At 35.6% G+C, this 72,089-nt stretch overlaps 6 protein-coding genes and 1 pseudogene across 6 annotated transcripts; all 7 read left to right on the forward strand.

The window, feature by feature from the left end:
• Window positions 1–404: 404 nt before the first annotated feature.
• On the forward strand, window positions 405–1,352 carry LOC101675630 (olfactory receptor 8J2-like). Its single transcript, XM_004781665.2, has one exon. It carries the CDS (start codon window positions 405–407, stop codon window positions 1,350–1,352), a length of 948 nt encoding a protein of 315 aa, XP_004781722.2.
• A 10,036-nt stretch (window positions 1,353–11,388) lies between these two features.
• On the forward strand, window positions 11,389–12,330 carry LOC101680979 (olfactory receptor 8K3-like). The gene has a single exon (XM_004781679.2). The coding sequence runs from the start codon at window positions 11,389–11,391 to the stop codon at window positions 12,328–12,330; it is 942 nt and encodes a 313-aa protein (XP_004781736.1).
• Window positions 12,331–30,366: 18,036 nt separating this feature from the next.
• Window positions 30,367–31,314, forward strand: LOC101680705 (olfactory receptor 8J2). Its single transcript, XM_004781678.1, has one exon. The coding sequence runs from the start codon at window positions 30,367–30,369 to the stop codon at window positions 31,312–31,314; it is 948 nt and encodes a 315-aa protein (XP_004781735.1).
• Window positions 31,315–37,659: 6,345 nt separating this feature from the next.
• Window positions 37,660–40,924, forward strand: LOC101680389 (olfactory receptor 8K3-like). The gene is made up of 2 exons (XM_045068328.1): window positions 37,660–37,697; window positions 39,962–40,924. The coding sequence occupies exons 1-2, from the start codon at window positions 37,686–37,688 to the stop codon at window positions 40,922–40,924; spliced, it is 975 nt and encodes a 324-aa protein (XP_044924263.1). The 5' UTR covers window positions 37,660–37,685.
• Window positions 40,925–46,984: 6,060 nt separating this feature from the next.
• LOC101680083 lies at window positions 46,985–47,956 on the forward strand (annotated as a pseudogene).
• A 7,915-nt stretch (window positions 47,957–55,871) lies between these two features.
• LOC101675337 (olfactory receptor 8K3-like) lies at window positions 55,872–56,813 on the forward strand. The gene has a single exon (XM_004781664.2). It carries the CDS (start codon window positions 55,872–55,874, stop codon window positions 56,811–56,813), a length of 942 nt encoding a protein of 313 aa, XP_004781721.2.
• A 10,296-nt stretch (window positions 56,814–67,109) lies between these two features.
• LOC123388552 (olfactory receptor 8K3-like) lies at window positions 67,110–68,051 on the forward strand. The gene has a single exon (XM_045068330.1). The coding sequence runs from the start codon at window positions 67,110–67,112 to the stop codon at window positions 68,049–68,051; it is 942 nt and encodes a 313-aa protein (XP_044924265.1).
• Window positions 68,052–72,089: the final 4,038 nt, after the last annotated feature.

A 72,089-nucleotide genomic window follows, 5' to 3' on the forward strand; every position in this document is an offset into this window, starting at 1 on the left:
TTGTCATTGAATACATATACGGAAGCATGTTTGCATATACGTAAATATATATTCATGCAATATTATAATTACTATGTTTAAAATATACATATAAATATTAATACATACACTAAAGTATATTAATATATATTCAATGAATATGAATTATATCCAACACAGAAGTGAAAAATTAATAGCTTGGTACAGCAGTTCTAACAACATGAAATCGGTATCTACAAAGTTTATATTTCTGAATATTTTTAAAGGAATGGGAGAAATACAAATAAAACTGATACCTTTAATTATGAACAGAAATAATCCCACTTAAATAAAATGGTTTACAATCTTTCATCTTCCAGAAAAATTTACCTACCATCTATTACTTCACTTTCATTTTCCCATAGAGGATGAGAACAACAAAATAAATGGCCTCAGAAAATCTCACCCAGGTGACTGAGTTCATTCTCATAGGAGTCTCAGATCGCCCAGACCTCCAGATTCCACTCTTCTTTGTTTTCCTGCTGATCTATGGGCTGACCATGGCAGGGAACCTGGGCATCATCACCCTCACCAGTGTTGACTCTCAGCTCCAAACGCCCATGTACTTCTTCCTCAGGCACTTGGCTATCATCAATCTTGGTGATTCTACTGTCATTGCCCCCAAAATGCTGGTAAACTTCTTGGTTACAAAGAAAACCATATCCTACTATGGATGTGCAGCCCAGCTGGGTGGGTTCCTAGTTTTCATTATTGGTGAGACTTTCATGCTGGCTACAATGGCTCATGACCGCTATGTGGCTATTTGCAAGCCCCTGCTCTACATGGTGGTGGTCTCTCCACAGATATGCTTACTGCTGGTGTCCCTCACTTACCTCTACAGTCTGACCACAGCACTGACTGTCTCCTCCAGTGTATTCTCCATGTCATACTGTTCTTCCAATGTCATCAACCATTTTTATTGTGATACTGTCCCTTTGTTGGCATTGTCCTGTTCTGATACCTACATCCCAGAAACAATAGTGTTTACCTCTGCAGGGACCAACTTATTTTTCTCTATAAGTATTGTTCTAACATCGTACTTCAACATTGTCCTTGCCATTTTGAGGATCCATTCTTCAGAGGGCCGACGAAAAGCCTTTTCCACCTGTGCCTCTCACATGATGGCTGTCACTGTGTTCTATGGGACCCTTTTCTTCATGTATTTGCAGCCAAGGTCCAACCTCTCCTTACGTACTGATAAAATGACCTCTGTCTTCTATACCCTGGTGATACCAATGCTGAATCCCCTCATCTACAGCCTAAGGAATAAAGATGTAAAGGATGCTTTGAAGAGATTGCTAAATAACCCGTGGCAGGCTTCCAAATTGATGTAAATTTAAAACTACAAGAGTCTTCATTTAAGGGTTTGTATTTACTCCTGAAAAGCTCATCTCTATTAAATACAGATGTAATAAATAGCTAAAAATTCCATGGATTTCAATAAGAAAATCTTAATGCTTTCTTTTGCAACCTCAAATAATTTTTGCTAATAGAAAGATGTATTAGTTGACCAAAGAAAGTATATTTATTTAATATGTGTTGACTCTCAGCTCACTTAAGTAGTAAGCAATAATTCCAAAATAAATACATTTTAAGGTGCAACACAACTCACTACTGGGTTTTTATAATTTCTAGCCATGAAAGAGGAAGTCCGAGAGCTGAAGAAGGTATCAGAGAAACATTTCTTACAGTGTAGTTGAGTCAGGTCATCTTACTTGCCACAAATCTGTTTTGTTCAACTGATAGAAGTTTTATTTTACTTTCATTTATTTTATCTTTCAATTTCTTAACCTTTTAGAATCCATTTTTATCTTGTACGTGACATATTTATATCATTTTTATCATATTTATATCATTTCTGTTCAGGAGAAAATGAAGACTAAACAGAAATGCTTAGATTTACATGGAAATAGGCCATGTGACAAAACAGAAGAAAATGTATGAAAGGGGACTCCACTGTTGATATTTATCTCAATATGATATAAAATTAATAATCTCCAATCTTCTTTTCCTCCTTAACATTGTGTGGAGGTAATCATCTGTGGTATAAAAACATAACAGCAAATAATACTTCTTTTAGAATTTTTGTGTAGTGTTTTGGAGGAAAATATTAGAAAATGAAAGAAAAAAAGTCATTGCCCTCAAAGTGACACCAAGTCTCAAAGGCAGTATAGCCAATAAATAAATAAATATGATATATACATAAATGTTACTTGTCATTCTGTGCCTTATTTCTGTCTGTATATGCAAAATGCTGTGAACTACAATGTCATGAGAGAGATGGGGAATGCCATGATAGGTTAGGCGATGCCTGGAAATAATGCAGATTAATGACATTTTCAGGGAACTCAGAAATAAGTCAAACCCAGGAATTGTGACACTCAGTTTCATAAGCTAATTCTTAACTTTAGTTTTAATGAGCAGAATAGCTAGCCAAAAACAGAAGAGTCGCACTGTATGGTGGACATTTCTTGTCTCCACAGACAAAATTGCAATAACTTAATAGCATTAGCCTTTAGGATTTTTAAAATTTTATTATTTTATAAATATATAAAAGTATATAGTTTAGATAATTTAATTTCTGTTTGTTTGGTTTACCTGACTATGGCTGTATTTGGCGGTACCAGCCTACATACATACAGCTGGGGAATTATATTCTTCAGCAGATAGGCATTGTCTTTGAGTCTAGCTCCACAAACATAATTGGAGAAACAGGGCTAAAGTCACACTTGCATGTCTACCAATCTTATGTATTTTATTCAATGAATTCAAGTCAAGAATGAAAACTTTAGTGTTTTCTACCTTTTAACTTGATTTACATATAAGTAGTTTCTTTTTCTTTTTTTTTCACATCCTAGGATTTTATTTAAAAGAACTCATACAGGTGGTGGTTATTAAGGAGGGCAAGTACTTCATGGAGCACTGGGTGTGGTGCAAAAACAATGAATTCTGTTATGCTGAAAAGAAATTTAAATAAATAAAAGACCTCATACCATAAAATAAACCCCATGAAACTTTTTTTATTTGTTTTAAGCACAAAAGCTTAATTTTTTTAAATGATAAGCAAAAATAAGCATATACAAATATCAATAAGTCTATCACCATCATTTATATAACATAAATTTACAACAATTAGATTCATAAAAATATTCAAAATGAACTCAACACTACTTGGAAAAATGCAACGAATCTTGAAAAGTTGAAAATAACATAATGTGCTTTGATCTGTTTTATGTACAATCTTAACAAAAACACGTATTAGTGGTTTTATTGTCAAAAGACACTGATTTCTCTGTGCAGTTTTCCCAGCTCTTTCAAGCACCCATGCAACTCAGTCAAACTCTCTCTTCACGATTACATGATACTTTATATGGAAAACCCAAAAGACTCCACCCCAAAATTATTAGAACTCCTACAGCAATTCAGTAACATGGCGAAATCAGTTGCATTTTTATGCCCTAACAATGTAACTGAAAAAGCAAAATTAAGGAATCAATTCCATTTACAATAGCACCAAAAACCATAAGATACCTAGGAATAAACATAACCAAAAAGGTAAAGGATCTTTACTCTAAAAACTACAGAACACTTATGAAAGAAATTGAGGAAGACACAAAGAGATGGAAAAACATTCCATGCTCATGGATTAGAATACTGTGAAAATGTCAATGCTGCCAGAGCAAGCTACACTTTCAAATGAATCCTTATCAAAACACTTTCAACATTGTTCACAGAGCTGGAACAAACAATCCTAAAATTTGTATGGAACCAGAAAAGACCCCGAATCGCCAAGGGAATGCTGAAAAAGAAAACCAAAGCTGGGGGCATCACAATGCCTGACTTCAGGCTATATTACTGTGATCATCAAGACAGCATGGTATTGGCACAAATACATATAAGTATTTTCTACAAATAATGATGTTGTCACGTGTTTTAGTTTCCCAGGGCCACTATAACAAATCACCAATGACTCAGTGGCTTGATATAACAGAACTTATCCCATAGTTCTGGAGTTGTGAAGCTCAAAATGAGTCTCACTGGGCTACAATCAAGATGTCAGCCCACTATGTTCTTTTCTGGACTGCCATGGAAGAATCCGTTTCTTTTCCTCTTCCAGCTTCTAGAGGCAACTCTCATCCTTTGCTTGGCAATCCCTTCTAAGCAGTGACCCTGCTACTCTGACCTCTGTTTGCATTTTCACATGTCCTTCTGACTTGGTCTCGGTTGCCTCTCTCTCCTTCTTGGGATTATATTGGTCCCACCCAGAAGAGTACAGGATAGCCTCCCATCTGGAGGTCCTTAACCAGCAAATCTCTTCATGTGGAAGGCACCATGTTTACAGTTCTGGGAATCTTTGCTAGGGTAGAGAACCCATTTCTGCCTCAAATATCTATATCCATATTGGCATATTTTATGAAACTGGGCAATCCAAAGTTTTCATGTCTCATTGACTAGTACTCAGTGGAGTAGTGTCACAAAAGCATACACTAGTTACTCTCTCTACATTAGCTACAAGATTTGTCCTAAACAATCTATACACATAGTCCTTTTGAAGGATAAGTAGAAAGTATTTGATTAAAGTTTCCAAATGATATGCATACAATATATATGGGCTCACATATCACTTATACACACTTGGGCTTCCAATGGAGATTTTCTTATCCCTTAATGTTGGGATTAATGTAGAGCATGAAATCATCCATAATAACTGGCTTGCTAAAATGTAACAAGGAGGCTACTGGGGGCAATGGAAGGTTCCAGAGAATGGCATTGGCCTTTGGAATGCTGAGGCCTGGGAGACCACTTTGCCAGGTGAAAGCTTCCCCGAAGCTTTATTAGCGCAAACAGCTGTCCTGTGGACTAAGAGATGTGTGCATTGTCCCCTAAAGTTATGTTTTGCAGAAGTCCCAGAACATGCTGATCAGCACATTGTAACTTTCCAGTAATCAAACTCTTCTATTTTCTTTAACACTTCTTGTCACACATCACTTTGCTCAAGAGAGTAATAAAAACTTCCGAATATCCCAAAGCACAAATAAAGGTGACAGCAAAGAAGAGCAAAGGGTCTTCATCTCTGAACGTTAAGCCCCTTGCTTTTTCCTCACTTTCACAGCAAAGTCTGGAGTAATCTTTCATCCATTGGTGTAGGGATTGCTTCCCATGCCCCGCGCCTTAAAGTCTACCTAAGTATGGTTTCAGTTGCAAATACCATCTCCCTGCAAGTCCGTAAGACTTCATCAGATGTCTACATGCCATATGGCACATCTATCATCTCTGCTTTCCAAATGGCTATTTCTACAAGCTACCTCCATGGAAAGGAAAAAAAAAATTTTTCCAAGAAACCATTCAAAAAAGAAGTAAAAATCATTGCAGATACAGGTGGCAGGAGACAAAATAGAGGTTTCTATGCTAGGTCAGGTCTCCTTCTGCTTAGAGAAACTAACTGCTCTACCACAAAATAATTCTCCACTGTACTTCTTTTATCCCTCATATATATTGGATCTTAACCTAATACTGGTGCATTTCTCTTACCCATTCTCTCTGTCCCTCCTTACTTTTCTGTCTCAGTTAAAAGCTACAGAAATGTTTTCCTTTTATTAAACAGAACTATTACTTATAAAGCCTAAGACCATGCAATAAATAATGCCACCAGTTGTCACTCCCTGTTCTACACACCTGTCCAGAATTGGTTTTGACTCTTTCAGTACATAAAAGTACTTGTACAAACAACAACCGTCAACTAGGTTGGAAAAATTTTGTTACCAAAAATTTGTCATCAATCTTTGATACAAACTCTTACCTCACCTCACAAAATGTACATGACTTGGGTTAACTAAAATGTAAATATCAAAATATCTACTTCTTAACGCCAAGTCACAAACATAATTTGAGCTATAGGTGTCAGAAAAGGGAATGATTTAAAAAAAAACAAACACTCAAATTCATATTTCAAAGAACTAATAGATTATTGAATGATAGAAATTAATGTTTACCCAATCACAAAGTGATTAATTTAAGACATGTACTCAGATTATATATAAATTTAAAACCCTTATTAAATACTTAAGTAAAAAACTTCCATATTAAGGTATGTTTACTCAAAATATTGCCTTCAGACCAATGGATAGTCAATAGGGTGCAAGCTAACATCTTCTATGATCTATGACATCTTCCTTTATACTGTAATCGCTTTTCTTTTTGTTTGCTTCTTCCCTCACAATTTTTCAGAATTTTTTTAATTAATTAATTTATTTTCAGAAAAACAGTATTCATTATTTTTGCACCACACCCAGTGCTCCATGCAATCTGTGCCCTCTATAATACCCACAACCTGGTACCCCAACCTCCCACCCCCCCTGCCCCTTCAAACCCCTCAGATTGTTTTTCAGAGTCCATAGTCTCTCATGATTCACCTTCCCTTCCAATTTACCCCAACCCACTTCTCCTCACTAACTCCCCATGTCCTCCATGCTTTTTGTTATGCTCCACAAATAAGTGAAACCATATGATAATTGACTCTATCTGAATTTCATCAAACCATATGGAATTACAAACTTTGAAAGAGAAAGGCACTGTGGGAGACACTCAGGACTAGCACACAACTAGGGCTGGAGATTGGCTGCCCACAAGGAGGGGCTGTCCCTCCAGGAGGCTACAGCTCAGCAACTTCTCCACACCCACCAGGAGGATGAGAAATTAGCTAAGCACATGTCCAGGAGGAAAAACAGAATCTGGAAGTCTCCTCCCACCCACTCTGCTAGAAGGTATATGTCCAGGTGTGTGTCAATGTTTGGTCACTCCAACAACTACTTCATCTGCATTATCACCGCCACAGACATTCAAATAGTCATGTTATGTTAAAATTAGTGTGTATCTGGGGAGCCTGGGTGGCTCAGTGGGTTAAAGCCTCTGCCTTTGGCTCAGGTCATGATTCCAGGGTCCTGGGATCAAGCCCCACATTGGGATCTCTGCTCAGCGGGGAGCCTGCTTCCTCCTCTCTCTCTGCCTGCTTCTTTGTGATCTCTGTCTATCAAATAAATAAATAAAATCTTTAAAAAAAAAACTAATGTGTATCTATCCCTATTATTATTTCTGAACTTCTTTGTTGACTTGGGTTATACGTAGTGCATTTTTCCATTTCAAATTGAGATGAATATTTGGGTTCCTTTAAAAAAAAATAGTGTATTAAATCAAAGAAAACAATATTAGCTCTATAAAGTATATCTATTTATTTGCTGCAAATTTTACCATTCCTTCAAGCAATATATATTCATAAGTGTGATGTCCAGAGTATTAAATGGTATGTACTAATGGTGGAATGTATGTGGATAAAAGAGATCTTGGAATAGATCCATCCTTGTGTAAATAAAAGAATGTGCTCATTTTATCCCAAAGCAGGGCCCCAGGAGATATTATGACGTATTCATACATGGGTCAGTGGGGACCGCATGCACAAGTCATTAACTGTAGTGATGCATGTAGAAGTCACAAGCTGGGAACTAATTAAATGCCTGTTACTATGGCAGCAAACCTATAGTACATGGGGTCAGAGACAGATTATGGCAATTTTATTAAACAGAGACCAGCAAAACATTGATGTATAAGTAAAAAATAAAATTCAAAAACATGTAGTTGAGGGAGAATCTTGGAGTAGAATTAGTTATATAACACCCTGTGTGTGCACTTCAAAGCATACATTATGCTCACTTTATAAAGCTGTAATTCTTTTTAAGAACTTTTATCAACTTTTGTGGAGGAGCTACATGTGCAGAATTATGATGAGCAGGCACATGGGATGTTGTGTTAGGGTTCATGTACTCAGTTTACTCCCTTAAGTAAAAGAAAAGAAAGCAAACTAACAATATACACATATCCATAATTTTTATTCCTTCTTAACTTTTTTTTGCAGTTAATGAAAATATGTATTTGAAAATAATTGGTTTCTTGAGGATATTTTATGACAGTTAGTGAAAATATTCCTGAATTTTTAACACACTGTAGGTCATGTGTAATAGGTTTTTTGTCTTTATTCTTAGATTTAAAATATGGAAGAGGTCATTGTGGAAAACACTGAAATTTTATGTAATTCACAGATGATTATACTATGTATCAGAGAAATGATCTACTTAGATCCAAATATTTGAGTGAATACAATGAAAATAACTTAAAAAAAGTTGAAAATATATATGTATATATACATATATAACTTAAAATAACTTAATAATTTACTTAAAATAACCTAAAAAATTATATACACATATATACATATGTGTATATGTATATATATACATGTGTACATATACATTCAACTTTTTAAAGATATATATATACATATCTGTATGTACAGATATGTATATATATATATACATACAGATATGTATATATATGTATACAGATATGTGTGTGTATATATATATATATATTTTCAACTTTTTTTAAAGTTATTTTCATTGTATTCACCCAAATATCTGGATATAAGTAGATCATTTCTCTGATACATAGTATTATATGTGTGTGTGTGTGTGTGTGTGTGTGTGTATTTCCAAATTGGGAAATCAGTTACTCTGAATAATTAACAAAGACCAGTGGTATCATTTCTTGCTCTCGGATGCTTGGGAATAACCAAGAATTGCATTCACGCTCTCAGGGGAGTGTCTCAAAGGGAGAAGATGTTCATAAATTCTCTGACAGCATTCAGGTCTAATAATCACACAGAGGAACAAGAAGACCGTCTTCACTTAAGGTGAATAGATGGCATTGATTATATTGATTACTACATCAGCTGCAATGATGATTTTGGATCCCTGTCTTCCACTGAAATGACCGATATGAGTATAGTCACCAAAGCCAGACTCAGTACAGTACATCATGCATGTAAATCATCTCTCTTCATAACTAGGTTTTCTGGAGTAATGATATATGTTTGCCACTATGAGTATATTCTTTGAAGGTGGTAAGGGACCTCGTTTCGATTTGTTATTATTTCTACATTTACGTTGAGATTTTAGACAATAAACATCGTGAAGTGGGAGTAAGCATTTTTGCAAGCTCAACTTAGAATCCTCCTCTTCCTTCCTTCTCTGTCTTTCTCCCTCCTTTTAATACATGTACAACATTCTCAATATGACCAACCTGTTTATCTCAGTTGAGGCTATTTACAAAATGTTATAGAATATTGAGTTGAGGTTGAGTGTTCTCATTTGCATAAGAGGACATCCTTGGACTCCATGCCCATCCCCCAGGTCCTAGTACAGCTCTGGAGTTTCTGCTTCCATCTGATAGGAGTCAGGTTTGATGCTCACTTTCCTGGTTTCTTTCCAGGCAGTGCTTGGGCAGGACTGGTGTGAAGAGGGCCACATAAATATTTACTCCATTGAGTTTCAGAAGAACTCCAGAGTGTCAGAAGAACGCTGCACAGGCACCCTATAATTTTCATTTTTTTAAGATACATTTTTAATCACTGTCACCTTCTACACATTCTCTTAGTGAGATTTTGATCATAAAAGCATTGTACAAATATGACTAATTTTAGCAAATTGACATTTTTATAACACTAAATGTAGTATTTGGGAACATAGTATTTCTGCCAGTTTGTTTAGGATTTCTATAATATTTCCCTCAAAATTGTTAACTTTTACTTTTTAAGAGTAGGTACAGTGTAGTTTTTATTAGATATTCTATCACTATGGCATTTCCCTTTTAGTCTTAATTTTTATTGCTTTTGTCCATTCTAATTAGTATTAATTCTTCATCTATTCAAATGCTCAACTGTGTTTCTAACTCATTGTGGTAATATGAATTCTAATTATAATTTTCCAAAATTAAACCACCCAGACAAATAAGTGATCAACACAGCTTAAACAACTGTCCTGTAGTTCTTATATTCTATTAAATTTAATATCAATGACATTTTAATATTGTTTATGGTATATATATGAGAAAAAGCAGATATATATCTATATCTATATCTATATCATCTATATCTATATATAATGAACTTATAAGCCTGAATATGTTCTGTGTCTCTTTATTATTGTATCTTTCTTTTTTAAATCATGATTTTATCTTCTAAGGATGAGTTGCAGTGGGGTTCACATTTTTTCAATCTGGAGTAGTTAGTAAAATAATATGAGTGCTTTTTTAAAAGATTTTATTTATTTATTTGTCAGAGAGAGAGCACAAGCAAGGGAAGCAGCAGGCAGAGGGAGAAGCAAGCTTCCTGCTGAGCAAGGAGCCTGATGTGGGACTTGATCCCAGGACCCTAGGATCATGACCTGAGTAAAAGCAGCTGTTTAACCAACGGAGCCACAGGCATCCCTGATTTTTATTTTCTATGAAAGTTTGGAAGCACCTGTGTTTAAAAACAATCTGAAGGAGAAAGGAGTTAGAAAAGTAGAGATCTATAAGGTGCAAACCTGAAATAAAATGTATTGACACAGAACATTTATGTAGACTTGATTGACACAAAGTGTTAAGAATAATAATAAAAGTAAAATATAGTAAATGTACTCCATTTGTCTCTGTGCTGTATCCAGTGGGCTTTATTTAGACCACATAATCATTTGCCTTGCTTGTCATTTAAATGAATAAAATTAAGTACTTACAATGAATCACGCCATATCTCCTTCTCTTCACTCCCTATTACTCTTTCATTCATGTACTTCATGCAGTATTATTTGCCAGCACCTAAAACATTTGAAATAGGATCCCTTAATTTAGAGTGATAGTTCTCTTTCTTGCTTAAGTGTATTTATAGAGTTTACTGGATGATTTTAGGTGGTATATGAGTAAATACATTCTAATAATTTTTACTTGTCTTAAGATGTGCTAGAAAATACAACCACACAATTAAACCTTTCATTTCAGAGATATTAGTGCTAAGGTCAAAGCAAAGGTAGGAATGTTAGATAATTCTTCTTTTCCATATTGAATAACTTGTCGAAGCAGGCCTTACTGGTGTACAACATATCACAGATCAAAAACTGAAAAATTCCATAACAAAGTGCTAAATACTCAGATACATTCTCATAGAAAAAATAACATTTGTTTATGTACATTAGAGTGGGCATGTTGGAAATGTCTGCATAGTAGCTAAATTGTGCATAATCATAAAAAATCATTAAATAATATTTAAACTCATAAAAGCATAGTGGAACAAGCATGCATTAAAAATGGGTAGTGGAATGGGAATACTATTACTTCCATGTTCAGTGATGGAGGTGAGTCTTATTTTAAATTAACCCATCTAAAAAATTGTATTTATCTTAACCACAATGGCTTTGGCTCCTAAAATGTCAACAGACGTTGTCTCCTGAAACCCAATGACTCTTGTGATGGTTGTTCCCACAGCAATTCTCCTTAACAGCCTGGATGAACAAACAAAATCTAACAGTGATAACAGAATTCATCCTAATGGGAATCACGGACCGTCCAGAGCTGCAGGCTCCCTTCTTTGGGCTCTTCCTCATCATCTACACCGTCTCCGTGGTGGGCAACCTGGGCATGATCATCCTTAGCAACATGGATTCCAGGCTCCAAACACCCATGTACTTCTTCCTCAGACACCTGGCTTTCATTGATCTTGGTTATTCAACTGCTGTGGGACCCAAAATGCTGGTAAATTTTGTAACTAACCAAAATACAATCCCCTACAATTGGTGTGCTATACAGCTGTCTTTCTTCATCTTGTTCATCATCAGTGAGCTTTTCATTCTGTCAGCAATGGCCTATGACCGCTATGTGGCCATCTGTAATCCTCTGCTCTACACAATTGCTATGTCACAAAGGGTGTGCTGGGTGCTGGTAATCATCCCTTATGTCTACAGTGCTTTTCTTTCTGTGATAGTCACCGAAAAGATTTTCACATCATCCTTCTGTGGCCATAATGTCATTAGACATTTTTACTGTGATAGTCTTCCCTTGTTAACTTTGCTTTGCTCAAGCTCACGTGATATTGAGTTGATAATACTGATCTTTTCAGCATTTAATTTGGCTTCATCTCTTCTGATAGTTCTTGTGTCCTACATCCTCATCCTAATGGCCATTGTTAGGATGAACTCTGCAGAGGGCAGGCACAAGACCTTCTCCACCTGTGGATCTCACCTAACAGTGGTTCTTGTATTATACACCACTCTATTCTTCATGTATCTGCAGCCCCAATCCAATCATTCCTTTGATACAGATAAAATTGCCTCTGTATTTTACACTTTGATTATACCTATGCTGAATCCCATGATCTACAGCTTGAGGAACAAAGAGGTAAAATGTGCCCTGCATAGGATATGGAAAAAGTGGCACAAACTACTTATATAGAATTCACTAAAGTCTATGTAAATAATAAATTAAGTTATAGACTACTGTCTCTATGTCACAGGGCTTAGGAAGCAGTAATGTGTAAGAGTCATAGAAAACTAGGAATATTTTTTCCTGTTTTCAACTTATAGGTGTTTCAGCAGTGATCATCCTTCTGCTATCAACTTTGGTTTCAGTAAGAGGTAAAGAGTAAGAGGAAAGAGTAAGAGTAAATGCTTCAGTAAGAGACTAACTCTCACATTGCCAAGTACTTGGGTGACAATCAAAGACAAGTTTTATTTTGTTTAAAATACATCTCTGCTTAGATAATATTTTTTAAAAGACATTTTGTATTTAATATTAAATAAATATGCCCATCCCACTGACATATGGCATAGGGAAGATGGTGCTTACTGCTTTTTTATGGAGGGAATATACACATCAATGATTAATCAAGAATTTCTGCCTTAATAATACTTTAATTTTATCTACTTGTGGATTGGCAGCTCAGATTCTTGTAAGTGATAATTTGTATACCTGTATATACTTGGGAAGGCAGAAATAGAAGTGTGGTGATTTTCAGAAGGCCTAATTGTGTACATTAAAAATTCAAAACAACTCTTCATGCTGAACCATTAAAAAGAGTAAGTGGCTTTTGTAAGATTGGTGTAGGTAAGTTCAGCATATGAAAGATCAGTGTTGTTTGTTTGTTTGTTTGTTTTTCCTATATGCTAGCAAAAGCCAGGCAAAAATTTAATATTAAGCTATCTATTATACTGGAAATAAAAACTGTATAATACTTAGGGAAAATTGTAATGAAGGATTTGCATGATTTTCGTCTTAGAAACTATCAAAACATTGCTGATATAAAGGAAGACATACTGTGGCATATACCATACAAAAGGATCCAGAATATCTTAGAAGAAAGAACACAGACATATTCTAAAACAGATAGCAATCCTTTAATAAACCTAGATTGTTTTTAAAATTATTTTTTAAATTGTCTTAATTTTTTTTGTAAATAATTCTTCCTTTCTTCATTCCTTCTTTGTTTTTCTGTCTTTCAGGATGATGGAAGTTGATTGTAAAATCTAGTAGGAAAGGCAAAATCCCAAAAAGTTAAAAACAGTCTTGGAGAAAGTATAAATTTGCAAAAGTTACACCACCAGATTTCATGACCTATTACAAAGCTATAGTACTTAAGAAAACATTGCTGCAAGTGGCATAACCACTGTTGAAACAGTATGGAGTTTCCTTTAAAAATTAAAGATAGAAATACCATATGATCCAGTAATTTCACTACTGGGTATTTTCCCACAGAACATGAAAATATGAATTCAAAAAGATATATGCACCTTTATGTTCCTTGAAAGATTATTTACAGTAGCCTAGATAGAGAAGCAGCCTAAATAGCCACTGATAGAAGAATGGATAAAAATGCGGAATATAGGGGCGCCTGGGTGATTCTGTGGGTTAAGCCTCTGCCTTTGGGTCAGGTCATGATCTCAAGGTCCTGGGATCAAACCTCACATCAGGCTCTCTGTTCAGCAGGGAGCCTTCTTCCTACTGTCTCTCTGTCTGCCTCTCTGCCTACTTGTGGTCTCTCTCTCTCTGTCAAATAAATAAAAATATTTTTAAAAATGTAGAATATATATATCTACATATATATGTGTGAAGTATTACTCAACTATATAAAAGAATGAGTTCTTGCCATTTGTGACAATATGGATGACATAGATCGTATTATGGAAAGTGAAACAAAGAAATACAAATACTACATGAATTCACTTATATATGGAATATAGAAAATGAAACAATTAAACAAAAAGCAGAAATGAACCCATGAATACTGAGAACAAACTAATGGTTGCCAGAGGGGAGGGGAGTACAGAAATGAGAAAAAATGGGTGAGGAGGAGTGGAAGATACAGACTTCCAGTTTTGGAATGAGTGAGTTAAAGGAACAAAAGCCACAGAGTAGGAAATATAGCTGATTGTATTTTAATAGCATTGAATGGTGGCAGGTGGCAGCTACACTTGCATTGAGCATAACATAAACTATAAATATATTGATTCATTATGTTGTGCATCTGAAACTAATGTAACATTGTGTGTCAACTGCACTCCAATAAAAAAAAAAAGAAGGAAACCATTTTCCAGAAATCAGACTAATTGATCAATGGAATAGAATGGTGACTTCAGAAAGAGATCCACATATATATTGTCATCAATATTTCCTGAAAAAAGAAAGAATGATCTTTATAATAAATGCTATTAGGTAATTAATATACTATTTTGAGGAAAAAAAAAAAAGAAGAAGAATCTGGACACATACCCAGGACCTATACAAAATCAATTCTACTTGGATTAACAATCTATAAGTGAAAAACAACAAACATTTGAAAGGAGATCATAGTGGGACATCTTTGTGATATAGAAATATGTACAACATTTTAAACAGAACACACAAAACAACAGGTGTCTAAGATTTAAAATGATTGAGTTTTATATGGAAATTCTGCTTATCAAAATTAATACTGTGGAAAGGAAACTTTCATATTGGGAGAGGATGCCTTTATCAGACCTACAGAATCAGACAGAGAGCTGAAAGGGATTCATGTGCAAAATATAAAGGTAACTCTTGAAAATCTATTAATAGTTGACATGAAATACAATGCAAAGATGACAAAAGATGCTAACAATCATGTTTCAAAAAAAATACCTAAATGGCCATTAAACACACAAAAATGTTCTTTATTTCATTCAACAATGAATATACCCAACAGAAATACATTCAAGATTAAGCCAATCTAGATTAAATATTCCTGTGGTTGTGAAGGATATGGAATGATCTGTCTTTAATTACCATTTTCAGGAAATGTTTATATATATTAGGACATTTAAAAATAAATTATAAATGATTCTCTTTCATAAATACATGACAAAAATCCAAGTTTTATTATTTTTTAAAAACCCCAAAATGTAAAAGTTATATGTTCATCCAAATGTCAGATGGAATGGAATGTTTATAATACCACCAATCACAAAACCTACAAATTCAAATCAATTCTAACATTTGATGTTAACACAATGAATAACTAATTAGTGGTATATTCACAAAATGACATTGTACACAGACATAAGAATGAGAATTCTAGAGCTACCTATAACAACATAATAACTGAAAGAAGCCAGACAAAAAATAACATCTACAGTATTTCTTTATATGAAGTAACAAAAAATAGGTGAAAACAATTTATGCTATTAGAAAGCAGTGTAGGAGTTATCCATGTACATGCATATCTGTGTGTGTGTTTGTGTGTGTGTGTGTGTGTGTGTGTGTGTGTGTGTGTGTGAGATAGAAGCATGAAGGATTCTTCTGGTGTCCTGATAATGTTTTATTTTTGTTATTGTCATAGCTGTTTAATCTGTATTCTAATTACATAGTTGTGTTTGAGGTGTAAAAATGTATGATGTATGCATTTTTAATATGTGTATTATGCTTTAATAATAAGTTTAAAACTCCATAAATGGGGAGAAACAGCTGCATATATATATATATTATTATTAGTTTTGTATTTTCCATGATGCATCATTTAAACACCATTATGTCCCCAGACATAAAGTCCTAAAAAGCCACTGTAATAAAAGGAGATAATCAAGCATTATGAGAATAATAAAAATGCCTTTCCTACAGTTACACTGTTTTTTTATTCCAGATCTCTGAGTAGAAAGACTTGAGCAGGAGACACTGTGTGGAAAGGTATCTAACGGAACTTTATTTTTAGGGGAATATAATGATGTCTTGTATAATTACCAGATATACCACAGCATCATTTGAAAACTTTAGGCTTAATTAACTTGTATTCTTTTTCTTCAGAGAGAACCTCAAAAAGGAAGAAAGATGTCAGTAAATCCTTTTCACTGGTTTGTGTCAGGAATGCATGGGAACACATGGGAGATACCCCTCAGCAGGGAGAGGACTGCATCTGTCTCTGTGCCTCACTCAGACCACTGACTCTCCAGAGATAGCATCTGATACCCCCGTGGTGATTTAGCCATCTATTTAATTATCTGTTTTGATACCAAGTTTCTGGGTGAATATAGGTTGTAAAGATCTTTATTAAAATTTATTTACTATGATGCAGCAAGCTTATACTCTGAATAATAATAATAATAATAATAAGGCAATCCCTGACAAGGGAGTTTTGTTAAGAAAATTCTCACCCAAGACATTAAGTGTTTCTGATTATTTTCTTTCATCTAGACCTTACAGAATGTCAAATATTATATATATACATATATATGTGTGTATATATACCATATATACACACATATATATGTATATATATATACATATATATATTTAATTGGATGACCTTAATTAAGGTCATTTAGACCTTACAGAATGTCAATTATATTTAATTGGATGTTTTTCTGAATTTTTAACCTCAAGAACAATAGATTTCCATAATGTTTTCTAACTACTTCTCAAGTAAAAGGATCATCTCAGGATGTTTATAATGTGGAGGCAAGAAAAACAAGGCTGTACCCACCTTGAGTCTAGCCCTGACATAAAGTGCAGCCATCTTGATGTTCCAGATTATCACAAAATATTTCTTGGGTTCTGACCTACTCAGGTTAGCACTTTAAAAGGTCCCTCTCTCCTTTAATGATTGATTTAAACCCTTGGACTGGAAAAGGGCTTTTTGTCTCATAGCAAAAAAACCTTATTTGAGCTTCATTTTCTTTTTGTCACACTAATCATCTTTTGCTATTTTCTCCCATGTCTCCTCACCCGACTTCAACTCCTTCGCTGTCATGACTTCCACAGATGATCCTTTCCACTTGGGAAGTTCACCTGAGCAGTCTCCCCTGGACTCAGCTGCCTCTGTCTTTCATAACTCTCTTATACATTCTCCAACTGACCAGTGTTGACCCGAGTAGGTAGGGACAACTCTATGCCCCTGTTTAGCAGGAAGAAGTTACAGAAGATGAGACCTTCTACCTTCAACAATCTTAAAGATTTAAGGATCAAAATTGTTAAGGGAGGAATGATGTGGGAAACAGAGGCAGGAGAAAATCATTAAAATTCTTTACCTACTGACAAGCCCTTGAAACAGACAGAATGGATCTCCCCAGGGGACTTAACTGCTCTCACCTTGAGGTTTTGCTAAGGACAATCCTAGCCTGACTGACCCCCTACTCCATCAGGTCCAACCAGGATCCTGTAAGTCTACTGTAATAATTCCTTTAGGAAACTTTATCTCTAAACCTCCAAGATGGTGTCAGCAATCATTCCCAAGCATATGACCCATTGATATACATCTAAAGGGTCTCACGAGAAGATTTTTATTAGTGGTAATAAATAACCTTTCTCCCAACAATAGCTAGCCCCTCAAGGTCCTGGAGACCTTGCTTCCAAAATTCCTTAGAGATTTACATTATTCCTAATCCCCTTTGTCCTCACCTACCTCTGAGTCCACCCCTACTCTGCCTTTAAAAACTCTGACTATAATCTGGTTTGGGGTCCAAGTCCCTACTCCACTGTGTCGGGTATACTTGGGCCCAAGCTTAAGCTTGTTAAATGAACCCTCATGTGATTGCATCGCTGTTGGCTCCTTGGTGATCTCTCGGATGTGAAAACTCAGGTACAACACAATTTCTCTGTTTCAAATATGCCTTGTGTTTCCCAAATGCATCAATGTCCTTTGCAAATCACCACTTTAGTTGGAGGTGATGCGGAAACAAACGATTACAACATTGGTATCACTACCTAATGTCTCCATCACACCCTAAAGCCTGATTAATAAGAGGACTGCCCTGCTTCCTTACCTACAAGACTTGGAAGTTTCTGGAATGCCATCAGATTGTCCCTTGAATGACTAAATGCACATCTAATGGAGATTGGAACTAAGCTTAAAAGATGTACAAATACAAACTTAGTCAAAGAAGAATTATTGCAAAATTATAAACATGTATACAGTATACATATATACATGTATACAGTAACATGTATTTTGCCTAAAATTAAGGTGTCTTTTCCACTTCTTTAACAGCTTTTTTTGAAACTCTCTTTATTCCTCCTTGAAAATTACATAGATATTTAAGTACATGTATTTAAATGTGTATTTTATTGATTTTTCATTGCAGAATATACTCATTGTCATTTAATTCAGTGTAAAAAGCTGCATCAGGTAGCAAGAGGGAGGCAGAGCTTTGCTGTCCATCATAAAAATTTACTTTCATTATTTGGGAGCCAAAATATCATTAGGGCATTTTCAGCTGTGATGGTCTACCATTGATCATTTTGCTCTACTAGGCACACATGAAATTCAATTGACAATTCTGATCTTTTTAGCTTTAAAAACTTGGTGTCATTTCTTCTGATAGTCCTTGTGTCTTACATGCAGATCCCTGTTGCCTTCCTCAAAATGAACTCTGCAGAGGACAGACACAAGCCTTTTTCCACCCGTCAATGTCACCTGACGGTGATAGCCATATTGTAAGGCACTCTATTCTTTATGCATGTGCAGCCCAAATCTAGTGATTCCTTATATACTGGTAAAATAGTCTTCTTATTTTGCATTTTAGTCATACCCATGCTGAATCTCTTTATCTATAGCTTGAGGAACAAAGAGGTGAGAAACACCATTCATAGGTAGTGGAGACTGTTTACAAATATAGGGGCACCTGGGTGGCTGAGTTGCTTAAGTATTTGCCTTTGGCTCTGGCATGATCCCAAGGTCCTGGGATCTAGCCTGGAGTTCTGGGGTGGAGCCCCATGCCCCCAGCACCCTGCTCAGCAGGGAGTCCACTTCTTCTTCCTGTGACCCTCCCTCCTGCTCTCACTTGCTCTTGCTCTCTTGCTCTCTCTCTCAAATGAATAAATAAAAAGCTTTAAAAAAATAAATGAAATTCAATAAATGATGTATTATGCAAAGCATACTAACACTGTTTTAGCATTATACTGTTGCTTGCATGGGATGGGCAGTATTCTGTGAAATTATCATATGTGAATATGTGCATGCTTAGGAAAGCATAAATAAAAGTATAATTTTAAATGGCATAATTGGGTACCTTAAAAATTCAAAAGAATCTTAAGGCTGAAATATTAAAAATAATGAAGTTTCTAAGCTTAGTACAAATGGGATTTCCATATAAAAGATCAATTATTTTGCCATATACTAGCAAAACATGGGTAAAAATAAAATTTTAAACATGAATAACACCAGAAAAAAATCCATATTATAGCTGGGAGGAAATTCAGGGAAATTTTAACAAATAATTTGCATGAATTTATTGCTAGAAACCACAAAGATATTACTGAGTTATTAAAGAAAACATAGATGTAGCATTACATCATGTCCATTGGCTGGAAGAAATAAATGCTGTGGTGAGGTCAGTTCTCTCTGAATTATCCTATAGACTGAACACAGTAATAATCAATCCCAATAGTATTTTTAAATATTTAAGTTGATATCTGAATTTATATGGAAATGCAAAAGATCTAAATTGGCCAGGGCAATATCCTATAAGAATTTAATAATGGGCATAAATTCCTTTCATAAAGCTAGGTTTTCTTTTTAAACATAGCATTCGTGCACATATGGATAGAGATGCCAATAAAGCATATAAAAACAAAGCCCCCGAATAGACTCACATGTGTAACTTCACTTTGGTGAGGGAACACAAGGCAAACTGAACTGAGGAGAAGGGGAAGCTGACACCCCACAACCCTTTTCCCATAGAATACATGTGACATTCCTCAACCACTCCTGGCTGCCCTAAAGGAAAAACAAATCGTTAACCTAGATATTACAATTCTGCAAGACCTGAGTCTCCCTCAGTTTATAAATATTTTAGCAATCTACAAGAACAAAGCATTTTTATCAATAAACAAGCTTCCAAAAGGAAAGGGATACAACTAAATGCTCTTATAACCTTGACAGATACTTGAAGGGGGCAGAGTGTAATTTTCCTCCAAGAAGTTCCCAACTACCTTAATGTTAATATCTTACTAGAAGGATAAACAACCCTGCTTAACTTGGCAATGGCAAGGACTTTCTTCTTTAACACGAAAGTTCTTTTGAGACCTCCCTTTTTCCATACCTCCCCCATCCTGGTAGTACATAATTGGCCACAACTGGTCACTCCTCACAACTCCGGGCAGCAGCTCCTTCTGCCCAACAGTTCTGTCCCTGTGCTTTAATCAACCATCATTTTGGACCAAAGGTTCCTCCAGAATTATTTCTTGATCCTCGGCACTGGACCTTATATTCCAAAACCCCATCAAGCTGACTTAAAACAAAAGTCCTGCTGTAGTGTCATGGGGAAAGGAGAGCTTCTCAGCAAACTGACCTTGTTGAATTAAGTAAAACATAAACCCTGTTTGCATCATATGCAAACATTAATTGAGATGTATTGTGAATATAAATGTGAGCTAAAACCCACGAAGTTTCTTGAAGAAAAGTAAAATTCGTCCAGGACTTGGAATAAGCAAAGAAGGCCAAGGAAGTGGGAGAATGAATGCATATCTTAAGGGAAAGGGCCCAGGCTTTCCTGACATCACACTGATGAGGGAACAGAAGGCTGGCTGAGGACAAAGCAAAAGGTGACACCCTCCAACCCTCCCCCAGCCCCACTCCTGGGTGGGAAATATGACATTCTTTAGGAATCTCTCCCCCATCTTAAATGTTAATACCTTGCTAGATGGCAAAACGACCTTGGCAATGGCAAGGACTCTGGTATCCAGTAGCTTGTAGGTCCCCTTTAGCAAATAAAAGTCTGTTGTCACCTCCCTTTTCCTTACTTCCCCCAACCCTATCCTACATAACCCCTGGTAAACCCAGAGCAGAGCTCTTCCTGCCCACGGGTCCTGTCCCCCGTGCCTTAATTAAACACCATTTTGCACCAAAGATGTCTCAAGAATTCTTTCTTGGTCATTGGCTCTGGACCTCACCCAACTGAACCTCACTTATAGTCTAGAACTTCATCAACACCAGTATATGAGGTTGAGCTGTGCTCATTCGGTATTTCATATAAGTTACCCATTTTGTTTAGAATTTGTGATACAGTAGAGGAGTGTTGTTCAAAGGCAAGAATGCAAGGCTGAGTTCCCATTTGAAAACCCATAACCTAAATCACAGAAAGTGACATCCTTATAGGTTAAAAGAAAGCAAATATGAAAAAAAAAGAAAGCAAATACGTTTATGATAAAATTCAACACCTATTTGTAATAAACTGCCCAGCTGAGCAGAACAGAAGAAACTAGGGTTTGTAAACAATATCTATAAAAATTCTTCAGAGAGGGACAATAAAAAAAAATTGGATACAGAGATATTTAAGGCAGTGAAAATACTTCTATGATTTTCTAATAAGGAATACATATTATTACATTTAAGAACCTATGGATAACGTGTGATATAAAACTAAAACACTGAACACTTTCCTTCTGAAATTGGCCAGGACTAGGAGACCCAGTCTCACCAGTTATATTCAGTGTGTATTAGACACTGTACCTGGTTTGACATGATAGAGAATAAGAAGTATAAAAATAAAAATAAAAAGTGTAAATAAAAATAAGAATACAAAGTATAAAAATAAGAAACACATATTGCCATTAAAAAAACTTTTAAGTAAATTTTATGATTAACTACATAGGAAACATCTACTAATAATTTATTAAAAATAATAAGAAAGGAGGGTAACATCTATAAAACCAATAAAAAACCCTACTTTATGAATAAATCTAACAAAAATATCTAAGTCTTCAGTAAGATATATATAATTTAAAAAGGCATTTCAAAGAAACAAATCAATGAAAATTGAAACCAAATATGTCCATGGAATAGAAATTGTGACAATGTCAAATACCTTTGGATTGATCTGTAGTTTCAATATAATCTCAACATAATGTTTTTCTCCCTCTCTCCTTCCCTTTCTATTTCTTTCCTACCTTCCTTCTCCTTCTAGAGAAGCACTGATAAACTTTTTTGATCCATTAATTCTTTTACTTTAGCCTGTCATCCTCATTCTATTCTGATATTTTTAAGTGATAGTTTATTAGAGATATTTATATATTTTTTATTTCACTATATTTATGTTTGTGCATATTATAGGTTATTCTCATAGTATATAGGAGATCCTTGTGGCCATAATGTGCAGAACGAGTTATAACACCCCAGGATCTATAAACCTATATGTATATGTCTATCTCTTAAAATTATCTGTGTGTTTCACTTTGCCAGTAATCTGTTACATAATATAGCAACTTTAAAACACATTATTTTTCTATAGAGGATCTCTTTATCCAAAGGGAATTTTTATGAAGTTTTGTCATAAAACCAATTCCAATGACCTCAGATTCTTCCAGTTTCCTTGTATTATCCGAGATTCCAGTCGTACAATATATACCTGTTGTGTTACAAGCAACTTGGTGTATGTCGGTTCTAAAGAAAATGCACCTGGGGAGGAAGAAATAGTTTGGTTTTAGGTAAATTTTTATTAAATATTTTAAGGAAGATAGAAGTAAGTTCTCCAAAAGAACAACACATGGATGGCCCAATTTTAGTCATGGAGTTGGAACAAGGCGGGGTGAAGGGATTGGGGACAATTACCTGGGTAACTCACTACTTGATCTATTTTTATCATCAGAACCCTGAAAAGAAGTTAAATTGAACAAAAAGAATTTACGTGTGTACATGTGTGAAGATAATTTGTTTCAGACAACATACTTTCACCACTTAAAAAACAAAAACAAACACCCACAAGAAAACACTACTATGCATTGTATTTGAGAACTATGTCCAGGTATCATAAACACACTGAAGCACTTAATTCTCATTTATCTTTCCCATCAATGCTAGAAAAAAAAAATTGATTTTGCTCCTATGGGAAAAGAGAATAAGATAATTTACATCATTTGCTCAAAGTATTCCTTTGTATATACCACCACTGTCAGCATAGCAGTGGCTCTATCTACCTCTGTATATTTCCTGGGAGAGTTCTCTATACAAAGACAAATAATCTCTACTATAGTCTGTTAAAGTTTCCTACCTACATGCCTCTATTGTGTATCAGTCAAGTGTGTTAACTGTTTCATCCTACCACATAAGGGCATAAGGGGTCTCACAGGACCATGCTTTACCATAGTCATTTTCAGTGTTTCCATAGGGACGCCAGGGTGGCTCAGTCTATTAAGCATCTGCCTTCAGCTCTGGTCATGATCCCAGGATCCCGGGATCCAGTCCCACATTGGACTCCCTGCTCAGGGGGAAGCCTGATTCTCCCTCTCCCTCTGCCTGCTGTTCTGCCCATTTGTGCCCTCTCTCTCTTTTTCTCACTCTCTGATAAATAAATAAATAAACTCTTAAATAAATAAAGGAATAAATAAATAAATAAATAGATGTTTCCATTGATTATTGGCATTCCAGTTTTTAAATTTTTTGGACATAATTAACATATTATATTATGTGATTTAAATTTGGTAAATATAATTATGTAATTGTCAGTATATAACAACAAATAAAAAAGTTTTAATTACCTTTCAATCTAAAGTTTTTATCATTGCTTTAAATTTTTTCTTCTCTATGTATCCACATAACTATGTATCTATCTACTAGCTCAGGTATCTCACTATCTATCATCTATCTATCACCTACCTAGTTTTCCATCTTTGGCCCTATTAATATTTTGGGGTAGACAATTCTTTGTTGGGTGGGGAGCAGACCTAAAGCATTAGGATAATTAATAGGATCACTGGACTCTAACCATGATATGCCAGTAGCACACTTCTTCAAGTTATAACAATCAAAATACCTAAAAGAATGCCAAATGTTCTTTGGAAAACAAAACTTCCTCAGTTGAATACCACTGAAACACTCATCTATCTCTAGAAGTTAGGTTCAGGGCCAGGATTAATAGAAAGATGAAAGAGTATAAAAAGAGGTTTAACTTTATTAAAAAATAAAAGCATTTTTATGGTAAAAACAAATCAAAATCTGGCTAATGTGACTATGTAAAGTCAATTGTATTCCTATGTAATATTTATTATGAAAAACAAATATGTTTTAACTTAGGAAAACACATAGTTACATCATTAATGTTTTCAGAACATTTAAAATGAGAAGAATTCTCATCATTGATTAATTTTTTTAAAGTTTGGTTGTTTGCAAATACAAACTAATGTGAGTACACCAAATATAAAACATTATAAAATAAATTATGTCAAAGCAAAATTAAAAGACAATTATTACATATAGTAGACAAAATTTATAATCATGAATACATATAAATCAAATTATTTGATTTATTTACAAATTTTTATTTATAATTACGAAATAGGATAACATGAATCCTCATATAAACTTTAAATCCACATAACTCATAACAATATGTATAATTTATGTATCCAAAATATAACAGTAAATGCATTTAACTTTTTAAAGAAGACCATATAGGGATGCCTGGGTGGCTCAGTTGGTTAAGCATCTGCCTTTGTCTCAGGTCATGATTCCAGGGTCCTGGGAATAAGCCCCACTTCATCTCCTTGTTTAACTGGACGCCTGCTTCTCTCTCTGCTCATCCCTCCTGTTCATGCTCTCTCTCTCTGTCAAATAGATAAACAAAATCTTAGGGAAAAAAAAAAGAAGAAGACAGTATGGATGATATGGATGAACTTGACATTATACTAAATGAAATAAGCTAGTCACAAAGAAACAAATACAGCATAATGCCATCTGTATGAGATATAAAAAATAAACACATAGAATCCAAGAATAGAATGGCGGTTGTTAGAGGCTAGGGGAAAAGGGAAATAGTTGATAAACAGTAGATATAAAGTTTTAGTTATGCAAGATGATTGAGTTATAACGATTTTTTTTATAAAACATTGTGCTTATAATCACTATTACTGTATTTTATGCCTTAATATTGGTCAAATATTGTTCAAAGTGTAGATCACATTATTTTTTCTTTACAAAATAAAAAATAAATGAAAAGATATGGAAAACCGGAAAAAGTTTGTATATAATTTGCAGTTAATGCCTCTAGACAGGGTGGAGGAAACGGGAATGGGGAAAAAGAATTAGTACGTATTCGATTTATATGTAATAAATATATTACCTTAAAATAATGAATGTTATGTAACAAAAGTATTCATAAGGTGGGGATGGAAATATGGTGCCTGTAATATCATTTTCTACACATTTATACGTGTGTGTATATATATGTATGTAGACATGTATGTGTTTCTTACAAATGCTTTGAAAAATCAAATGATTTTTGATCCAGGATGGTCATATCTTTTCTTCAAATTTATCTGCTTAACCAAAGTAAGTTTATTATATAGCATACTCAGAACTTAGGAAGGAAAAATATATCCTGTACAATAAATAAGTTTCAAATGAGAGACCAAATTATAATATAAATCATCAATAATAATGGAAAGTGTAAAGGTAATATTTTTTTAAAAAATTTATATGACATTGTGGGAACACTAAATAGAGAAGTTAGAAGAGCTGATGAGGGGTTGAACTCCTTTTGAGTAACCAGGGTACAGACTAACTTCAGTAACATGACAGACAACCTACAAATGACATTTCAGAGGAGGCAACAGCACAACCTTCCTGTGGATACTTGGACTTCAGAAAGGACCTCAAGAATTTCAATTCATTCTCATGAGTAACTTAAGATGTGTCAATATCTTTGTTATTTCCTCTTTCTGGTCCACAATTTGACTGTTACTTCAAAAATGGTAGAGCCTAGAATGTGCTACACCTATGTTAGATATTAGGAACACCAAGATGAAGAAGGAACAGTGTGTCCTGCCCTAAAGCAGTGAATATTCTACAGAATGATACTCAAGTTGTCAGGGTTTTTATTTTTATTTTTTTAAGATTATTTCTTTATTTGACAGACAGATCACAAGAAGGCAGAGAGGCAAGCAGATAGAGAGGGGGAAGCAAGCTCCCTGCTGAGCAGAGAGCCCTATTTGGGGCTCGATTTCAGGTCCTTGGGATGATGACTTGAGCCAAAGGCAGAGGCTTTAACCCACTGAACCACACAGGCGCCCCTATCATTGCTTCTGTATCAAAGTTAAAATCACATTAATGATAGATGGCAGAGCTGAAAATAAAACCTCATACTTTATCTCAGAATTTTAAGATGGATATTATATTCACTCATTCACTTATTCATCATTCATTGCATCAGTCAGTAAATCAGAAAATATCTTTTGAACACCTACTCTTTCCTGGGTATTTTTTTAGAAGGCATTAATACAAACTATTTAGACATGCCCTTTTTACTTAAAAAACTTACAGACTAGAAAATCTTGCACAAGAGTAATATAAAAATATTGTGAATATTAAATCATATTTATACATGCTAGAGGAAAGATCACAAGATTATATGAAGAATGTATTCTCCATTAAATAATTTTAATTAAAAAAAAAACCAGCAACAAGATCAGGCACATGATGGGTGCCTTTTTTTTTTTTTTTTCCTAAGAATTTATTTATTTATTTTACAGAGAGAGATTACAAGTAGGCAGAGAGTCAGGCAGAGAGAGAGGAGAAAGCAGGCTCCCCACTGAGCAGAGAGCCCAATGCAGGGCTTGATCCCAGGACCCTGGGGCCATGACCTGAGCCAAAGGCAGAGGCTTTAACCCACTGAGCCACCCAGGCGCCCCTGATGGGTACCTTCTGAAAGCCTCTAACATGACTGATGTTTAGTATTCTTGCAACCATGCCCATTTTGAATTTATGCTCTATGTCATCTGAATATTATGACAGATACACCAGGGCTTGTTCTTGACTAGAATGGAGGCTTTGCCTTCAGTTCTACTCCCAACATTCACAGTAAAATGGAACACTGGAGCCAGAATCCTGGGCTTCTAATTGTTGGATTTTCTCCACCCCAGGGCCAGCAGCCACACTTCCCAACCACCACAGGGGACAATTCAAAAGAAACAAACACCCAAAAGGTGGAATCATTGCGTGAGATTGTTACTCAATAGGATCATCTAAGCAAATGCCTAGGCTGGCCCTACATTTTCACTCTCTGGGTGTAATTCCTGTGTAGAAACTTGCATAATTGGTCTTTCTCTCCCTGAGGAACCAGAACTTTATCTGGGAATTCCTGTTTTCATGCGTGGGGCCTGGATCCATAAACAAGCTTATTCCCGTGTGCAGGTCTTCAGGGACATCAGACACAGGTAAATTTCTTCAGCATGCCTCCTGCAGAACCTTCACAGTGGGTCTCAGCAGATCTCTGGACAGGTAGGTTCACCCCAACCATTTACTTAGTACTCATCCTGGATGTGAAGACCATGTATCTTGGGAACTTTATGGATTCAAATCAGACTCAGGACTGACTGGGGATTAACTCCCTATTCTCTGAAGCCTCAGTGGAAGGGACAGAGAAATGACTCAAAGCATGGTCCCCAGCACCCCTGTTAAATTAAGCAGTGTGAGCATTTCTACAGAGAAATGAAGAGTCCTTAAGAGGATTCTATCTCACCTTAGGATAAAGAGGAATTTTTCTGCCCTAGAGCTAGCAGACTGATGTCTTAGAAGGCCCTCTACACCAGACAGGAAGCTTCTTAAGTAATTTGAAATATCTGATTTCTTCTCCAAGATGGACCTACTAAATTGTTAAACATCAAGAAAAATAAGTTTCTCCCCTTCTGGATGTTCACATTGCCCAGAGTGACAAACTCTGTGATGGAGAGAAAGGTTCCCTGATGTCAGCTGGCAGGCTTTGAGATGCTGGTGGACACTGACAGCTCCTGTCAAGGTGTAGTTTGTCCCCAAAACAGCTCAGGTTTAAATAAGTTTAAGACAAATTGTACAGTTAGGGACCAATAGAAGATTTCTTGAAATCATTTCAGTAGCTATTTTTAAAAATTGCAGTATGATTTCTCCACCTAGTTGTAATATAAATGATTAACATTAGGTACATTTTTAAAGTTATTTTCCTGACATGCTAGTATTTGGGCAGACTTATAAAATATTTCTTTTCAGCAACAAACTTAAAATAAGTTGTGTCAAAAACTAACATAGCTTTGCCAAAAATAATTAAATCAGAAACCTTTCAAAAGAAATAGGAGAAAAATACTTCATTTCAGTGATATATGCTTACCAAAATAAAACACAATCCTAACATTGTCATTAGTAATATTTTATTTAAAAAAAGGAATTAATAAGTGGTAATGAGCTATGCAAATATTTCTATCTAAAAGCTAATTGCAGAAATTCATAGTACACATCTACAATGACATTTTTGTAGTGTTTTTTTTTTTTTTTGCTTTGATAAATTAAAGATACAATTATTGAGTGAATTATATCTCAGGGTGAACCATGCACTGAACTCTTTTAGAAGCAAACAGGAAATGTTTTATTTAAAGTGAGTGTCACCTCTGTATTTTCCACCTTAAACTCATCTGTGTACTTCTTACAGATATGGTGGCAGGAGAAAAGAGATATGAAATATCTAGTGCCACACAGTCATATAACCTCATCAGACATATATTTGATGTATGGAATAAAGTATCATTGATTCAACAAACACCACAGATTTAAGAAAGCCCCCTGCCTGATTCTTTTGTTAAATATATACCTAGATATCATGTGTCCCAGTTGCTTGGATATACAAAATTTTAGTTCACCTGTTATTTCCATTTTAACTATGAAACTCTTCAGTGAGGTAGAATGAGTTAGTGGGATACAAATAGGACACCACATTAGGAAAATTGTTCAAAATGTGCTAATAACAAGAACTGCTGGCACCAAATTTCTCACTGTTATCAGGCTCTGTACTAACCCATGTTTGTGTAGTATCTCATTATATTCACACAAGATTATAAATACTTGATAAAAATCCCACAGCTAGTAACTGGTGGCCTAACTTCCAGCCAACCAAGTGACCAAACAAACAAGCAAACAAAACACATAAAGCAAAACCATAAAAATACAGCAACAATCAATATTCTGCAGATGCTTTGCATGACAATCATTGAGCCACAACTGTCTTATCAGACATAGAAATAATTCCATGTCCTCTTGGACATTCCTGCAGAATAATGAGATCATTATTTTGAAATGGCTAACATTGTTCTGGGCCTAAAGTATAGTAAATAATGAATAAATTAGCACTTGTCTCCAATCATTTCTCTATAAAAGAAAAACAAAGTAATCAAATTTGAGCAAATCAAAATTACAAGTAATATTTCTTTTAAACATCCAAACAGGCATTAAACAATTTTAAGGAAAGAAGCTTTTGATGGAAAAAAAAAAAAGAAATGGCTGCCAGAACATAATAATAGAGATGTTTCTGAACAGGTAAAGATCAGAGCGATCAAAAAGACTAGTTTATTTGGCCAAAGAAATGTGGTTACTTTAAAAAATCAGCTTCTGAATAACACTAAGAAGGATGACTACTGAGGTATAGTCCATCAGTGAACAGCTGAATCAGTGTGGTATGGTAGAAACTGATAAGGAAAGAAAGAAAAGAAAAAAAAAAACTAGCAGAGTCAAAGCATTTTTGACAGGAATATAGAATTCCCAAGGATGATGACAAGGTATGGACGAAAGAGAAAGCCAGTGACAGCTAAGGAGAAAATAACTGAAAGTCATTGGAGGTCACCCTGGCTCATCAACTTCTTATACAGAGCTATCTTTTATCACTGGAAGCATACACAGATACATGTGTATATGTAAATACATATTCATGCAATAGTATATTAAAATACACAAATATATAGCAATACATATAATAGATTTTGTACACTCAACTAATATAAATTATATCTAACACAATTGAAAACGGCTTTGTACAACACTTTTAACAGGAAATTAGTCTCTAGAAAGTGTGTATTTCTGAATTTTTTAAGATTATGAGAAATACAATTAAAATTTGACACTTTTACCTGTGACCAGAAATTATTATCCAATTTATATGAGACAGTCTACAACCTAGCATCTACCAGAAAAATCAATTTGACCATCTATTAATTTCCTTCCATTTTCCCCATTAAAAGATGAGAACAACAAAATAAATGGCCTCAGAAAATCTCACCCAGGTGACTGAGTTCATTCTCATGGGAGTCTCAGATCGCCCAGACCTCCAGATTCCACTCTTCTTTGTTTTCCTGCTGATCTATGGACTGACCATGGCAGGGAACCTGGGCATCATCACCCTCACCAGTGTTGACTCTCAGCTCCAAACGCCCATGTACTTCTTCCTCAGGCACTTGGCTATCATTAATCTTGGCGATTCTACTGTCATTGCCCCCAAAATGCTGGTAAACTTCTTGGTTACAAAGAAAACCATATCCTACTATGGATGTGCAGCCCAGTTGGGTGGGTTCCTGGTGTTCATTGTTGGTGAGATTTTCATGCTAGCTGCAATGGCATATGATCGTTATGTGGCTATTTGCAACCCTCTGCTCTACATGGTGGTGGTCTCTCCACAGATGTGCATACTGCTGGTGTCCCTCACTTACCTCTACAGTCTGACCACAGCATTTACTGTCTCCTCCTGTGTGTTCTCTGTGTCATACTGCTCTTCCAATGTAATCAACCATTTTTACTGTGATACTGTTCCCTTGTTGGCGTTGTCCTGTTCTGATACCTACCTTCCAGAAACAGCAATATTTATCTCTGCAGGGACCAATTTGATATTCTCTATGATTATTGTTCTAACATCATACTTCAACATTGTCCTTGCCATTTTGAGGATCCGTTCTTCAGAGGGCCGACGAAAAGCCTTTTCTACCTGTGCCTCTCACATGATGGCTGTCACTGTGTTCTATGGGACAATTCTTTTCATGTATTTGCAACCAAGGACCAACCACTCCTTAGATACTGATAAAATGGCCTCTGTCTTCTACACCTTGGTGATACCAATGCTGAATCCCCTTATATATAGCCTAAGGAACAAAGATGTGAAGGATGCATTCAAGCGATTCCTAAATAACCCTTGTCAGTCTTTCAAATTAATGTAAATTTAAAGCTTCAATTGTCTTCATAAAAGTGTTTTCATTTGCTTCTAAAAAGCTAATATCTATTAAATGCAGAGGTAATAAATAGTTAAAAATTCCATGGATTTCAATGGAAAAATCTTAACCCTTTATTTTCCAACCTCAAATACCCAAATTTTGCTAATACAAAGATGTGTTAGTTGACCAAAGAAAGTATACTTATATAAGTAGTAAACAATAATTTCAGAATAAGCATATTTTACAATGAAACACAACTTTCTACTGGGCTTTTATAATTTCTAATCAAGGAGCAGGAAATGTGAAATTGGGGAAATCATGTGAAAACCAGTCCTTGGATGTTGGTCAAGCATCAGGTCATCTTTCTTGCCATAGATCAGTTTTGTTCAACTACAAAAGGCTTTATTTTCACTTTTTGTTTATTTTATCTTACAATTTGTTTACCTTTTAAAATCCATTTTTATCTTGCACTTCATATAAATTTATATCACAGAAAAAGAAACCTTTAGGATAAAATAAAAACTGAACAAAAAAATGCTTAGATATTCATGGGAATAGGCTATGTAGAAAAACAGAAGACAATGCATGAAGGGAGAGTCCACTTTTTCATTCCTCTTGTGTGGTACATGTACATAAAACAAAATGTTGATATTTATCCTGATATTATATAAAATTAGTTTTCTCCAATCTTCTTTTTCTCCCTAACATTATGTAGAGCTAATCATCTGTGGTATAAAAATATAAAGCAAACGCTACTTCTTTTAGCATTTTTGTTTAGTGTTTTGCAGTCAAGGGTTAGTAGACCAAAAGGGAAAAAAAAAGTCATTGCCATTAAGGTGACACCAATTCTCAAGGGCACCACCTCCAATAAATAAATAAATATTCATTTTTATTCTATCTCTTTCTATCTGTGCATGCAAAATGCTACTAACATACAATGTAATGAGGGAGACAGGGCATGGCATGAGAGGTAAGGCAATACCTGGAAATAAAGTAGATTCTGACAGTCTCAGGAAGTCAGAAACAAGCCAAACAGATCAAATGTGACACTTAGTTTCGTAAGCTAACTCTTAACTTTCGTTTTAAATAAGCAAAATATTTAGCAGAAAACAGAAAAGTCACAGTGTGTCACAGACATTACTCTTCACCACAGGCAGAAGTAGCAATAACTTGATAGCATTACCCTTAAAAATTTTTAAGTTTTTGGGGCACCTGGGTGGCCCAGTGCATTAAAGCCTCTGCCTTCGGCTCAGGTCATGGTCCCGGGGTCCTGGGATCAAGTCCCACATTGGGCCTCTGCTCAGTGGGGAGCCTGCTTCCCCCCTCTCTCTCTGCCTGCCTCTCTGCCTACTTGTGATCTCTCTCTCTGTGTCAAATAAGGAAATAAAATCTTTAAAAAAATATTTTTTAAGTTTTCTTTTTTATAAATATATCAAAGTATATAGTATAGATAATTTATTTTCTGTTAGTCTGGTTTACCCATTGCTGTATTTGGCTGTACCAACCTATACCTGTACAATTGGGGAAGTATATTCCTCAGCACAAAACCATTGTCTTTGAGTCTAGTTGTGAATGGAATTGGAGCAACATGTCTAAACTCACCCTTGCATGTCTACCAAACCTATGTATTTTATTCAATGAATTAAAGTCAAGAATGAAAACTGTAGTGCTTTCCACTTTTTAACTTTGTTTACATATGTGTGTTCTAAACATAATTATGTTGTCACTTGTATTAGTTTCCTACTGATACTACAACAAATCACCACTGATTCAGTGGCTTGAAACAACAGAAACTTATTATCCCACAGTTCTCAAGGTCAACATTTCAAAATGAGTTTCACTGGGCTACAACCAAGATGTCAGCAGATTTTGCTCCTTCCTCCAGAGGAGTCTGTTTCTTTTCCTCTTCCAGCTTCTAGAGACAACCTTCTTCCCTTGCTTGACACACCCTTCCAAACAGTGACCCTATAACTCTGACCTCTACTTGCACTGCCACATCTCCTTCTGACTAAGACTCTCTTACCTCCCTTTCTTTCTTGGGATTACGTTGGTCCCACCCAGAGAGTCCAGACCAGACTTCCCAACTGGAGGTCCTTAACTTAATCACATCAGCAGATCTCTTTGTATGGAAGGCACCATGTTCACAGTTCTGGGCATCTTTGACAGGGTGGGAGACATATTTCTGCCTCAAATATCTATATATATGGTGTGCTTTGTGAAACCAGGCAATCTAAAATTTTGCATGTCTCATTCACTAACACTCAATGGGATGGTCTCAAAAACCTTTCACTAATTGCCCCTCTAAATTACTTAGCTACAAAGTTTGTCCTAAGTAAACTATACACAAAGCCCTCTTCTAATGAAGGATAAGCAGGAAGTATTTAGTTCAAAGGTTCCTAAGTGTATGCACACATACACATGTACTCACATATCACTTGCACACATTTATCAAAAAAACTATCAACCAGTCAGGAAAGTGTATCAGCCCAGTACCAGCTTCCCATGAAGTAAGGAATGGCAAATAATTTATATGACAGCTTTAATCTCCAACTGATCAAAGCTCACGCCCTATGAGATGTAAGTCACCTGTACTTCCAGCTTATCCCTAACTAACCGCTATTAAGGTTCCATGACATTTGTGTCCAGTGACAACAAAATCCCTCTAGTGGTGAGGGGCAAGAGAAGATGCAAGACACAGCAATAAAGCAAAGTCCGACAACACCTGAACGCTAGGACACACTTCAAACAGCCACAGGACCCCTCCTTCTGCAGCTGCCACAAAAGCAGTAGCTTTGACCTGATTCCATATATAGGGATACTCTAGGCAGAAAGCATTACAAGTGTGTAAATCTTGTGTGACAGACACTGAATCCTTTCAAGACCATGAAAATAAGAAAAACCACCAAGCTTCCCCAAATTCAGCATAGTAAATGCCATTTCATGAATTTAAATTCCAAAACTTACTGAAGGATTATTTTCATAGCAGTTCATTTTGTTCTGAAGCACCATGATCATATATCCTAATATTTTATTTACATTCCAGGAAATATGTCTGGTATTAATTGTTTCCTACTATATTGATAATCTTAAAGATAACAGAAATTGGTAGGATTCTTTTTTTTTAATTAAAAGTTAAATTAAGAGACTATCTTGGTTACTCAGTGGGTTACGCATCAGAATCTTGATTTCAGCTCAGATCATGATCTCAGGATAATGTGTTCAAGCCTGCATCAGATGAAGCACCAAGCACGGAGTCTGCCTGAGATTCTCCCCCTCTCCTGCTGTCCCTCCCCTCATTCACCCATGAAGTCTCTTTCTCCCAAATAAATAAATAAATAAGTTCTTTAAAAAAGTTAAACTGAGTAATTGTAAGTGTTCTGATACAGATTTTCTGATCCCTTAAGGTCTAGGTAAGTTTAGATTGAGCTAATGCCATCTCCCTGCAAGTCCATAAGTCTTCACCAGATGTCTACGTGCCATGGGTCTCATCTATCACCTCTGCTTTCCAAATGGCTATTTTCAAAAGCCATCTCAATGGAAATGAAAAAAAAAATGCTTTTAAGGAAACCATTGAAGAAAAGAACTACAAGCTCTGAAACAGAAAGCACTATGGGAGGCACTCAGGACTTGCACACAGTAGGGACGGAGATTGGCTGCCCACAGGGAGGGGCTGTGCTTCCAAGAGGAGTCAGGCTACAGCTCAGCTACTTCTTCACAGTTTCCAGGAGGAGGAGAAGTCAGCTATCCAGGTGCCCAGGAGGAAATGTAGGATTTGGAGGTCACCTCCACCCATTTGCTATGAGGTATGTGTCAGTGTTTTTTCACACCAACAACCACTTCATCAGCATTATCATGTTATAGACATCCAAATAGTAACATTATACTAGAATTAATGTGCATCAGTCTCCGTTATAATATCTGAACTTCTTTGTTTACATGGATCATAGCACATTTTTTCTTTTTTTCAAATCTTGACAAGTATTTGGATTCTTTTAAAAAATAAAGTATTAAATCAAGGAAAACTATATTAGCTCTATAAAGTTTATCTGATTTAATTATTTGCTGCAGCCTTTACCATTTGTTCAAGTGCTACATATTCATGAGTTGGACGTCCACAATATGAAATGATGTGTACTAATGGTGGGATGTATGCAGTTCAAAGAAATCTTGGAGTAGATCCATCCTTATGTAAATAAATTAAATGTGTTCTATTTATCCTAAAACAGGGCCTCAGGAGATACATCACAGACATGTTCATTCGTGGGTCAGTGGGGACCACACACACAAAGTTAATTGTGGGGATGCATGTGGAGTCACAAGTTGGGAACTAACTAAATGCCTCTTACTATGGCAGCAAACCTATAGTAAATGGGGGTAGAGACAGATTATAGCAATTTTATTAAACAGAAGCCATCAAAATATTGTGTATATAGAAAATGAATAAAATTCAAAAACATATAGTTGATTGAGAACCTTGATGAATCGAAATAAGTCATGTAACAACCTATGTGTGCACTTCAAAGCATGAGTTATATTCACTTTATAAAGCTGTCTTTCTTTTGAAAAAATATTTATTTATTTAATTTAGAGTTTAAGAGGGAGAGTATGAGTGGGGGGAGGGGCAGAGGAAGAGGGAGAAAATCTCAAGCAGACTCCCCACTGAGTGTGGAGTCCAGTGCAGGGCTCAATCTCTCCACCCTGTGATCATGACCTGAACTGAAACTAAGAGTCAGACACTTAATTGACTGAGCTACACAGGCACCCCATAAAGCTGAATTTCTTATTAAGAACATATATCAACTTTTGTGGAGGAGATACTTGTGTAGGGAAAGGAAACTGATGTAGGAGTGGGAATTAGGATGAGGATGAACACAGGTTGTGGAATTATGTATCATTAACTCAATCCCTTAGGTTAAAAAAATGAATATAAATTACTTTATTTTTTAAAAAGATTATTTATTTATTTATTTATTTGACACAGAGAGAGAGAGAGAGAGATATCACAAGGAGGCAGAGAGGCAGGCAGAGAGAGAAGGGGAAGCAGGTCCCCCACTGGGCAGAGAACCCAATACAGAGCTCTATCCCCAGACCCTGAGATCATGACCTGAGCTGAAGGCAGAGGCTTAACCAACTGAGCCAACCAGGTACCCCCCCCCCTTTTTAAGATTTTACTTATTTATTTGATAGACAGAGATCACAAGTAGGCAAAGAGGCAGGCAGAGAGAGAGAGGGAAAAAGGTCCCCCACTGAGCAGAGAGCCCCATGTGGGCTCATTCCCAGGACCCTGGGATCATGACCTGGGCCGAAGGCAGAGGCTTTACCCACTGAGCCACCTAGGTGCCCTATAAATTACTTTACATACATATTCCTAATTTTTATTCCTTCTGAGCTTTTAACACACTATAGGTCATGTGTAAATAGTTTTGTCTTTATCCTCAGATATAAAACATGGAAGAATCCATTGTGGAAAATACTAGAAGTTTATGTAATTGATAGATGATGCAAGTATCTGAGAAATATTCTACTTACATCCAGACATTTAAGTGAATACAATAAAAATGATATCTAAGGAAAGCAAGTGAATTGTATATATAAAAACAGGGTGCTTGGGGGCCAGTTGGCTGTGTCTGCCTTCAACTCACAGGTCATAATCTCAGGGTCCTGAGATGGAACCTACACGGGACTCCCTTCTCAGTGGGAAGTCTGCTTCTCCCTCTTCCTCTGCCCCTACCCCTACTTCTCTCTTTTTGTCTCTCTCAAATAAATAAAATATTTTTTAAAACTCCTCAATAGGGAAATCAAAGTTACTCTGAGTAATTAGAAAAGACCAGTGGCATCATTTCTTGCTCTCAGATGCTTTGGGAATAACCAAGAATTGCATTCACACTCTCAGGGGAGTGTCTCAAAGGGAGAAGATGTTCATAAATTCTTCTGACAGCATTCAGGTCTAGTAATCACACAAAGGAACAAGAAGACAGTCTTCACTTAAGGTGAATAGATGGCATTGATTATACTGATTGCTAGATCAGCTGCAATGATGATTTTGGATCCCTGTCTTCCACTGAAATGACCGATATGAGTATAGTCACCAAAGCCAGACTCAGTACAGTACATCATGCATGTAAATCATCTCTCTTCATAACTAGGTTTTCTGGAGTAATGATGTATGTTTACCATAATGAGTGTGTTCTTTGAAGGTGGTAAGGGACCTCATTTCTATTTGTTATTATTTCTACATTGATATTGAGATTGCAGACAATAAAAAATTGTGAAGGGGGAGTTAGTATTTTCGTAAGCTCTACTTACAATCCTCTTCTGTCCTCTTTCCCTCCCAACTTTTAGTAAATGTGCAGTGTTCTCAGTATGACCAACCCAGTATGACCACTCAGGTGAGGCTATTTACAAAATGTTATAGAATATTGAGTTGAGGTTGAGTGTTCTCATTTGCATAAGAGGACATCCTTGGCCTCCATGCCCATCCCCCAGGTCCGGGCACGGCTCTGGAGTTTCTGCTTCCAAACCTGCTAAGAGTCAGGTTTGATGCTCAGTTTCCTTGTTTCTTTCCAGGCAGTGCTTGGGTAGAACTGGTGGGAGGAGGCCACGCAAATATTCACTCAGTTGAGTTTTAGAAGAACTCCACAGAGTTTTGTAGTATCACAATAAAATGAATGTTGAGATGAAGAGGTTTGCCAAACTGTGAAAACTGCTGTGGGATAGTCCTTTCTTTGGGTATATTTACAGCTTAAGACATCAGGCTTTGTCACTTGTTGGATTGTTGCTAATGAATGTTTGTTATTGCTTTACCATAAATATTTTGAATAGATTTTTGGATAGAGAAAATTTTATGAAGTAATTTATCTGTTAAATTAATATTGAATTTTTATTCTATTCTTTTGGAAATGTCTGCTTATTTAAGGGCATCCAGAGGTTCTAGTTGAGCACAACTGAAACTTTTATAACACTAACTTGTATAATACAGGAACATATTTTTCTAATTTGTTTAGGTTTCTGTATTTTTTTCCCCAAAATGTCTTAAGACATTAAAAGTAGGTACCTGGCAGTTTATATTAGATATTCTATCATTATGGTATTTCTCTTTTATTCTTAATTTTTATAGCTTTTGTCCATTCTAAATGGCATTAACTCTTCATCCATTAAAACGCTTCATTTTCTTTCTAATTCAGTTGGATAATGTGATGAATTCTAATTATAGAATTTCCAAAATTCAATCATTTAGACAAATGTGGGATGAATGCAGCTTGGATGTCCTATAATTGTTACACATTTTTAAAAACTGATATAAGTGACATATTGTTTAGAGTAGATATAGTTACTAATGTGTATGTATGTGTGTGTGTGTGTGTGTGTGTGTGTGTATCATGAATATATGTGAGTTTGTGGGATGCATATATACTGAATATATTGTAGGATTCTTTTATTATCATATATTTCTTTTTTAAATCATGATTTTGTCTCCCAGAATGAATTATAGTGGGGTTCTCACTTTTTCACTCTGGAATAGTTAGTAAAAAATATGGATAATCTCTTTTTTCATGAAATTTTGGGACACCTGTCTTTAAAAACAATCTGAAGGAGAAAGGAGTTAGAAAAGTAAAGTCAATAAAGGGCAATCTTTTTTTATTTTATTCACTTTTTATTTGACAAAGAGAGGAAGACAGGGAGAAAGGGACCACAAGCAGGGGGAGTAGGAGAAGGAGAAGCAGGCTTCTCACTGAGCAAAGAGCCAGATTCAGGGCTCAATCCTAGGACCCTCAGGTCATGACCTGAGCCGAAGGAAGACACTTAACAACTGAGCTACCCAGGCACCCTGATAAAGTGCAATCTTTAAATAAAATGTGTTAGCAGAAAACATTTCATGTACATATGATGAAAGATGAAATAAAGGTGTAAGAACAGTATTCAAATTAATCTTTCATTCATGTACCTCGTGCAACATTATTTGCCAACCTCTAAGATATTTGAGATAGTATCCCCTACTTTAGAGTGATATTTCTGTCTGTTGCACTTATAGCAGTATATTGGATGATTTTAAGTAATAAATTAAAAAATACAGTCTAACCTTTACTTGTCTTTGAATGTGGTAGAAAGTACAACTATATCATTAAACACATCATTTCAGAGAATCAGTTCTAAGGTCAAAGCAAATGTAAGAATGTACCAAATTCTTCCTTTTTATATTGAATAACTTGTAGATGCAGGCTTTACTTGGTGTGCAACATATCACAGATAAGAAACTGGGTTAATCATGGTTTACATGGAGGTTGGAACTAAAGTTTGCAAGGGCAAGAGGCAGAGTGTTGTTACTTTTATTATAATTCCTTCTAAAGTATTGTATATTTAGCCAATTACAGGCATTTTAAATGCAAAATGTTTTTTAAAAATCAAGAATTCCAGCTAGCATGTGGCATCAAAGAAAAACAAATAAACAAGCAAGCAAACAAAGATTGCCCTATTTCTTAGGTTGTAACACTTTCTAAATTTGGTTCCAGGTTCAGTGATGGAGGTGAGTCTTATTTTAATTAACTCGTCTAAAAAATTAGGTTTATCTTACCCACAATGGCTTTGCATCCTAAAATCTCAACAGACATTGTCTCCTGAAACCCAATGACTCTTGTGATGGTTGTTCCCACAGCAATTTTCCTTAACAGCCTGGATGAACAAACAAAACCTAACAGTGCTAACAGAATTCATCCTAATGGGAATCACGGACCGTCCAGAGCTGCAGGCTCCCTTCTTTGGGCTCTTCCTCGTCATCTACACGGTCTCAGTGGTGGGCAACCTGGGCATGATTATCCTCACCAACATGGATTCCAGGCTCCAAACACCCATGTACTTCTTTCTCAGACACCTGGCTTTCATTGATCTTGGTTATTCAACTGCTGTGGGACCCAAAATGCTGGTAAATTTGGTAACTAACCAAAATACAATCCCCTACAACTGGTGTGCCACACAGCTGTCTTTCTTCATCTTGTTCATCATCAGTGAGCTATTCATTCTGTCAGCAATGGCCTATGACCGCTATGTGGCCATCTGTAAGCCTCTGCTCTACACAGTTGTTATGTCACAAAGAGTGTGCTGGGTGCTGGTAGCCATCCCCTATCTCTACAGTGCCTTTCTCTCTCTGACAACCACCATAAAAATATTTATGTCTTCTTTCTGTGGACATAATGTCATTAGACATTTTTACTGTGATAGTCTTCCCTTGTTAACTTTGCTTTGCTCAAGCTCACGTGATATTGAGTTGATAATACTGATCTTTTCAGCATTCAATTTGGTTTCCTCCCTTGTGATAGTGCTTGTGTCCTACATCCTGATCCTAATGGCCATCCTCAGGATGAATTCTGCAGACGGCAGGCACAAGGCCTTCTCTACCTGTGGATCCCATCTGACAGTGGTTGTTGTATTATACGCAACACTTTTCTTCATGTACGTGCAGCCCAAATCAAGTCATTCCTTTGATACTGATAAAATTGCTTCTGCATTCTACACTTTGATTATACCTATGCTGAATCCCATGATCTACAGCCTGAGGAACAAAGAGGTAAAAGGTTCCCTGCATAGAATCTGGAAAAGTCTGCACAGACTGCCTATGTAGGACTCAGTATAGACTCTGTATATAATAAATCATGTTACAGACTGCTGTTTATTATATGACATAGGCCTTTAAGAAGTGTAATGTATAAAAGTAATGGAAACTAGAATGTTTTTCATTTTTCAACTTATAGTTATTCCAGTAGTGATCATCCTTCTGGTATCAATTTTTACTTGTCCTTAAGTATTACCATGAGCAACTGGAGTGCAGACTTCTATTCTCAAATTGCCAATACTTATGTTACAATTTAAGGGTTTAAGGGAAGTCAATACATCTGCCATTAAATAACTTTTTTATTAATTTTATTTATTTATTTGACAGACAGAGATCACAAGTAGGCAGAAAGTTACACAGAGAGAGAGGAAGGGAAGCAGGTTCCCTGTTGAGCAGAGAGCCCAATGTGGGGCTCGATCCCAGGACCCTGGGATCATGAGCTGTGCTGAAGGCAGAGGCTTTAACCCACTGAGCCACCCAGGCACCCCCATTAAATAGTTTTTTAAGCCTTTCTGGTGTCTTTTTTTAAATATATTTTGTGGACTAAACACCACTTTAAGACCAGTGCCCACCACACTGACATACTGACATAAGATGGCATTTATTGGTTTTTTTTCTGTGTGTGTGTGCTGGGCATATATACATCAATGTGTAGTCAACACTGTCTGTCCTTAGCTGTATCCCTGTTGACACTTTAACTATATCCCCTTTGATAGGTGGCATTTCAGATTTGTTACATCATGATATATGAACATGTGTAAACATGGGAAAGCAGAATAAAGTTTATTTTCATGTGTCATAAATATGTACATTAAAAGTTCAAAAAACTTCACACTGAAACGTTAGAAATAGTAAGTAGATTTTGCAAGATTAGTGGATATAATATCAACATATTAAAGATGAATTATTTTGCTATCCACCAGCAAAAATAGGTAAAGTTGAAATTTTAAACTATCAATTACGCTAGATAAAATCTATAGAATACTTAGGGAACAGTCTAATGAATGATTTGCATGATTTTATTGCTAGACACTGTAACAAACATTACTGAGTTACTAGAGGAGAGATAAATGTTTATATATATACCATGTCATTGGTTAGAAGATATAAATATTGTGATGAAACCAGTTCTCCATAAATTTTCCTGTAGATTTAATGCAGTAACAATCAAAATTTCAATAGCATTTTTTAGTGTTAAGCTAATATCAAAAGTTATGTGGAAATGCAAAGGATCTAGATATCCAGGGCAATATCTCAGAAGAAGAAAGACTTCAGAGGACTTCCAATAACAGAAACAATTCCTTTAATGAAGTGAGATTATTTTTAAAAATATGTCATCAGTGCACATATTTACAGAGAGATCAAGAATATAATAATAAAGTCCAAAATAGAATCACGTGTGTAATTCTACGAGTTTTAAAATAATAGCCCTACCACAATGTAGAGGGGAAAATCAGGCTTCTCAATAAACTGACTGTATTCAATTAGGTTCCTATGTAGAACATGAATCTTGGTCTTTTATCCACTACATGCAAACCGTAATTGAGATGTGCTATGAATGGAAATGTGAAAGCTGAAACCAAAATTTTGGTAAAGCAAAGTAAAATAACATTTTCATGACTTGGGATCAACAAAGATTCCTTAGACAGGGTACAAGAAATAATAATGCTAATAAAGAAATAGTACCCTCTACAATGAAAATTTCTATTAATAAAAAAATATTGTAAGAAAGCGAAAAAGTCCAGAGGGACCACATGTGAAGTACACACACCCTTCAAAGTAATCTGTAAAACAAAACAAAATAAAACAACAAATTGTTCTAACTTCTAGAATGAAGATGATCAACACCGTCAACCTATTGGGAGGGAATGAATAAGTTGGGGGGAAGGGCAGGACACCTGAAGGAACACTTCACAAAAGAGGGTATCAAATCTGCCAAAAATGCATAAATGTGTTCAAAAAAATTATTCATTAAATGTAAGTGAAGATTATATACTGTGATACCATTACACATTCAGCAGGGTAGCTAAAATTCAAAATTTGGATAATAATTCAAAGTGTCGATAAGGGTGTGGGAAACTCTAATTCTTGTAACTGTTTCAGGGAGAGTACGTTACCATAAATACTTTCGAAAAATAAGAGAATAATTACTAAATTTGGTGTGTGTATACTCTATGATGCAGCAATTCCCTTCCTGTGCAATTATGTCCACTGGAGAATAAGTAATAGAATGTTTGTGGCAGATGTAGTCATCATAGGTGTTAAGTGCTTATCAAGGGTGGAATGGGTGAATACGTGATGACATCTTCAAAAAATATAATCTACACAGCAGAGCAAGAAGAAGAGCTAGAAAGAAGAGGAGGAGAACTAGAAGAAGAGACATGCAAATGCCAACAGAAAATAAATTAACATAAATTAACATTATTACTAGTTAAAAGAACACCTTAAATAGATTTATGATAACATTCAACACCTATTTCCAATAAACTACCTCAGTGACCAGAATAAAAGAAAACAGTATTATAAATGATATCTATAAAAATCCTGTATACTGGGGCAGGAAAAGGACAAATAAATTGAGGACAAAAGTTTTTAGGGCAGTGACAATATTCTGTATGATACTATAATGATGGACACATATTATTACACTTAAAAATCTACATAAAACTTTTAATGTCTACTGAAATATTTGAAACTTTACCTCTGAAATTGTCCCCAAGACTAGGAGGTTTTTCCTTGAAATCAGCCCAGCATTCTTGCTTACAAGCAGGACACCTTAATGTTATTATACGTTTTGAAACAAAATGTGTAACTTATGTAAGTGCCCATAGTAACTCAGCTTAGTTTCACTGTTATTTGTATGAGCTGGTGTAATTTTTGGAGACTATGGTGTCTTTCACTGAATATTAAATTCATTCATCTTCTTTGCCACCCCCCTCCTGTTCTGGAGGAAGAGTTACTTTTATATTTTTCATGAGTCATTTTTCATTCATGTATATCTGATTATATAGGACTGGTAAAGTATTCCCTCCTACTATGAAAGTTTCCCTCTCACATTATTAATTTTGATGAACAGAATTCTTAAAATAGTTCATTGAATCATTTTAATTTTATACAAATATTGTTTTATGTGTTTTGTTAAAATATTCTACTACCTCAAAAATGTCCCATTATGTTTTTGCCTAAACTGTTTATTTGCATTTCACATTTAGATCTTTAAATCAAATAGAAATGATTCTAGTAAGATCTGGGTAGGTGTCCACATTCACATTTTCTCAAATAAATATACAAATTATCTAAAAGCACTTATTGAAAAATAACTCTTACAAATCAATGAATAGTTGACATGATATACAGTACAATGATGACAAAAGACATGAACAAGTACTTTTCAAAGTAAATATATAAATACTTCTGAAACAAATGAAAGACTTTTTATTTCATTCAGTACAAGGATAATGCAAATTAAATCACATAGTTACCCATTCACATCATCTATAATGCTAGAAAGAAAATGATGGAACATACCAAATCTTAATGAGAATATTAAACAATTATAATAATTTGCACAGCTACTAAGAATGCATACTGTTATAACTACTCTGGAAACTCATTTGGTAGTACTTTCTAATGTTAAAAATGCATAGTCTATGGCTCAGGTTTTTAGGATAAGAGATACACAGAAATAGAATTATATTCAAGATTAAGTCAGTGTTGCTGTAGACACAAAGGGTGTGGGAGTAGCCATTTTTAATTACCATTGTTAAGAAGCTTTTATGTTTATTGGGATATTTTTTATAATCTATAAATTATTCTCTAACCATTCTCTAAATACATGATAAAATCCACTTTTTGTTATTTCATAAAGATCCGAGATGTGAAAAAAGAAAGTTTTATGTTCATCAAAACATCAGGTGAAGTAGAATGTTTATAATATCATTAGTTGTAAAGCCTAAAAGTTGAAAGCAGTTCTAATATTGAACAATAAAATAATGGACAACTGATTTGTGATATATTCATAAAAAAGAGTTGTATATAGACATAAAAATGAGCATTCTGCAATGACTATAACAGCATATTAACTGAAAAAAAACAGTCACAAAAAATAGTATGTGTAAGATTTCTTTTATATGAAGTAACAAAAATAAGTGAAAGTAATTTATGTTGTTAAAAAACAGAATAATGATTATCTGTGTGTGTGTGTGTGTGTGTGTGTGTGTAAGGGGGACAGTTGATTGTAGAAAGGAGAATGAAGGGTCTTCTGGGGTCCTGATAATGTTTTATTCTATTTTTGTTATTGTCATTACTGTATAATTTGGATTCTAATTACACAAAGTGCTACCTTTGTAAAATTTATTTATGATAAATACATTTATCAATATGCAAATATACTCAATAATAAGTTTAAAACACCACCAATAAGGGAAAAATGGCTACACATACATATATTATTTTACCTTGTGAATTTTTAAAAGGATGCAATAAGCGTGATTCAAACATTCCTCCATTATGTTCACATCCATGAAATCCTAAAAAGCCATTGTATTAACAAGAGAAAATTACAGGTTGGGAGAAAAATGAAAATATCTTTCCTATAGATACAATGTTTGGATTCCAGATCTCTCCATTAGAGTAGAAAGAGTTAACCAGGAGACACTGTGCAGAATGGTATCTAAGAGAACTTCATTTGTAGGGGGATATAAAGATGTCCTATACAATTAGCAGGTACATCACAGCTTCATTAACCTCCAAGCTTAATTAACTTGTATTCTTTCTCCTCAGGGAGAGCCTCAAAAGAGGAAAGATACACATAAATCTTTCTCACGAGGTTCTGTTAGGAATACAGGGGAAAACAGATTCCTCCTCAGAGGTGAGTGCAATGCACTTGTCTCTGTAAGTAACTCAGACCAGCGACTCTCCAGTACCTCTCTCCAGGACCTCGTTAGTGTCTGATACCCCCTCAGTGTTTCAGCAATCTCTTCGAAAATCTGCTTTGGTAACTGAAGTTTCTGGGTGAATACAAGGTTGTAAACATCTTTATTATAAATTTTGGTGAAACCTAGACATTTACTGTGAGGCAACAGTTTGTACTCTTCAGATCTAAAAGTGGATTTTCCAGGTTATAATGGCAATTCTATGGTTAACTTAGAGTCACCATCAAATCGTCTTTATAGTGGTTGTACCATTTCACATTACCAACAAGAATACATAGAGGTTCTAATCTCTCTACACCTTTGTCAGCATTTATAATTTTCCTTTTTATTTATTTATTTTTTTTAATATCCATCCTAAGGGTGCGTGGTGGCTTGGTTGGTTAAGCATCTGCCTTCAGCTCAGGTCATGATACAAGGGTCCTGGGGTGGAGTCCAGCATCAGGCTTTCTGCTCATCGAGGAGTCTGCTTCTCCCTCTGGCTTTCCCCCTGGGGTAGTGCTCTCTCTCTCTTGTTCACTCTCTCACTCAAATAAATAAATAAATAAAATCCTTAAAAAACAAAGAATCCTATGGGGTGTATGGTGCTGTCTCATTGTGGTTTTGAATTACATTTTTCTAATGACTAAGGGTGTTGAACCTTTCTTCATGAGTTTATTGACCATTTGCTTATCTTCTGTGAGAAATGTCTGTTCAAGTCTTTAGCCTATTTTCTAATTTGCACTGTTTGTTTGTTTGTTTGTTTTTTCTGTTGAATTGGAGAATCTTTACATATTCTATATAACAGAGCTCTACCAGATAAATGACTTGCAACCTCCTCCACTGTGTGGGTCATCTTTTCATCTTTTATAGTGTTCTCTGATGCACAAAAGTCTGTTTTTTTTTTTTAATTTGATTATATCCATTTATCTATTTTTACTTGAACTGTTTGTGCTTTTGGTGTCTAAGAAATCTATAAAGAGCTTAGCTGAGTTGGTAGAGAGAGACTTGAGCTGCCAGGTGTTAGACAGCCAAATAAATCAACAGACCATAAATGCAAGATCTCAGCCTTTAATCACTTACTACAATGGTCATCTCAGTCATATGTCCTGAAAGTTAGTGATTATTTGTACATTTCTTCCCAATACAGGTTTCCCAAATGGCCTGTACAGAGATGCACAATCTAACGACATGGAAAGAATTCATTCTAATGTGAATCATAGGACCCCCTGAGCTGCAGGCTCCACTGCTTGGACTCTCCCTCACATTTTACTTCTTCTCAGTGGTGGGTAACCTGAGCTTGATCATGCTCACCAAGATAGCCTCCAGGTTACAAACACCCATGTACTTCCTCCTCCGACACCTGGCTCTCACTGATCTGGGTTATTCAACAGCTTTGGGACCCAAAATGCTAGCAAACTTTGCTGTAGATCAGCCTACCATCTCTTATACCTGGTGTGCTACCCAACTCACCTTCTTTAGTATATTTATTACTAGTGAAATTTTCATTTTGTCAGCAATGGCCTATGACCGTTATGTGGCCATCTGTAACCCTCTGCTCTACACAGTCATCATGTCACATAGATTATGTCAGTTGCTGGTGGCAATCCCCTATCTATACAGCATCCTTCTGTCTTTGCTGACCATTATAAAAATTTTCCTTTCATCATTTGGTGGCTATAATGTCATCAGGCATTTCTACTGTGACAGTCTACCATTGATAGATTTGCTCTGCTCAGACACACATGAAATTAGACTGATAATTTTGATCTTTTCAGCTTTTAATTTGGTGTCCTCTCTTCTGATAGTCCTTGTGTCCTACATGCTGATCCTTGTTGCCGTGCTCAGGATGAACTCTGCAGAGGGCAGGCACAAGGCTTTCTCCACTTGTGGATCCCATCTGACAGTGATAGTCATATTTTATGGTACTCTGTTTTTTATGTATGTGCAGCCCAAACCCAGTCATTCATTTGATACTGATAAAATAGCCTCCTTGTTTTATACTTTGGTTATACCCATGCTGAATCCCATTATCTATAGCTTGAGGAACAAAGAGGTGAAAAATGCCCTATATAGGACCTTCAGAATGTTTGCAAATGTTTTACTTAAAATTCACTGTAGGGCACACTAACACTAAATTATGTATTAGTCAATGTATACTGTAGTTAATCTTGCTGTAGTCTTGTTCTGTTGTTTCCGGGGGGGGGAGGTGAGCAAGAATCAATGTGTGATAAGCATAGAAATAAAGAAAAATATACATTATTTTCAAAATTCAAATGAGGATAATCACCAACAGATTGTGTCTTCATTCTCATCCTTCAGATACTAACCTAATTTAGTTTCAGTTCCAGGTCAAGTACTATTCCTACAAGTTCTGGCACTACCCTATTTGTCTGTCTCTTCTACTAAACACTTATTTTTATAAAACCAGAGACTCCATATATTCTTTTTACAACCTTATCTATAACAGTCTAGTATAGTAAAAGTCACACACAAAGAAGATACCTGATAGATACTATATAAATTAATTAATAAAGGAAATAAACATATACTGTGAAGTTTAATAACAAAAATCCCTCTCTTTATTGGGCTTACAGAAAATAGGCAGCATGAGAACTGGTCTATACAGTGGGATGGATTGGATTGAGCTATATGAAAATGGGATAGAGCCAGTAGTCAGGATGGTGGTCACCCTTTAATTAAGGTTATCAGGGAGCGTTCTGCAAAGATAGCATTGAAACAAACACTTGAGGAGCTAAGTGGATAGACTCTGGCTACCTATCAGAAGCTTGTTCCATGGGGACCAAATATTGCAGCAGTTCCAATGACTAATGTGCTGAGGAACACCACAGTCAAAGGTGGTGGGAACATAAATGTGACTAAGAAATAAAAGAGATATGATGAACTTATAATATAGAATGTGATCTTGTAGGACTTATATAGGCCATTGTAAAACTTGCCTTTTATTCCAAATGATAGAAAAGGCCTTTGGAGGATTTTGAGCTCAGGAGTGGTTTGATCTATCTTTGATAAGGGGACAGCTATCACTGCTGTGCAAATAACGGATGGAAAACTCTGAGATGGGAAATTGAAGACACTGAGGGAGTTGATCATGTTACATTTGAGAGAGAATAAAGGTTTAATCCGGGACAAGTAGAGCCCGAGGATAGAAGTGATTACATTCTTAACACATCTTTAAGGAAATATCAATATTTCTTCACATTTATGTGGGGTATAAGAAGCATAAAAAGGGAAATTAATTATTTGAAAAGAATGGAAAGACTAGTTCCAAGACTCATCTTAAGATCTGTTGAATACTGTTTTCTGCTTTCAATTAAGATGGCCTTAACTTCCCACTAAGATAAGAAAAATAAAAGCACCAAACCAAACAAAAATAGAGACAAGAAATATGAAACAAGTGGCCACAACATTGACATCAAGCAACAAATGCCAGTTTCCCTGACAGATAAGGAACAAATCAGGTGAATCCCATGATTGTGCCACTTTCCTGATGAGCTGAAGGAATAAAGTTGAGAGTCCAGAAGTCTATGGTAGTTGAATTTTGTAAGATAGAGTACCAGCACTAGAAAAGCTGTGCAGAGAAAGAACACTGGATCTCTGCATAGAATCCTCCTGGATTATTGGACAGATTAGTGATCAGGACATGCAAGAGGAAACCATCCAGGTGAAAGAAATAACCATCTAAGATGATGAAAGGCAACAGTACCTGAAACTCAAACAGAGGTAGAAATTGTGAGAATGTATTGTACAAGGAGTAGAAAACTTCATAGTTTGTGGGGCCTGAGGTAAAGTACTCAAGAAGGTCTTCCTTCAGGAAGAGGAATAATTAGCCCTACTTCTACACTGCTCTGGTCCCACCTAAGAAATTATAAAAGCAATATCCAAAAGGATTAAACTATCTCAAAATAACTATATCCTAGAAGAAAACTGAGGGATTATTGCTAAAATACAAATGTATCCAGTATCCATCAAGAAAAATTCACAATGTGTGAAATATATTCTATAATTATCAGGCATATAAGGAAGCAGGAAGACATGATCTATAATGAATAGAATAACCAATCAATGGAAACTGTTCAAGAATTTGCACTTGTTTGAAATATCAAACAAGGACAAAATGGTTATTATAATTGTATATCATATTTTCAAAAAGATAACTAAAGACATGGAAGATATTTAAAAAAAGGATTTCAAATATTAGAGAGAAAAAAATACCATGTTCAAGGTAAAAGATAAAAGGGATTTTAGGTAGAGTAGATTGGACATTACAGAAGCAAAGGTTAGTCAGTCTATAGATACAGCAATAAAGTATCAAAATGAGACAAAGGGAGCGAAAAGAATCAAAAGAATCAAAAACATAAAAAGAATAATAATAATCTGTGAGACAGTTTCAACTAACCAAGTATGCATATGATAGGTTTCCCAAAGAAGAATGTCATTAGAATTATTTGAAGAAAACACAGGTGAAAAGTAATCACACATGATGAAAGTTAAAAGACCTCAGATTCAAGAAGATTAACAAACCCCAGATAAAAGGAACATACAGACCTGAAGGCAACTCATCATTAAATATCTCAAAGCCAACGATAAATAAAACATTAAGCCATCAAAAAGCAAAGACACTGGACACTTTATAGAAAGAGGAACAAAGAATAACAGATTTATCGTCAGAAGCACTGCAGGTGGGCACCTGGGTGGCTCAGTGCGTTAAGCCGCTGCCTTCGGCTCAGGTCATGATCTCAGGGTCCTGAGATCGAGTCCCGCATCGGGCTCTCTGCTCAGCAGGGAGCCTGCTTCCCTCTCTCTCTCTCTCTGCCTGCCTCTCCATCTACTTGTGATTTCTCTCTGTCAAATAAATAAATAAAATCTTTAAAAAAAAAAAAAAAAAGAAGCACTGCAGGTGAGAAGACAGTGGAGCAACATCATTAAAGTATCAAAACAAATAATTGTCAGCTGAGAATCTTGCACCCAGAAAAGTGTAGTGATGAAAACCGGATTAGTGGTTGACAGGGGCTAAGGACAAGGGAATGAGGGAAGGGAAGAGCAGTTAGGTATGAAGGAACCATAGGTGACCCGTATAGTGATGGAATAAGCCTGTTAATGGTTTTGCTGTTTATATCCCTCTACATATGATTAAAATTGCATATATGTATATGGGGCGCCTGGGTGGCTCAGTGGGTTAAGCCGCTGCCTTCCGCTCAGGTCATGATCTCAGGGTCCTGGGATCAAGTCCCGCATCGGGCTCTCTGCTCAGCAGGGAGCCTGCTTCCTTCTCTCTCTCTCTGCCTGCCTCTCAGTGTACTTGTAATTTCTCTCTGTCAAATAAATAAATAAAATCTTTAAAAAAAATTGCATATATGTATATATAATTCTTTGCAAACACAAAAGCCCGCACGTAACAGGACGCAAGTCCGCCACTGCGTCTGGACCTTTCCTGGCCACTGCAGAGCACCTGCTTCTCCCTGGCCTTCACCCCGAGTTGCACTTCCCAACCTGGGCTTCCTGTCCTCTGTTCCTTGGTGGGTGCCCTCCAGGAACGAGGGGGCGGCTCTCACTCCAGTCCACAGCACTGATTGGGACTCTATCAAGAGTCAGCAGCGAGGTCACTGTGAGCCCCACCCATGACCTACCAACAGTGTTGATCCAGCTGGAGCTTGCTCTTTCTGTGGCATATATATGTATACATACATATACATATATACATATACATATATATGTATACATATATATACATATATGTATATATAATTCTTTGCAAACACAAAAATGAGATGGTGACCCAAATAGGCAGAGTATTGTGCCAACATTAATTTCATAATTCCTGTGGTAGAATCTGAATTGTACAATAATGATGCAAGTTGTTACTCCTAGTAGAAACTAAGTGAGGTGCAGGAACTCTGGGCTCCTTGGCACCACATAATTCTATAAGTATTTCAAAATAGTAGAAAGCTAAATTAAACCCAAGCCTGTCTGAGACATTACAGGGTAGATGAGATGGAATGGAAATATTACATAGAGAGATACATATATCCATACATATGTCAAAACTTATCAAAATTTTATACCTCATATATGTGCAGTTTCCTATTTTCAATGATACCTATGTAAGGTGTTTTACTTCATTTCTAACCATGCCAAGAGATCAAACAAAAACCAAGGGAAAAGTCAGTAAAAGAAACATATTTTAACTATTATACAGTTAAGAGAGTGCTGGGCTGACTCTTGGTTAAGGGACCAGCTCTTGATTTTGGCTGAGATCATGGTCTCAGGGCCATGGGATCAATCCCTGTGTCAGGCTCTACACTAAGCATGGCATCTGATTGAGACTCTCTCTTCCTCTCCTCTGCCCCCTCCCCTGTTCCCTCATTCCCCCTAAATTAATTAATTGATTGATTAAATAATTTTAATAAAATGTCCCATTAACAGGAGAGAACATAATTCAGGCACCTGTCATAGATGCGAACACCCAAGAACCTCATCTCTATGCAGGTACAAGAGGATATCAGAACCGGTACAACCAATCTGGAATAGTTAACAAAATTAAATGAATCGTTTTCTCTTCCCAAGAGATCTTCCTGTGTTGAGGGTATTTATGTGCGGTCATATGCATACATGTAGGTGGATCTACATGAATATCAACACACGCACACACACATACACACACAGCCAGAGACAGATATGTGAAATGTATACCACGGATGATTTTGTCTGGAACACATTAACATGGCAAGTCAAGGTTTTTCACGGAACTCTGTGTTGGAACAGTATTGCTGAGAACTGAGGTTGGAGACAAGCAAATACGAAGAGTAGATCCATAAAATTTGTAATATATTATCGACTGTAATGAAGAAAGAAGTAAAAAGAATCACAACATGAAAACATCACAAATAGGTAATGTGGCTTAAAGTGCAACAACACAATTGATAGCAAAATGACATAGTAAAACATATGTGTATAAAACATTATATTTTTCCAGAATACATTGATCTTATAAGATATATATTAAGTACAGTAGAGGAGGTGACAAGGGAGAGAAAAATAATTGGAATGGATATTAGGCATGAAGGAAAAACAAGAAATACTGAACTCTAATATAGACAAATAAAATGAAAGACAAGACCTAAACAGATGAGTAGAATTTACTGTGAAAAAAGAAGAAAGAGTAACTAATTTCACTCTCTTTAGTCCAAGAAAGAGAGAGAGAGAGAAAGACAGACAGACAAAAGTAAAGGACACAGCACAATATCTTATTACTTATATACATAGTATCTTATTACTTTCAGTTCATTTAATTCTTTACTTTTTTAAGATTTCATTTATTTATTTAAGAGGGTGGTGGATGGGAGGAGCAGAGGGAGAGGGACAAGCAGAACATGCACTGGGCACCAGGCCATGGAGGACTCAATCTCAATACCCTGAGATCATGATCTGATCCAAGACCATGAGTCGGATGCTTAACTGACTGAACCACCAGGTACCCCTCATTTAATCATTTGAACAATGCAGTAAGATAGTGTTTAAAAATGACTCCCTGTGTTATCTGAGGAGTCCATCGTGTCTCCCTCTAAGGAGACCATTGTAGAACTGAAGGAGTACTGGCAAGCTTGGTGTATGAATAACACAGTTTAATGCATTTCCCTATATGTTTGTTGTTTGTTTTGGTAAAAATACTTCAGAGTAATAAAACCAAAGGGAGGAGAAAATATATCATATATATTATATGTATATATCATATATCCTATCAGATATCATATATATTATATATGATATTTTATATATGTAAAATGTTTTACATAATGTGTTAATACATATATAATTATATAAAATATATGGTAATATAGGTTTGAGAGAGAAAGGGGGAGAGATTTTGAGTAATTAACACATATGCTTGTTGAGAATGGCAAGGCAAAAATCTGTGGATTAAGCCTAGCATTGCAAGAGTTGGCACTGCAGTCTTGAGTACAAAGAGGGAAAACTAAGGTAGATTTTCTATATTTCAGTCAGGAGCATAATTTCTTTGTCTTTGGAGGACCCCAACTTTTGTTCTGTAAGATTTTCAACTGATTGGATGTGGTCCACCTACATTTCAGACGGTACAAGGCTATACTCAAAGTCTATTAATTTGAATTTTAATCATGTGTGAAAAATATCTTTATAACAACATCTGGATAAATTTTTTAACTAAACAACTGACCACCCTAGCCTAGCCAAGTGCACACATAAAATTATCCATCAAAACGGGGGGTAGGGGGAGAAAGAGTTAAGGATAAGATGTATGAATGTAGTACACAAACTAACAAAAAAAATCTAGGGGCGCCTGGGTGGCTCAGTGGGTTAAAGCCTCTGCCTTCAGCTCAAGTCATGATCTCAGGGTCCTGGGATAGAGCCCCGCATGGGCTCTCTGCTCAAGCAGAAAGCCTGCTTCCTCCTCTCTCTCTCTCTGCCTGCCTCTCTGCCTACTTGTGATCTCTGTCAAATAAATAAATAAAAATTAAAAAAAATTCTAATTCAGTGGTGAATACAAATTGTTTTAGACAATTAACAAACACCCTCCTTGAATGCTGTTAAGCTTTCAACTGCTTTAGGGATATCAAGAAATTGCTTGGCATGTCTTCAGGGAGAGTCTCAGAGGGCAACAAAGAATCCATAAATTGATCTCACATCACCATATCACGAAGCACATGGGGAAGCCAAGACAGAGGTTTCATCACAGGTAAACACAGTATTTCAGGTGATGCTGTGTTATACCAATATCCAAATAGTTTCGGTGAACTTTGCAAGGTAACACTTTTAATCCATGTCAAAGCATAGGATTTCTGATTCACTTCTGCATCTCCTACTATTGATACTGCTTAACAGAGCAAGAGTGCATTCCTATCTCTTCACCTCACTTGTTCAAGTATTTTCACAAGTGCTAATAGCCATTTTTGATGTGTCAGGGACATATTGCTTATGTAAATATATGTGTCCTATAAATACTAGATCATATAAGTAATACAGGTCAAACCGAGTGACCATAAAACCTAACTAAAGAATTAGCAATTAAGAAAAAAAGAAAGAAAAAGAAAAACTGTGGCAAAATTATGAAACTGTAACTATTCAGGTGTTTGTTTGATACCTAAATCATCATTTAGTGACTATATTCTTCTTTTTCTAAAAAAAAGCTTATTCTCAAAAATATTGTGAGTTATTTAAATCAACTTATTTATAAAGGTGATTTTTTAAGTAATTCATAATAAGTAAAAAAGAGAAATTCTGCCTCGTACTGAGATATGAAAGCAATATTTGAAGGTCAGGAGACTTTTAAGTGCCGTTTTATGGTGATGACACGAGGTACCGGGTATTTAATTTCCAGTGGAATCTGATAGAAAACATAGATAATTTTCTTAAAGAGTGTAACAAAAAAATAAATAAATAAACCACAATGATCTGATCATCAAAATAGAAAATAAACTATCAAAAAAGCAATTTGCCATTTTCCCTAGTTGTCTCAAACTAGTGAGAGAAAGTCCTTTTCTCTTTCCTCATCTCACACAAAATCAGCACTAACAATGTTCCTTTTTTTCTTTCACCAACAGTGTTACTTTTTTCTTTCCCCTGTCATCATTGCACCTCAACATTTACATCATTAGTTTTTCTGTTCATTTAAAACAATTTTTCTTAACAGTAGTTCAGAATTTCTGACAAAAGAGCATGTGCACTGGATTATAGGATAGCTTCTCAGAATCTCACAATCTTATCAGTAATGTTTTATGTGAGGTAAATGTGGATTTTTCAGAAACATGTTTATAATTTAATGTTACACGAGGCTGTATTTTTCTGTTGCTTTCTTACAGCTCACTCATAGACTTCTGACACTGCTCTTTTACTTGTATTCAGGATAAAACCCTACCAGATAAAAACAAAGCAAATCAAAACAAAACCAAAAACAAAGAAAAACAACAAAACCACTCCGAGATGATATAACATGAAAGCTATTTACTATGCTGATTATCTATTCAGAATAGGTTTTCCAATAAACCTGGATGGAAAAACACAATTGGACAGTGCTGAATGAATTTATTCTCATGGGAATCACACACCGTCCTGACCTGCAGGCTCCATTATTTGGGCTGTTCCTCATCATCTATTTGGTCTCAGTGGTGGGCAACCTGGGCATGATCATCCTCACCAAGGTGGACTCCAGGCTCCAAACACCCATGTACTTCTTCCTCAAACACCTGGCTTTTACTGATCTTGGTTATTCAACAACTGTGGGCCCTAAAATGTTAGTAAGTTTTATTGTGGAAGAAAACACAATTTCTTATTATTTGTGTGCCATTCAAGGAGCTTTCTACATTATATTCATCATTAGTGAACTGTTCATTCTGTCGGCAATGTCCTATGACCGCTATGTGGCCATCTGTAACCCTCTGCTCTACCCTGTCATCATGTCCCAAAGGGTGTGTTATGTGCTGGTGGCCGTCCCCTACCTTTACAGCACATTTGTGTCTCTTCTAATTACTGGCAAGATTTTTAGTTCATTATTCTGTGGTTATAATATTGTCAATCATTTCTACTGTGACAGTCTCCCCTTGTTAACTTTGCTTTGCTCAAATACACATGAAATTGAATTGATGATTTTGATTTTCTCAGTTTTGGATTTGATTTCATCTCTTTCGATAGTTCTTGTGTCTTACCTGCTGATCCTGGTAGCCATCATCAGGATGAACTCAGCTGAGGGTAGGCACAAAGCGTTTTCCACCTGTGGGTCCCACCTGACAGTGGCCACAGTGTTCTATGGGACTTTGTTATTTATGTATGTGCAACCCGAGTCCAGTCATTCCTTTGACACTGATAAAGTGGCTTCCGTATTTTATACCCTCATTATCCCCATGCTGAATCCTTTGATCTATAGCTTGAGGAACAAAGATGTAAAGTGTGCTTTACATAGGATATGGAAGAAGTCATGCAATACCTTTTCTTAAGTTTATTGTACACCATATGGTTCGTATGAAATAGACTATCCGCATTAAGCATTTCTATATGTTCCTTCAGAGGGAAATGTAAGGATAAATGAGTTCAAAATATATCTAAAGATTGACTTCCATGTACTCTAACATTTTATTCACATTTTGAAAAAAAATATAAATATATATTTTTCCTTCCTCAGGGATGGGAAAGTAGGATGGGTAAGGAGTCTATAGACTATAACACCAAGCAAGGAATGTGGGTATGCTCTGTGGGAGTAAAGGAGGATACTTAGTACAGAAAAAGAGTTAAAAGGACTCATGTTAACAACTATCAAATAAACTTTCCAGTGTCTATGTATGATATGTAGGTAGTGTGTTTCCTGTAAGTACTTTCTTTGTTTTTAGCCTGTGTAGACTTCTGTAGGGTGTCTAAAACACACTTGACTATTATTTTAAGGATGTTCAGTGTATTACACTCGCTTGAAGTCATCAGCCATCTGAATTTACTCCTGTATCTCCGTTCCCCAGGGAGTCTTTGTGCCCTGGTCTTTCCTCATGAGTGCCATTATTTTCACATAGGAGCCCTAGAGAGCCTCTCAACTATACACACTTGGCACTTCAACAGTCTAAAAGATCAGCACAGCATCTGATTTTGTCTAAATATGTCCATTTTGATACAGCAATTGAATTAAGTTTCATGCAATCTGCCATAGATAATTCCAAGATTTCTATTTTCCTAGCAGCTTGATCTTGATTCTTCAACACTTACTTGGTCCAACGGAATTACTCTTTCTTTTCTCTATGAAAAACAAGGATAACTTTTCTGTAAAAGTCATGTTCTAGGGGTGCCTGGGTGGCTCAGTTGGTTAAGTGTCTGGCTTTGGCTCAGGTCATGATCATGAGCCCACCGTGCAAGGATCTCCGCCTGTCTGGCTCCCTGCTCAGTAGAGAATCTGAGGCTCCCACTCTGCTCCCTCTCCCTCAGCAGCTCCCCTGTTCCCCTGCCCTTTCCCTTCCTCAGCCACCTGCATGCGCTCTCTTAAATAAATAAATAAATAAATAAATAAATAGCTTTTTAAAAAAGTAATATTCTACTTGTTTTTGTATGCTTACATACAAGGTCTACTTTATCATAAATAAGGGTGTTGCCTCTTTGAAATGGTCAACTTTCTACATTTTGGTTCAAATGAGTGTGTGCTATATTTTTATTAGGTTGTATTGTTTGACCACATTGATTTGATGATCCCACCTGAAAAAAAAACAGAAGGAGAGGAGGCTATAATTTGGACAGTGAACATATGATATGATACATAGAAATTTATATATACTTAGTGTGGATTTTGGACATACTTCCTACATAATCCTCCCCCAAATATCCTTATATTTTGTTTATTGTTATTACATTTTAAACATTCAATAGACATATTTACATCATGGAGAGACTGGACTGTTTTCTGAGTCCACCGTCATGGGATAAAATTATCTGTGAAGTCAACAAAATTCAAATAAAAATAATTCATAAGAATATATATATATACACACAGAGGACATGTGGATATAAGGATAAATATTAAGAATATTTTTGTGGCTTATTTTTTAATTATTAAGAAGAATTATATACCTAAGTATGAGATACCATATATAGATATAAGAAAATATGCATTGCTTAGATCATATATGTTGGACAGAGTTACAGAGAAATATTAATAATACGTAGATTTGAAAAAACAAACCATGAATAAAAGGATCACAATATCCCACTCTTAAAATATATATTGAAGTATCTTTGATCAGCCCTTGTAAGCCAAAAAAGAGAAAAAAAGTATTAAGATTTACAAATTTTGATAATTTATTTCATTCAGTTAAAATTGGTCTATTTCATTATTAAGTAAGTACATAGTTCATATCAAAAAGTATTATATTTTTCATAGAGCATAATAATTTGAAATAAGGAGCCGCTACTAACATAAAAAGTTGTTAAACATTATCATCATTAATGAATTTCAATTTATAGTGAGATAACACTATATACCAAGTATAATATCTAGTTGTTGGTGAGTAAGTGGAGGAACTAAAACTTTCATATATTGTTGGTGGAAACTTAAAATGGTATAAAGGTTTAAAAACCACCCGGTTTAAGGTTCACCGTCTTAAAAATTAAACAACCATCTAAATATTTAAGCATCCCACTGTCCTGTATTTACCCAAGAGAAAAGACAGCACATTGCATTGTAGGTATGTGTATATGAATGTCCACAGAAGCCTTATCTGTAATAGTCAGACACTGAAAATGATTCAAATGTTCCTCCACTTGAAATTGAATAAATACATTATGGAATATCCAAGCAAATGAATACCACTCTGCTATAAAAAGTAATAAATTATTCATATGCACAAAAATATGGATGACTCTCAAAATTATTATGCAGAGTAAAGGACACCGGACTTACAAGAGTAAAGAATCTTGCATTAATTTACAAAAAGAAAAACAGAAAAAATAAAAAATCCAAACCCATCTGTAGTTATATGGAACTGATCAAAAGAGAAGTCCCAGAGAGTGCAAGGAAATGGCCTAAAAGGCACACACCTAGTAAAGAAAGAATTAAGACCATCCCTAGAGCAAATGACATGTTGTCTAATACAGAGCCTCCAGGAATCCCCCTATAAATGTGAGTTCAGCAAGATGATGGGATACAAGAGCAATGCACAAATATTTTGTAGAAACCAAAATTTAACAAAACCACTTATAATTACCCCAATATAATGAAATACTTAGAACTCAGAAAACATGTGCAGGTTCTGTATGCTGAAAAGTATGCTGATTAAATAAATCAAAGATCTGAATAAATTGCAGGACATACTGAGCTCATAAACTAGAAGTTCAATGGACTAAAGATACCAATTCTTCCCAAACTGATTTATATATAATATAAACTGAAACAAAATCCCAGCAAGATATTTTATAGCTATAGATGACTTTATACTAAAATGGTTATAAAAGACCAGGGACTTAGCATAGCTAAAATACATGTAAAATGTAGAGTCTCATGGAGGGAAATGCTCTATCCCATGCTAAGACTTGCCATGTAGCAGTAATCATCAAAACTGTGTGGCACTGGTGGAAAGAAGGACATATAAAGCAAAAGAACAGAATAGAGAACCCAGAGATAGATTTTTACACAAAGTACAACTAATTTTTCATGAAGGTACAAAGCTAATTCCGTAGAAGAAATAATAACTTTTTAAAAAATCATTCTGGAATCTTTGCATGTCCTCAGACAAAAACAAGTAGTGTTGACCTAAATCTTATACAAAACATACTCCAAAACAGGTAATAACTTTAAAGCAAAACTATGAACTGCTTAGACAAAAGTACAGGGATAAATCTCTAAAGGACCTGGGGACTGGCTGAGTTTGTAGACAACACATCAAAAGCACAATGTACACAATTACATATGATAAATTATACTTCATCAAAATTAAAACAATCATTCTTGGAAATGATTCCTAAGGAATCAAAATGTATGTTCACACAATCATCTTGAGAGTATGTTTATAAAATCCTTTTTCATAATAGTTGAAAACTGAAAGGAACACAAATGTCTTTCAATGACTAAATGGTTTAACACATAGTACTGATGAGGGAGCAGGAGGCTGGCTGAGGACAAAGCAAAAGCTGGCGCCTTGCACCCCCTCTTCACCCTTTCCCCTCCATAAGTGTAGCATCCCTCAGGCAGCCCTGACTGCCATGAACAATAAGCAAATGGTTAACTTGCAGAGCTCACAATCCTGCTAGACAGGAGTCTCCCTTGGCTTACAAATGTTCTAAATCTCACTAACAAAGACGATTGATAGCAGGATTGTGACACCCCACCAAAAAGTCTCCCAAAGATCTTAATGTTAATGGCTGGTCTAAAGACAACATTGATCCAGCAGCAAGGGCAAGGCCTCCAGCAGGCCTGGAACATCCTGGCACCTTGTAGGCCCTCTTTAGCATATGAAAACTCCACTGACACCTCCCTTCCCCTCACCTTCCCCCAACCGCAGGGTACATAACCTGCCATCCCTCACAACCCTGGGCAGCAGCTCTTCCTGCCCACGGGTCCTGTCCCGTGCTTTAATAAACCACCATTTTGCACCAAAGATGTCTCAAGAATTCTTTCTTGGTCATCGGCTCCGGACCTCAGCCCACCAAACCTCACCTAGGTTCTAGAACTTCATCAGTACCTTCCATACCACTGAATACTATTTATCAACCTTAAAGAGAAAATGATATATACACACAAAAAACAGGGATGGACCTCAAAAGAATGAAGTTAATTTAAAAAAAGACTAGCCCAAAAGATTACAACTTGTGTATTAGTCATAAAACATTGCTCAAGTGACAAACTTTGAGCAACTGCCAATGGTTGGGAACAGTTGCCCAAGAGGTAGGGAGATGGTGTGGCTTTAAAGGGATAACAAAAGGGACCTTTGTAGAGATGGAATAGCTCTGCAATTTGACTACAGTGGTTGTTACAATGTAAACCTGTGATAAAGTGCAGAGCAGAGAATGTACACAAATACATGAAAGAATAACCCCAAGCTGGTGAAACTGGTGAAATCTGAACAAAGTATTTGTGTTATAGCATTGTCAGTTTCCTGGTTGTGTACTCGTACTCATACTCCAAGTGGCACAAGATGTTATTATTGGGTAAGATTACTTTATACTGTTTTTATTGAGTCTATTACTTTATAATTATTTGAATATAAAAATATTTTAGAAAGGACAGATTCAAGTTGTCTTGGTCAGGTAAGAGGCAGGAAAGGTAGAATGAAGTTAACATATATGAACACTAAGAGACTTTTGGAGTGATGGATATCTTTGCTATCTTGAAATCTTTTACAGTTGCACAGGTATACACATATGTCAAAACATCACATCTGGGGTGCCTGGGTGGCTCAGTAGGTTAAGCCTCTGCCTTTGGCTCAAGTCATGATTTCAGGGTCCTGGGATCAAGCCCCATATCAGGCTCTCTGTGCAGCAGGGAGCCTGCTTCCCCCTTACCCCCCTCTCTCTGCCTGCCTCTCTGCCTACTTGTGATCCCTCTGTCAAATAAATAAATAAAAATCTTTAAAAAATTTTTTAAATCACATTTTTTGTGCCATATATATCTCAATATCTAAAAGCAAAGGAAAAGTGACAATAAAAACAGACCAGTAAGACTTAAATAAGATGTCTGTTAGGTAACTTGGAAAGAAAAGGGAATCAGTATAATAAATTGTATGAAAGATACTTATAACATTATAAATGCACAACTAACAAGAAGGGTGTAATTTATGCACCCAACTTGAAGGGGAAGATTCACGATAAGTCTTGTTTTTGTTTGTTTGTTTGTTTGTTTGTTTATTTATTTAACTCCATGCCCAGCATGAAAACCAACACAGGACTTGAACTCACGACCCTGAGATCAAGTCCTGTGCTGAGATCCAAAGTTGGACGCTTAACTGACTAAAACTACCCAGACACACCTCTTGAACTTATTAATACAAGATGGTATTGGGATAATACATCTGAAATATTTTGGAAAATTATGAATATATCTTCCTCTCTCTTATTAAGAATGCATATATACAATTTTTATTTACTTATTTATTTTTACATAAAAATTTTAAGGGAACAAGCTCAAGGGTGTTCATTGAGGCAGTACACTGTAAAGCTGGTGATAGGTGAGATTTGGAGACAAACTATGGATAAAAAGTTAAGTGAAATTCATTAGATACATATCATGGATTATAATACATAAAGAAGCAAAAAGTATCTTCTCATTTATACACAGCAAGTAATAAAAGTGACTTAAATGTAGCAATGAAATTTATAGAAAAATAACACATGCACATGGTTACACATATAGAGAACATATTATACTTTTTGGATAGACAAATTGATAATCTAGGCATATACCACGTACCACAGAGCATGTTTCATGACGGAAAAGAAAAACTGGAGTGGGGTTGGACAGAAGGAAATAAATTTCACATCGCGGCAATGTGAAATTAAGGAGAAAAGGTAAAATCAAAGCAGCAGTAGTAACAAGTCAGTGATGACAACTCACTCTGCAGTGAGAAGGATGCCTAGCTAGTTTCTGTTTGGAGAGGGGGAAGAACATTGCAAACAAAAATGAAAATCGAGGAAACAGCACATCATATTTGCATAATGTATAATTTTTGTCCCACTTACAATTTTAAAATAATGATATGGAACAGAATTTATCATTTCTTCACTGAGTCACCCATTTGAGGAGACCAGTGTGGAAATGGGGACTCGCGGTGAGCCTGGTCTAAATACAGGATGTTTGAATTCAGAGTCCCGTGAGGTGCAAAGGAAAAGTTACGTTACAGTGAGAAATAGGAGAGAAATAAATAATAAATAAATACTTAAACAGTTGATAGATGGATAGATAAATAGGTGATAGATGACAGGTAAGTAGATTGATAGATAATTTATGCACTGGTGAGTACAAATTGCCCCTGCTTAGGAATGGAACCTCCAGGCAATTTTTTTTTAATGCTCTCATATGCTTTAACAATAATAAACAAATTGCTCTCATCTCCTGAGGGAGAGTCTTAAAAGGTGAAGAAAATCCATAAATTGATCTCTGTATGCCATGTTAAGAAACACATATGGGAGTCAGGACAGCGGCTTCATTGCAGGTAAAAACGAAAGACTATTTGAGTGGCACCTGATGTTACCAAGTACCACAATGTTTCAGTGATGCTGATAAAGTTCCACTTGTACTCCATGGCAAAGCTCTAGCAAAATGTGACCATTTCTGATTTAGTTGGCTTTCCTTTCCAGTAGCCATATTGCCTAAGAGGGTGTCAAACCTACTTCCTTTTTCCTTCATTTAATTTTTTGAATGTTTTCACATGGGATGAGAGGCTAAATACTTCTGTGCATCTCTGAAACTCCATTTTCATACTTTTATAAAATAATTATGTTTAATATGAATAATTTTATCTCAAATGGAAGCCAAAACTGAGACCAAAGTTTGCACAGCTGAAGAAAGTGAATTTTTTTTAAATTGTCAAAATTTAAAAATGACAGGTATTTTCTCTCATTTTTATGTCATTCCAAATACTTATTTAGTATCTCCAGACACTTTTTGTGATTCTCTCAAAGTAATTTCATATTTGATGACTATTTAAGTAAATGTATATATATATATATATACATATATATATCTTGATAAGGACAAAAGGGGTTTCTGCCTCATGCTGAGGTATGCAAAGCATTATTTGAATATTAGAAGGCACTTAAGTATCAAATTCTGTGGTAATGGAAAAATATTCACAATTTTCCTTATTTTCCAGTGGGATCTAAGAGAAAGCAGGCATAATTATCTCAGAGAATATATATTTAGAAAAATAAATATCAAATATTGAACAGCAATAGTAAACTACGGAAAAGCAATGTGATTCTTTTCATAGTACTCCAAAGCTGGTAAGAGGAAATGCTTTTATCTTCACCTCTTGGAAAAATTGGTACTTAAAAATACTATTTAGTGGCACAGCGTGGCTCAGTCTAAGACTCTGACTCTGATTTTAGCTCAGGTCATTATTTTAGGGTTGTGAGATCAATCCTCACATGGGGCTCCACTCAGTTTACAAAGTATCTCTCTTCCTCTCTCTCTGACCCTCCCCCACTTGCACTCTCTTTCTCTTGCCCTAAAAAGAAGCATTTAAAAAGTTAAAAATTTAATTTTAAAGATAAAAGGATTACTAGCAATCCTTATTTTAAAACTTTTTTTTTTTTTTTTGGTCTTCCATGATTGCAAAGGAAAACAAAACAAAGCAGAAAAAAAACCAAGCAAAACCCAATATTTATATTGCTTTTTGATAGCATTTACTAAATATTTCTCCAATGTTATTATGTACTGGCACACATTATTATATTCTAATGTAAGGAGGGTGTGTGCATCAGAGCAGTATAGAATATCAAGGGGTCACAAACTTAATAAGCAAGTTTACAACTGAGTTTAAGTGGAAATTACATGTACTTAGCTTCACATTTAATGTTGTGGAATTGTATGCTTCTGTCTGCTTATATATATCTCACTCAGAGACTTCTGGTTGGAATTTTAATTGCAGGCAGTACCATCTCCTTTTTTGTAAAAAAAAAAAAAAAAAAAAAAAAAATTGATGCCCACAATTTTTTAACTTATCTTTTAACTATCTCTGAGATATTCTTTCTTTAAATATTTTATATATTTATTTATTTATTTATTTGAGAATGAGAGTGAGCGAGAGAGAGAGCGCAAGCCAGAGGAGAGGGGGAGGAGGAGGGCGAAGGAGAAGCAGACTCCCTGCTGGGTAGGGAGCACTGTGTGGAGCTCCAGCCCAGGACCCTGAGATCATGACCTGAGCCAAAACCAGATGCTTAACTGACTGAGCCCACCAGGTGACCCCACCCTCACAATTTTTTAAACAAAAAATAATTCTCTTACCTTAACATGCCATCCACCTCCCACTCTGGCATAATTTCTTCTCTGTGGATTTTTAGTATATTTAGATACATTCAATATGATTATATGCTTGTTTATCTCCATTATGTGCTATTTCATAGCTTGAAGGGGTTCCTACAGACTTGATGTACAGAAGATTTCAGTCACATCCAGGGGTCCACACATACCTCATCTTCAGTGTATTTTATTTTGTTCCTATCATATTGTGTATCACAGTGACTTTCAACTTTTTCTTTCTTTAAAGTATTATATCTTTTAATTCAAAGGGAATTCTGATGAACCTTCATTATGTGAAACCTCTGCCGGTAGCCTTTTTTTCCCTCCCAATACCACCACATTCCCTTAGTTTCTTGCTCAATAACGTGCATCTGAACTGTTACGTACAAGTGAGTATATCTCTATTTTAGTGAAAATACCACAAGAGCAAGAATAATATTTTAAACAAATTTATATCAAAATAACTTACATTAAAACATTATTAAAATAGGTTAAAAATGTGGACGATAAGTACTCCAAAGAATAACAGCATGATTGTTCAAATTTAGTCATGTGATATGGAGTGAGGTAGGGACTGGGACGAGCTGTTTATGTTACATCTTGCTTAAACAGTTCCTCACTTACTCACATTAGAGCCCTGACAAAGAACTTAAAGTCACCACAGCCCAGAGGAAGTACAGGTATGTAAGTAAAGAGAGCAGAAGCATTTCTAGTAAGTTACTGTCACGATTAAAAATCAAACAAGCAAGCAAACAAACAAAATCCCACAAGGCGCTTAGTTTTTGGGAACTATTCCCAGGTAACATCAATACATTGAATTATTAAAACTTCATTTATCCTACCCAAAAACTCTTGAAGGAAATGTCAGTTTTATATATGAGAATAAAGACTTTCACATAACCTACACATTTTGCTCAAGTTAACCTTTTGTATATATTATAAATTAAATACAGCAGAGACTGTATCTCTTGATATGCTTCACCATAAAAATAATTCCCACTGTAATCTGTTATGCTTTTCTTATTCATACACCTGTCAGATACCTGTCAAGTATGCCAACTTTCTAGCCAGTTTCACCTGTTGGCATATCTTTCCTAAGACTATGTTTTGAGAAGTGAGTTTTATGCATCTGGGTAGTTTGTGGCTTTAAATTTTTATTACATAATTGACATATGTATAAGGTCATATGAATGATGTATTTTATAAATGCTATTTTGCAATTGTGCCATATAAATGATAGAATATTTAAAGAATAGCAAAACGATCACCAATGTTTCTAATCCCTAAAGTTTTAACTTTATTATTTTTGCTTTAATATCCATATTGATCAATCTATCAGCTATCTATTTAACTACCATGTATCATCTCTCTATCAATTATCTAACTATATCATCAGAGTGTCTTAACTCTCTTACTGTTGTTATTCCTGGCTGGATATTGTTATGGCCTAAATATTGGATATAATAAGATATATAGCGGCTTAACAGGTGTTTAACCATTAGAAGTCAGGAGCATTCCAGCTCTCAGCTGTGACAACCAAAACATCTCTAGATATTGGAAAATATTCTTTGTGGAGTAAAATGGGTCCAGTTGAGAACTGCCTGTCTATTTCCATTTCTCTTTCTTTCTCCACATAAGACAGTAGTCTTTGTGGGGGATGGGTTTGTTTTCCAATATCCTAAATTGGAAAGTTTGGATGTATATTATTTATTCTAATTTGCCATACTAAAACATCCCCCAGGAGTTAATGCATGAAATCTATTGACTATGATAATGTCTTTATCCAGAATAGATGTTCCAATAAACCTGGATGGAAAAACACAATTGGACAGTGCTGAATGAATTTATTCTCATGGGAATCACACACCGTCCTGACCTGCAGGCTCCATTATTTGGGCTGTTCCTCATCATCTATTTGGTCTCAGTGGTGGGCAACCTGGGCATGATCATCCTCACCAAGGTGGACTCCAGGCTCCAAACACCCATGTACTTCTTCCTCAAACACCTGGCTTTTACTGATCTTGGTTATTCAACAACTGTGGGCCCTAAAATGTTAGTAAGTTTTATTGTGGAAGAAAACACAATTTCTTATTATTTGTGTGCCATTCAAGGAGCTTTCTACATTATATTCATCATTAGTGAACTGTTCATTCTGTCGGCAATGTCCTATGACCGCTATGTGGCCATCTGTAACCCTCTGCTCTACCCTGTCATCATGTCCCAAAGGGTGTGTTATGTGCTGGTGGCCGTCCCCTACCTTTACAGCACATTTGTGTCTCTTCTAATTACTGGCAAGATTTTTAGTTCATTATTCTGTGGTTATAATATTGTCAATCATTTCTACTGTGACAGTCTCCCCTTGTTAACTTTGCTTTGCTCAAATACACATGAAATTGAATTGATGATTTTGATTTTCTCAGTTTTGGATTTGATTTCATCTCTTTCGATAGTTCTTGTGACTTACCTGCTGATCCTGGTAGCCATCATCAGGATGAACTCAGCTGAGGGTAGGCACAAAGCGTTTTCCACCTGTGGGTCCCACCTGACAGTGGCCACAGTGTTCTATGGGACTTTGTTATTTATGTATGTGCAGCCCGAGTCCAGTCATTCCTTTGACACTGATAAGGTGGCTTCCGTATTTTATACCCTCATTATCCCCATGCTGAATCCTTTGATCTATAGCTTGAGGAACAAAGATGTAAAGTGTGCTTTACATAGGATATGGAAGAAGTCATGCAATACCTTTTCTTAAGTTTATTGTACACCATATGGTTCGTATGAAATAGACTATCCGCATTAAGCATTTCTATATGTTCCTTCAGAGGGAAATGTAAGGATAAATGAGTTCAAAATATATCTAAAGATTGACTTCCATGTACTCTAACATTTTATTCACATTTTGAAAAAAAATATAAATATATATTTTTCCTTCCTCAGGGATGGGAAAGTAGGATGGGTAAGGAGTCTATAGACTATAACACCAAGCAAGGAATGTGGGTATGCTCCGTGGGAGTAAAGGAGGATACTTAGTACAGAAAAAGAGTTAAAAGGACTCATGTTAACAACTATCAAATAAACTTTCCAGTGTCTATGTATGATATGTAGGTAGTGTGTTTCCTGTAAGTACTTTCTTTGTTTTTAGCCTGTGTAGACTTCTGTAGGGTGTCTAAAACACACTTGACTATTATTTTAAGGATGTTCAGTGTATTACACTCGCTTGAAGTCATCAGTCATCTGAATTTACTCCTGTATCTCCGTTCCCCAGGGAGTCTTTGTGCCCTGGTCTTTCCTCATGAGTGCCATTATTTTCACATAGGAGCCCTAGAGAGCCTCTCAACTATACACACTTGGCACTTCAACAGTCTAAAAGATCAGCACAGCATCTGATTTTGTCTAAATATGTCCATTTTGATACAGCAATTGAATTAAGTTTCATGCAATCTGCCATAGATAATTCCAAGATTTCTATTTTCCTAGCAGCTTGATCTTGATTCTTCAACACTTACTTGGTCCAACGGAATTACTCTTTCTTTTCTCTATGAAAAACAAGGATAACTTTTCTGTAAAAGTCATGTTCTAGGGGTGCCTGGGTGGCTCAGTTGGTTAAGTGTCTGGCTTTGGCTCAGGTCATGATCATGAGCCCACCGTGCAAGGATCTCCGCCTGTCTGGCTCCCTGCTCAGTAGAGAATCTGAGGCTCCCACTCTGCTCCCTCTCCCTCAGCAGCTCCCCTGTTCCCCTGCCCTTTCCCTTCCTCAGCCACCTGCATGCGCTCTCTTAAATAAATAAATAAATAAATAAATAGCTTTTTAAAAAAGTAATATTCTACTTGTTTTTGTATGCTTACATACAAGGTCTACTTTATCATAAATAAGGGTGTTGCCTCTTTGAAATGGTCAACTTTCTACATTTTGGTTCAAATGAGTGTGTGCTATATTTTTATTAGGTTGTATTGTTTGACCACATTGATTTGATGATCCCACCTGAAAAAAACAGAAGGAGAGGAGGCTATAATTTGGACAGTGAACATATGATATGATACATAGAAATTTATATACTTAGTGTGGATTTTGGACATACTTCCTACATAATCCTCCCCAAATATCCTTATATTTTGTTTATTGTTATTACATTTTAAACATTCAATAGACATATTTACATCATGGAGAGACTGGACTGTTTTCTGAGTCCACCGTCATGGGATAAAATTATCTGTGAAGTCAACAAAATTCAAATAAAAATAATTCATAAGAATATATATATATACACACAGAGGACATGTGGATATAAGGATAAATATTAAGAATATTTTTGTGGTTTATTTTTTAATTATTAAGAAGAATTATATACCTAAGTATGAGATACCATATATAGATATAAGAAAATATGCATTGCTTAGATCATATATGTTGGACAGAGTTACAGAGAAATATTAATAATACGTAGATTTGAAAAAACAAACCATGAATAAAAGGATCACAATATCCCACTCTTAAAATATATATTGAAGTATCTTTGATCAGCCCTTGTAAGCCAAAAAAGAGAAAAAAAGTATTAAGATTTACAAATTTTGATAATTTATTTCATTCAGTTAACATTGGTCTATTTCATTATTAAGTAAGTACATAGTTCATATCAAAAAGTATTATATTTTTCATAGAGCATAATAATTTGAAATAAGGAGCCGCTACTAACATAAAAAGTTGTTAAACATTATCATCATTAATGAATTTCAATTTATAGTGAGATAACACTATATACCAAGTATAATATCTAGTTGTTGGTGAGTAAGTGGAGGAACTAAAACTTTCATATATTGTTGGTGGAAACTTAAAATGGTATAAAGGTTTAAAAACCACCCGGTTTAAGGTTCACCGTCTTAAAAATTAAACAACCATCTAAATATTTAAGCATCCCACTGTCCTGTATTTACCCAAGAGAAAAGACAGCACATTGCATTGTAGGTATGTGTATATGAATGTCCACAGAAGCCTTATCTGTAATAGTCAGACACTGAAAATGATTCAAATGTTCCTCCACTTGAAATTGAATAAATACATTATGGAATATCCAAACAAATGAATACCACTCTGCTATAAAAAGTAATAAATTATTCATATGCACAAAAATATGGATGACTCTCAAAATTATTATGCAGAGTAAAGGACACCGGACTTACAAGAGTAAAGAATCTTGCATTAATTTACAAAAAGAAAAAACAGAAAAAAAAAAAAAAAAATCCAAACCCATCTGTAGTTATATGGAACTGATCAAAAGAGAAGTCCCAGAGAGTGCAAGGAAATGGCCTAAAAGGCACACACCTAGTAAAGAAAGAATTAAGACCATCCCTAGAGCAAATGACATGTTGCCTAATACAGAGCCTCCAGGAATCCCCCTATAAATGTGAGTTCAGCAAGATGATGGGATACAAGAGCAATGCACAAATATTTTGTAGAAACCAAAATTTAACAAAACCACTTATAATTACCCCAATATAATGAAATACTTAGAACTCAGAAAACATGTGCAGGTTCTGTATGCTGAAAAGTATGCTGATTAAATAAATCAAAGATCTGAATAAATTGCAGGACATACTGAGCTCATAAACTAGAAGTTCAATGGACTAAAGATACCAATTCTTCCCAAACTGATTTATATATAATATAAACTGAAACAAAATCCCAGCAAGATATTTTATAGCTATAGATGACTTTATACTAAAATGGTTATAAAAGACCAGGGACTTAGCATAGCTAAAATACATGTAAAAATGTAGAGTCTCATGGAGGGAAATGCTCTATCCCATGCTAAGACTTGCCATGTAGCAGTAATCATCAAAACTGTGTGGCACTGGTGGAAAGAAGGACATATAAAGCAAAAGAACAGAATAGAGAACCCAGAGATAGATTTTTACACAAAGTACAACTAATTTTTCATGAAGGTACAAAGCTAATTCCGTAGAAGAAATAATAACTTTTTAAAAAATCATTCTGGAATCTTTGCATGTCCTCAGACAAAAACAAGTAGTGTTGACCTAAATCTTATACAAAACATACTCCAAAACAGGTAATAACTTTAAAGCAAAACTATGAACTGCTTAGACAAAAGTACAGGGATAAATCTCTAAAGGACCTGGGGACTGGCTGAGTTTGTAGACAACACATCAAAAGCACAATGTACACAATTACATATGATAAATTATACTTCATCAAAATTAAAACAATCATTCTTGGAAATGATTCCTAAGGAATCAAAATGTATGTTCACACAATCATCTTGAGAGTATGTTTATAAAATCCTTTTTCATAATAGTTGAAAACTGAAAGGAACACAAATGTCTTTCAATGACTAAATGGTTTAACACATAGTACTGATGAGGGAGCAGGAGGCTGGCTGAGGACAAAGCAAAAGCTGGCGCCTTGCACCCCCTCTTCACCCTTTCCCCTCCATAAGTGTAGCATCCCTCAGGCAGCCCTGACTGCCATGAACAATAAGCAAATGGTTAACTTGCAGAGCTCACAATCCTGCTAGACAGGAGTCTCCCTTGGCTTACAAATGTTCTAAATCTCACTAACAAAGACGATTGATAGCAGGATTGACACCCCACCAAAAAGTCTCCCAAAGATCTTAATGTTAATGGCTGGTCTAAAGACAACATTGATCCAGCAGCAAGGGCAAGGCCTCCAGCAGGCCTGGAACATCCTGGCACCTTGTAGGCCCTCTTTAGCATATGAAAACTCCACTGACACCTCCCTTCCCCTCACCTTCCCCCAACCGCAGGGTACATAACC

The sequence above is a fragment of the Mustela putorius genome, unplaced genomic scaffold (genome assembly GCF_011764305.1).
Source record: "Mustela putorius furo isolate JIRA1106 unplaced genomic scaffold, ASM1176430v1.1 tig00000127_pilon_pilon_pilon, whole genome shotgun sequence".
Taxonomy (NCBI): Eukaryota; Metazoa; Chordata; class Mammalia; order Carnivora; family Mustelidae; genus Mustela; species Mustela putorius.

Excerpts from the sequence above, each read along its gene's own strand:
- LOC101675630 (XM_004781665.2), top strand. The coding sequence starts at position 405 with ATGGCCTCAGAAAATCTCACCCAGGTGACTGAGTTCATTCTCATAGGA.
- LOC101680979 (XM_004781679.2), top strand. The coding sequence starts at position 11,389 with ATGAACAAACAAAATCTAACAGTGATAACAGAATTCATCCTAATGGGA.
- LOC101680705 (XM_004781678.1), top strand. The coding sequence starts at position 30,367 with ATGGCCTCAGAAAATCTCACCCAGGTGACTGAGTTCATTCTCATGGGA.
- LOC101675337 (XM_004781664.2), top strand. The coding sequence starts at position 55,872 with ATGGAAAAACACAATTGGACAGTGCTGAATGAATTTATTCTCATGGGA.
- LOC123388552 (XM_045068330.1), top strand. The coding sequence starts at position 67,110 with ATGGAAAAACACAATTGGACAGTGCTGAATGAATTTATTCTCATGGGA.